This window comes from Patiria miniata, unplaced genomic scaffold (genome assembly GCF_015706575.1).
Source record: "Patiria miniata isolate m_02_andy unplaced genomic scaffold, ASM1570657v1 HiC_scaffold_20, whole genome shotgun sequence".
NCBI classification, from domain to species: Eukaryota; Metazoa; Echinodermata; class Asteroidea; order Valvatida; family Asterinidae; genus Patiria; species Patiria miniata.
Window position 1 is genome coordinate 21,120,687 of NW_024037059.1, and position 72,089 is coordinate 21,192,775.

Below are 72,089 nucleotides of genomic sequence, written 5' to 3' on the forward strand. Positions count from 1 at the left end.
TCATGGTGGGCATAATGAAAAAAACCGCCCCCTTTTTTATTAGTATGGTTGCCACGCCCCTAAAAGGGTGTGTTTGAGATGGCTCCACATCCGGACATTTTTTTTCATATGAACATAAACGACTGTGGGACGTTTTATTCGGGGCACAATTTTTCGGGGCACAATTTTTCCCAAGGTGCTGGGCATACGCCCCCCAAAAGGTACTTTTGTGGTGGCTCCGAATCTGGAAAACACTTATAATCTATATAATTATGTCTTTGTGAAGTTTCCAGCTTTTGTGACAAGTGGGAACAACCATTTTCACTGTGGGCACGACAAGTCCCGCCCCCCTTTTTTTTAATGCCACGCCCCTAAAAAGGTAAATTTGCGATGGCTCCACATCTAAAACATTTTCCGGAATGAAAATGAACATCTGTGCAAAGTTTCACGCTTTTATGCAAACGTGCACAATTCATCGATATTTTGTCACATATCCGCTGGACTATAAAGCCCGGTTCATACTTCACGCGAAAGCGAAAGCGAAGCGAAATTCGTGACGTCAACAATACATTCGAAGCACGTCCACCATTGTTGACGACATGAATTTCGCTTCGCACAGGATTTCGCGTCAAGTATGAACCGGGCTTAATGCCCTGTTTATACGCACATTTTGTCAAAATATCATCTGAAACTTACACACAAACCATACATATGTATTGTATATGTGAAGTGCAGACTTGCAGCAATTGCAGTTTGGGATCGGGCAGAATAAAGTGAAAGTGTACGAGTAGAGAACAGAGAGGGCAATGAATGCTAGGACAAATGGAAAGGAGAAAGCATAAAAAACAACGGGGGGAGGAAGTACAAAGGCAGAGGTGGCCGACGTTTAGGGACGAAGAGAGAAGATTACAACAGCCTTTGGAAGGTAAGTAGAAAGGGGTATGTCAGAAAAATGACAGGGAAAACATTTCAAAGAGTACAGCAAAATTGTTTTTTTTTTACTCTTCAGTTTTGCCCCTTATGATTAAATACCTATATATGCACTGTCCCTGCTCTACATTGATTTAAACTGAATTGTTGTAGGTGTGCAAATTTGTAAAATAAGGCCTATTCCAAACATTGGCAAATTTTTCGCTTGATGTCTGATTCAGAAGTGAACTAGTTGAGCATTGCTAGATAAACAGTAATTTAAAAACAAAGATGTGTTTTTTTTTTTTTTTTTTTTTTGGGGGGGGGACTCAAACAATTATGGACAATAGGCCTACATCTTTAACTTGAAGCATTTATAGAGTTTTCCTCACTCCTTATTCCAAATGCAGTAATAGTTACAAATGGGCAAAACGAGGACGGAGAGGAAATTGATGGCGAGACTGCAATCGATGGCAGTGTCTTTGATGACCTCACATGGGAGGTTGAGTGTACCAAGCAGGTGTGTGAGTCGTTACCCTCATTCTCTGGCCTCCTGAAATTGCATGCCTTTTTTCTTTAGTTTAGTCGCATTTCTTCAAATTGCACTGGCATATAGACTTCAAAAGGTGTTCTAACGTGGTCTAATCTGCAAATACTTGCTCTGCTATTTTAAACATTTTTTAAATTCTCTTTTTACTCTCCACTATGCAAACTAATCATGTTTTGTTATAGAATAAATAAATGTTGTGCTTTCTGTAACTGCTTTCTGTAAGGTCAGTACATGTAGGTTGGGATTTTTTAATTTGTTGTACCTTTCTTTTTCCAAAACCATAGTGCAGAATGGAGTAAGTACTTTTGTTTGAAATATTTTTGTATTGATTTCTTTACTAGACAAAATTAATTTTATTGATTTCTTTCCAAGAGACCATGGATAATGCTTCTAACAAATCATTTAGCTGGAATGTATGGGAAATTGAACGGCTGTTGCTTAACACCTTTCACAACTCGGTGCTGAACATATCAAGCATATGGTATACATGTACATGTAAACTGCCTTCAAAAGTGTGAACATGTTGCGCATCCTCTTTTAACAATTCAAGCTAAAATATTGATTGGTTTTTCCAGCACAGCTGTATGAGCCTCATACATGTACATGTACCTCCCCTCAGAATTTTTGGCGAGCTGCGAAGCAGATGCGAGCCTATATAATACCAATTTCCGTCCGTCTGTCCGTCTGTCCGTCCGGACGTTCTGTCCGTCCGTCCGGCGTACGTCCGTCCGTCCGTCCGGCCGTCCGCATTCAGATAAAAATTTTGAAGTTTTTGGTTCTAGCTAATTGGGGGAAAAAATTAAATGCAGTTTACATGTATCATCTTATATAAACATATATAAAAAATATAACTTCAGTTAGGTTCATATCATTGCAGTAAATTTTATTATTTTATTGAGAATTTTTAATTCAGGGAAATGTAAAAGTTTTTAATTGTTACATGTACACGTATACCGGTATAACATGTACATGTGTACCGGTATAACATGTACATGTACATGCACATGTACATGTATGTATACCGGTAAAACATTTACACTATGCATTTTGGGGATGTGCATGTACTTCTGGTTTGATTTGAGAAGGGGTTGGGGTGGGGATGTGTAGGGGTGGTTGGGGATGGGTAGATGGGTGTAGGGGTCGGGTAAGGGGAGGGGGCAGTATATAGGGATCGGAGTAGGGGTTGGGATCGGGTGAGGATGTATGTGTCGGTATGGGTAGGGGGAATGTTGTGGGCGGGATATAAGGATTTGAGTAGGGGTTAGGATGGGGATGTGTAGGGGTGGGTAATGAGGGATAAGGGGAGGATAGGGTAAGTGGGTGTAGGGGGTTGGGGTATGGGGTAGGGGGAAGGTGATAGGGATTGGAGTATGCGTGGGGTTGGGATGTGTAGGTGATTGGGTGGGGATGGGTAGGGGGAGGATGGGATGGGTTTGGGTAGGGGGTTGGGTGGGGGAGGGGGTGCGGGTCGTGAATGGGGTAAAGTTTGGGGCATGTGGTAACGGGAATCCTGACATGATCCCCATCATGGCCCATCCCCAACCCTCCCTTCCCGCCTTCGACAGCGAGCCATGGCGGCTTTGCCGTTCTAGTTTTTTATTGAATTGGCTTTTCCACAGACCTAGCGGGAAAGCTTTAATTTTGGGGGTTCATATTTTCCTTCTTTTTTCCAGCTTGCTTTCGTTTCTATTTTGTTCTGTCCCCTATGCCTTATACTATTTACATGATTTATCTTTATGTTGGTCACTTTGAAAGCGCAGATCAGAATTGTACACAATGTTTTGTGTCATCGTGACGCCATCAGAAGTGCCTTTAAACAAAAAATAAGACAAGGTCTGACATTAAAACGTTGTGGGTACACAGAATACTTTATTTATTTATTTATTTTACATCTTTAGACATAAATATAAAATTGAATTGAAAGGAAATGTAAAACCACATGAACAGGGGCTGTCAAGGACAAACAAAAGCATAAAACACTGTCATCAAACGATGTGTTTGACCAGACCCCTGTTCAAATTAAAACAATGAATTTTAAATGAAGAAATAAAAATAAAATAAGAACCATATTATACTAATTTAAACAACTGTAAATGCGAACATGTAATAATAAAGACAGGCCGACTGTACTATCTCAAGATGCTTCTTGTCTCAGATGAAAAACCCCAATGAGACCAAATGACCATGATGAGATAAAAAAATTGATAAAAATGGATTTATATTAAAACACCATCAAACCAAAAAAAAGGGTCAAAAACAGTAAAAAAGGAACGCCCCAAAGACCAGTATTAAAAACAACCAGTAAAGAGACGAATTCCCCCCAAAATAAAAAAATATAAACATATCTGATGTCTGCTAGTTTATACACACTCCCAATTACATGTCGGATAAATCCCTCCTCAAATTTGAACGAAAAGCCCCCACACCCTCTAAAATCAAAATGTTCCTGGTTTCAGCATCAAGCTCAGAGATTACTTTAGGAAAGCGAATAGCAGCACTGTATTTGTAGGCTTCAGTCCTTGGATTTAAATGATGGAATGTGAGCATGTCTGGGTGCCTAACATTAACGTGGAACAAATTAAGAAAATCCGACATAAAACCCAATCTCTTAGACATTAAAAGTTTCGTGGTAAAACTGGCGTTTAAAAACGTTCTCCTATTAGAAAGAGACATTAGACCCAAGCTCTGCAGTCTGTCTTGGTAGCTTTGCTCCATAAAGTTCTGTCGCAGTATCATACGACTTGCCCTGCGCTGGATCGATTCGATGGCGTCGATGTGATTTTTGCGGTGGATCCACCAAACGGGCGAGCAATAGTCAACAATGGGCAAGATGAGGGTCTTGTACAGGTTGAGAGAAACACTGGAGTGGCAATTGCCAGATACTAAACGTATCAGGCCGATGAGTCTGTTGCACTTAGAGATAACATATTGAACGTGCGAATCCCAAGACAGGTTGCTTTGGAACAGGCAACCAAGAAGCTTGAGGGAACTCACACACTCCAAAGCAGAACCTCCGAGGGTGTAAGTAGGACTGGGTAGTTGACGCCATGACAAACGCATAACTTTGCATTTTCCAGCATTCAGATGTAGGCAATTTGAGTCAGCCCACGTTGAAATACTGTTCAAGTCATTTTGAAGTAGAGGATCAAGAAGATCGGTGAAAACTTTTCTAAAAAGAAATGTGTCATCGGCATACTGTACGACGTTGGATGAAATGTGAAGATGCAAATCGTTAGCATACAGCACATACAACAAAGGCCCAAGAACCGAGCCTTGTGGCACTCCAGAAGAAACTGGCAACCATCTGGATGTGCTACCTTTGTATACAACTCGCTGCATACGGTTTGTCAAAAATGATCCGATCCATTCAAGGGCAGCTCCACTGATGTTATAGCACTGATGAAGTTTCTTAGCGAGGATCTTGTGCGATATGGTGTCAAAAGCACGGCTGAAATCCAACGATATCAAGTAAACTGCAGGCACTCTTGCATCCAGAGATCTCAACCAGGCCGTTGTGGCCGATAATAATGCAGTGTTGCAAGATCTCCCTGGAATAAAGCCATGCTGCTGAGAGGATACAAGACCGTTCTCCAGACAGTGGTCGAGTATCTGGGGAACAACGATCTTCTCCAAGATTTTGCAGACGATCGGAGTTAACGAGACAGGCCTGTAATTACACAAGTTAGTTTTGTCACCACGTTTGTATACCGGCACAACATTAGCACGCTTCCAAGACTTTGGAAGACATCCTGTAGCAAGCGTGCTATTATAGAATTTAGTCAGCACAGGTATGTTGGTAGGGCAAGCTAATTTTAGCATCTGTGCACTGATGCCATCTAGACCGTGAGCTTTTCGAGCAAACAGTTTCTTGATTTCAGAGGCAACCTGCGCTGTGGTTATCCTGAAATTGTTCAGAGGTGGGATGTCCAGCGCAGGGGCAGTGACATCGTTAGTATCCGCAGATCCGGAAAAGAAACTGGCAAACAGATCATTAAACTCAGCTGCAATCCGTTTTGGGTCACAGATTTTGCTAACGTCCGACAGAAGGAAGCAATCGACAGAGTTTGAAGTATTTCGTTTGGATTTAACAAACGACCAGAAGGACTTACGATTATCCTTTTTCTTAAACAGATCAGTCACAAAGTCACTGTAAGCCTTTTTGGAGGATTTGCGAACCTTATTTTTAGCTCGTTTGTACTTGTTCCAGGCGGACGCAGTCCCTGTAGATCGAGCTCTCTTGAAAAGTCTGCGTTTTTCAAGTATCAGCTTGTGCAGATCCGCAGAAATCCAGGGTTTAACTCGTTTTCTACCTCGACGGACAGGAATACATTCCCGCACACAAGCAAGGAAGTAATCGCTAAAGTTCTCCCAAGCATCGTCTAAGTCGCTGTAATCAATCAGGTTCCAGGGCACCGCAGACAGCAAGTTATGAAAGTGGTTCAGATCGGCTTTGTGATATTGGAACGTTTCACGAACCTGATCTGGCAGCTTACCAGGAGATCCTCGAATTCTGAAGGAAACCATGTGATGATAAGAACTGCTCAGTCCAGGCTCGATGCTGACATTACAAACGCGGTCTGGTCGAGATGTGAATATCAGATCAATTATGGTATTCGTCAAAAAGTCAGCTGAAGACCTTGTAGGTTTAGAAACGACTTGATCCACACAAAAGCTGTCGGCTAAATCTTGAAGTGTAGATTTCAGTGGGCACGGATTGACAGGCGACCAGTTGATATTAAAATCGCCCATCAAAATAAAGCCGGCGTACAGGTTCAATTCAAGGTTATTCAATACTTCTTCGAGAAGTCCCAAACTAGCAGCATCCGTGGGAGGCCTGCAGTATGCTCCGCAGAGCCAACGCTCAGAATGAATGGTAAAATCAGCGCATATAAACTCAATGGATGATGGAAAGCCACTGGAATCAACTGGTGTTGGATTCAGAGAATTCGAAATCGCAAGTAACACACCTCCACCTCGACGATTGCGATCCTTACGAAACACACTGTGAGTCTCGAATAGAGCAGAGTCTGGAATTGTGGAGTCCAACCATGTTTCAGTGACAGCGACGACAGACAAGTTCATTGAGTGAACAACTGCCTGGAGTTCCGATACTTTGTTTTTAATGCTCCGAGCATTGATGTTCGCACCAAAAATTGCCCTCGAACTAGTAGCATTAACCTCAGAAGCTAGTGTTTGGTCAGGTTGATGCAAAAATGACAGCGAGTTGTCGAAGCTGTTGGAAATCTCGTCACTGCTAATTGAAACAGTAGAGTCGAAGTAGGAGTCCGACAACGGAGGCAAAGCACAGTGTAGGCAGGACCAAGGTTCATCAGGTATTAAAATCATACAAGCGGCTGTTTTCCAATGAAGACACAGACTGACATCTTATGTGGAACCAGGTATAGCAGCTGTTACAGAGTAGGCCCATTTGATTTGACTTGACAGGTTTAAGGCAAGTTCCACATGGATACTTGTACGTTGGTCCAGGGTTCATTTCTACATCACCGCACACCAACAAAACAAAAAGCAGAGTAGATCGTGTACCTGTTTTGTTATGCAAAGTCCTGTGCAGATTTATAGCACAACGGCCATGGCGACTCAGTAAATTCTCATGCTGACCACTCAAAACCACACCATTGCATAAAAAAAATCTAGTCCATTAAGGCAAAAACTTTGATGCATATTCACTATAAAATGTCCTGCTTGATCTACAGCGGCCAGCTCCCAAATTTTGCAACAATTAGCCCTGCAGCAAAGAATATGTGGGCTAAAACAGTGATGAAAAGTGCGAGTGGCAGAGCTCTAAGACGCACACCCGCCATGGTGTAAGCAGTCATTCATCCAATTGCTAGTGTGCAAACTTCAAAGAGACAGAACAATGATATCATAAAAATCAGTGATTATGAAATTGAGAAATTTTGTGTGAAGTTTATTCTACTTGCAAATTCTACATAACCTTAACTAGTTCACGCCGGGATTATTTTGACAAGAACGGAACGAGGCGCGAGATTACTTTTCACTCGACCTCAAGCCAGGTGGGTTGAAGCCATCACCCTCGGGCAGCACACTCCTATTTCTGGCCTCGCTTGCTGCGAGCAGGCTGCTGACAGATATTTCCGGCCTCGCTCCCTATCTGTCATGTGTCATCCGTTCCGAAAACTGCAAAACTGTTGTGTGTATACACGGCCTCCGGCGCGAAATGGTTAAATCAGATCGACTTGAAATTTTGCTTCTTAAAAAAACATTGTGACGAGTGTCACCTAAAATGGCATCATGGTGAGAACTTCATGCAGGTTTCTAGGTAAATTTTTAATATTTTACCCAAATTCCAGACATTCTACCCGTGTGTGTTTATGTCTGTAGATTGCAAGTTGGTCAGTTTGTGTTAAACTATTGTGGTGGTCGTGCCGAGGGTGACTTGGAGTCGTTCCTCGGCGGATGCCGACGAGCGGTAAAACTGACAACGCGAAGGAAGCAGGCTAGTTTGGGGAAAGTCTACTGCAGCAGAAGAAGCAATGCAGTAACGGGTGGGTAAAACGTCCACATTATTAAACAAAATGTATCAGGTAGACTGGGAAAAGTGCAAGTAGTATAAGTTGCTGTACAACAACCCCCACATACCTGATGCATCGGCAAAGAAAACAAAAACCATAAAGAGACAACTATAAAGATAAAGAACGAAAAAACAAGAACACGTGTGATCGACTAAAACTGGACAATAACGAGCAACACTAGATATAATTAAATGGACCTTAGATTCTTTTTGGCCATTGACTTCAAAGTATGAACACTGCCTTCTGCACATGTATCACCATCTAAGGAATTCCATAGCTGTACGGTATTGCATGGCAAGAAACAACGCTGGAACTGGCTGGTGCGACATCTCATCAGCTGCAGAGTAAGCGGATGCAGAGACAATGCAAGCCGAGTATATCTTGCCGGCACACACAGCTCAGGGACATAATCGTACAGCATACATACTGACATTGCGTCAAAGACCCAGATCACAAAGAGCATTGCCGTCACAAAGACATCGGGCAGTATGGAGTACCCTGTCCACGAGACGGATTTGAGATGCAGCAGCAGATGACCAAACTGGAGCACAATACTCAGGAAGTGGAAGGACGAAGCAGCGGAAACAGCTAGCAGAAATGGACACATCGTTGAATATCGTATAGACCTTCCTCATTAGGAACAGGGAACAGGATTGGGAACAGGTGGGCACCTTAAATCACAGATTGACACGGCTTTCTAGGTTGACACTCTTTTATTCACACTTCAGCTTAACAGGCGCTACTCTCAACAATGACCTCTACAGGCTCTGAATTTGCACATACACCGGTTGGGGTCCTACACGTGTTTATAATAGAATTTCCCTTTTCTAGCTAGTTTTACATCCACTAAACACTTGGCAATACTTCAAAGCAGAATGATTGCCCAGTGAGTCGCTTTGGGACGGCTGCTTACTGAAACTCACTGTGAACTTCACGGGCAAGGGACATGTACTGCGAGGAATTGCGGAGCGTTTGCATGGGTTAAACTGGAACCGTACCTTCTGTTAAGCTAGCTGTTCAGTGAGAGTAGGCTCCGTAGATGTGAATGCAGCTTTCAACTCTGCCTCCCCTGCTTAAAAGTTGGTGCCACAGTTTAAAAAAAATTGTAGGGCTTTCCTTGTCAACAGATGAAGCTCCTGAAGGCCACGAGGAATGCATCGGCTTCCATGCTATCCAACAGGTCCAAGTGCACCGCTCGTGTTGTCATACACTTGAATATGATTCCCCATCGCTTCTCAGTTCGGCGGCCTATCTTCACGGTCATGGGGTCAAAACAGTCAACTCCAGTTAAGTATAACAGGCTGGCTTGAAGATTTGGAGTTGGGCTAGACGCTGGTCGGCACGTCAGGTTTGGAACGCCATTTGCGGCATGTGCCGCACTGACGCTGATGACGTTGGATTGTTTACGACCACGTAAGATCCAGAACACCCGTCGAACTTCAGCATGGACTTCCCTTCCTGACTTCAAAGCCTGGACCTCATGTGCGAAGCAATCTTGCTTGACTCGGTTTTTGAAGGCCTCTCTTTCCTCAACTGTCATTGTTGGTGAGTCATCAGTCGGGGCCGCCCCATCAAGGAACTGTTTGGTTACTTTAACTATGCTGTCCAAGCCATAGTAGTGCTCAATGTCTTGCAACTGTGGTACGTACTGGAACAATCACAGTTCTGCAGAACGTCAACCTCTTCATGTCTGTAGATTCATCAAGGTATATTCATTCAACAGTCTCACTGGCCATTGATGGGGTGGCTGGGAGAGGAATGGAGGGCCCTTTCGCCATCGTATTTCATCACAGAGTTCTGCCACCGATTTTCCTTGAGTGATGTCACCTGCAGGGCTGTCAGCAGTATAAACAGAGTGCCAGTCATCAACACTGGTGAGAGTCTGGATTTCACTGACCCGGGTACGGACAAATACCTTATGTCTCCAACCAGACTGCAACCAGCGCAGAATGGGGTGGAATCACTCCACAGAATGACCTTCTGGATCGGTAGGGTCAACTCCTTTCTGTGTAGGTCTGCCAACTGTGCACATGTGAGCGCTGCTGACAGTTCAAGGTGTAAGACTAACATGGATATTTCCCTCTGCATACCCTGTGCGCAGGTAACCCACTGAGCCGTAGACTCTTTCAGACGCATCGCAAAAGATGTGCATCCGTCAGCTTGCAGTGCTAGTGTCCACGTCAGTTGTATAACATTTGGGTAGGTAAAGAAGTGGTAATTCGCAGAGTTCACCATTTACGCCACTTTGTGAGGATCTCCCCTTGTTTGATAGGTTGATCGCATTCTCTCTTGGTTTTCCACAAGTCCTGCACCAGGATCTGTGCATGTGCGGTGAAGGGTGCGAGATAACCAATTGGGTCGTATTGACTGATAAGGATCCTGATAGTTCTTATGTCGAGTACCTTGTACTTGATGTGTCAATGCTTGTAGCTCAGCTCATCTGAGATACACTGCCAGCATAGTCCAAGTCTGGCTTCGAGAGAGTCGATCGCTCGGATTGAAGATTATAATCCATAACTCGTTTCCATCTTTAACAACTGACGGACAGCGTTACTGGCCCACCGACGAATATTGAAGCCACGAGAGGCAAGCAGTTTATGCATCGTTGCTACTAGTTCTTTGGCTTCTGAATCACTTGGGATGTTGTTGAGGCAGTTTCCACGTAGGACTGGTCATTGGCGCAACAAACATCGTCATTTCCCTACTGGTTGTAAGTACGTTCTTCTGCAGCGCAAAAGGGACTGCAAATGTGTGTGTTAAGGAGAACTTGCCATTCGTTCACATCGGGTGTCACCTCTCTCTGGACATTACGCCAAATAAACCTCAGTAAAGGATTGTCCTGTGGGAGAAGTTTCACCTAGTGACACATTGCCTGGATGTCTCCAGAGATTGCCACTAAGTGCTGGCGGAATCTGAGGAAGACTGCTAGCAGGGAGGCATCAAGTTTGGGCCCTGGCAGGAGGTGCTGGTTGAGGATCATGTTCATTTATTTATTTATCTATTACATTTCTTTACTCAGGGTGTGCCCAAACAGTTTAAAACTGGTTTCCATTATACACACATGTACAAATACAATACATTACAAATACAATACACCACAATGAAATAAAATAAAAACATACGAGATTACTGCATGATCGTGAAGCATTGAAACATTACAAAGAAACATATACAGTTTGAAACGACATTGCTAAGGCGATAAGTTAACACGAGGAATTTGAACATTTCTTGTGACATCAGTAAGATATACATGTGTATTTCTTTACATTCGCTGATTACGGGAGGGGCGAAAAACCCGTGGAAAAAAACACCTTTTGGGAGAAAACACAGGAAAATTCCCATCCGGCTCATTATTATGGCAACGAAATTTATTAACTCCATAAGTCAGCGCATATTTATATTTGTATTATCAGTAAAGGCAGCGACAACAAGAAATACTCACATAAATGCAGAAATATTTACTTGCCGAATGTTTTACGTAGTTCAGGTTTGAATGAGGTTAGAGAAGTCATGTTCCTCAACTGTACATGCAAGTTATTTCATATGATTGTACCAGTTACAGCAAAGTCACGAGTCTGAATAAGTGGTAAAAACAGATTTGTCATATACAAAGGAATAATTTTGTTTACACATTTGTAAACAAGGATAGCCTTTTTATACTTAATTCTTTCAGAGAATGACATCCAAGTTAGTCTAGCAAACATATCGACTGATGGAGTTAAGAATGCACATTTCAGGATTATCCACGCTGCTTTTTTCAGACATTTGTGAAGAATATTGTCATGAGATATGTACCGTCCTTCCCAAACAGTACTGCAGTAATCTAAAGATGGCATATAACTAAGCTAACAAAGAGAGTGCAGGCTGCTTTGGGGAACAAAGTCGTGGATTCTTTTCAGCATACCTAGTTTAGATGAAACTGTTTTCTTCACGTATTCAACGTATGGGCCCCAAATTAAAGTTTCATCAATAATAACCCCCAAACATTTACAAGAGTTTACCTGAACAAGTGGACTACCAGCGATAACTGACATCAAGGTTAATACTGCAGACCTTTCGTTAAGTTCCAATGATCATTGATTTGGTTTTGCTGGCATTAATTGTAAGTTTGTTCTTGCTACACCCATCGTATATTCTAGTTAGGGCTGTATTCAGGTTGTTTTCTATCTCATCAACACTGGTAGAACTACACGTTAATGAGGAGTCGTCAGCATACATAAACAAATCACACTCTTTAGGGATACAAAGCGTATCCCTAAGTCACTGGTATAAATAATACAAAAACAGTTGACCTAGAATGGATCTCTGTGGCATGCCAGTGGGAAGCGGCAAGGCCTTGAATATGTTGCCCTCAATATTCACAGACTGACTGCGTTCCCTAAGATGTAACTTACACCAGTTGATTACAGCTAGAGGTTGACATATGCATCCTCTCAAGTTTATCTAGGAGAGTTGCATGACAGAGTCGAATGCTTTACTTAAATCTATAAACACAGTGCCTGTCATTTTCCCATGCTCCATGAGCCTGAAAACATTTGTTCGTTAGATCATGTAAGGTGGTTTCAATGGAGTGTGAGGGCCTAAACCCTTACTAACAACATGAAATCAGACCACTTTCATCAAGGTAAGAGTACACTGCTGAATGCATCCATCTTTCTAGAATCTTAGAGATAATCGGCAGTATAGAAATAGGCCGTTAGTTAGTTGTACTGCACTTGTCTCCAATAGGTGTAACTAAGGCATGTTTCCACCTTCTAGGGTATTGTTCGCATCTTAAATTGACAGGTTAAAACTGTGTGCTAAGCTTTTAGTTATGTACGGAGACGCTATTTTAACCATTTTCACACTTATTCCATCCGGAACTGTTGCTTTTCCGACCGTCATTGATGATATTTGCTTTTGAACATAGTCTTCTGTAATCTCGGGCAGTAAGTATTTTTTCATAGAGTGAGTCTATAACAAATGAAAGGATATCATGGTGAGCTTCAAGTTCACACTGAGGGGCATTAATGGCCATACGTGTTCCGATTGTTGCAAAAATGTTCGTTAAATGTATCATCAATGTCGGTGAGATTATCTACGGATTCCCCATCCCGGGAAAGAATAGTCTTTGGAATAATTTTCTGTTTGATGGGGAGAACCTCTTTCAGTTTTTTTCACAGAATCGATGAGTTGCCTTTATTTTCCTCAATGGTGGATCTAAACTATTCACTTTTCACAGCTTTTTGTATGTATCCCACAATCATTTTGTGAGCCAGAACGCTTTATAGCGATTTTATTTGCACGATCTCGCTGTCGCATAAGTTTTAGTATTTCTCCATCGAGCCAATGCAACGATGCACCACGAATACATTTTGATTTCATTAGTGCATGGTGGTTAATAAAACTCATAAACAAGAGTGCCACACGGACCATACTTCTTTAAACAACTTGACAATTAAGCACATGTTCCCATGGGGCATTAAGAAGGTTATCTTGAAAAAGCGTCTCTATCTATATTTTTAAAATGGCTACAGTTTATTAAATGGCCTTTTATTTTTTTTTATTTTTTTATTTTTTTTGGGGGGGGCTTTCCAAATATTGGGACCGTATAAGATAGTGGTCACTAATCAGGACAGGTAGGACAAGTTCGGGATGAGAGCTAAAAATTAGATCAATAGTGGTTTCAGTAAATTCAGTAACACGGGTTAGTAGATACAGTCGAACACAAGCCGTGTTTACCATTATTCTCAACAAAGCGGTGTGGACAGTACCATGACTCATCTGTCCGGTTAGCTTCTTCCTCATTGAGTATCTGCACATGGCCCGCATCGACCAACTTCTGGATCTTCTCATTATGGATTTTGGCAAGGTCTGGCTGCTTCTGGGGTTTTCTCTCAGTGTGCTTTAGTCTGCATGGACATGACTTCTTTCCTGTCAGCATAGCGCAGTGTTAATTGCTCGTCGACTCGGATTGTTTGGACTCCAAGTAGATGGTGCCAGCGTTTCTGTAAAGCTCTCACTGGATAAGTGTATTCTGAAGGCGAAGGTTGTCAGCGATGAATGCTCCCTTAATGAGGTACTTGGTATCGGGGTTTTCGCTGGTTGAGAAATAAAGATCAATGGTTTGGCCTTCACATCGGAACGGTTCTTGCCGAACTGTTTACAGGATAATACAATCCTTCTCCCAAGAAAGGTTTAGCTGCTAGACTGCCAATATGAGCACCATTGTTCACATTGAGCCGTCATCAAGCACAGCGTATATTTTGAAACTCCTAGCTGGACCATATGAAGGAGAATTTGGACAACCTTCAACACAATGTTGAATGGCCTTTGGGGCTTACACCCTCTGTGTGGTCATCCCCAGTGTGTGGATTTTTGTTGCAGTTGTTGTATGGGTTCTTTAGCATTCAGTCTTCAGGTTTGTGAGTACAACCACACTTCCATCATCAGGTTTTCTCCTTAAGCCATTCAATGATATGGTGAGTGGTGAGTTTCCTGAAGTCTGCGCAACCATTCAGTTACTGTTCATGGCTGTCACAGAGTGGACAGTAGGCAGTACGCTTGTTCTGCTTCGAAGGCGCTGACTGTTGGTAAGGTTTCGAATTCACTTGCCTTCCATCGTCAGTCTGAAAGACTGCTTTACGGGGAACGTAAACCCTCTTCTTTCTCTCTTGCCTGATCTAGAGCTGTCATAACTTTGGGCAGCGACTGCTTGTCATATATGCCCTTGGCTTGAGACGGGACCCGGGAAAGGTGTATATTTGGTCGGAATCGGCTTTTAAGATTCCTCAGTTAATGCAATGTTCGACAGACCTGTCCCGGTAACTGGCTGGCAGTTGCCAAGCAGTCTACTGATGTGTGAACCACACTTCAATTCGTAACCATGCTCTGCTGCGAGTGAGCAAAGCATGGCCACCAGTGAATGGATGGAGAGGGTATAGTTGTCAAAGGCATGTTGGTCACTTGTCTTGATGTGAGGCATGTTTATGATAAAACCTAACTTACTCTAGACAAACTGCCTTGGCTGGCTGTATTTGTTCTTTAACGCTCGGAGTGCCTCGGAGTAGGGCTTGGAGTGGTGCATATAGGCCTTCGCCAGTTGCAGGATGTTGCCCCTAAGTCTACCCAGCAAAACGTGGTACTTGTACTGTTCTGGGATGAACATTGACGAGATTGTCTCATGGCATCTTCAGGAGGGCAAAGTCACTTTCTTTGCCGGTGAAGAAGCAAGGTAGGTCGCGGTACACCATAAGATGAAGCAGTGAGTAGCTCAGTCATTTGGCATAGCTGGTGGCATTGGGTGCAGTACATTGTATACATATGAACATCTTATCCCTTAAATTATCATTAAAAGTCCATTTCTCAGTTAAGAGAATCTTTAAGAGATGTTTCACGGACATTTACTGGGGGCTTATAAAGGACTAATCCTGTAAGGGTATTTTCACGTTTTATTTAATGGCCCTGGCCACTAGGGATTATCAATGGTTATGCATAACGGTCCACTGGGTCTATCTCCATGGGTAAACAAAGGACTTTCTTAAGGGTGTTGACAAATCCGTGAAAATTTGGTTAACTGTAATTTCAAGGGAAAATGGTTCTTTAATGAATTTTTAAGGGATGAAGATATCAGATGCTTCTGCAAATGTTGGCATAATACTGGATAGCAGGGCTGAAGGATATGGAACTGCTCCGGGTAGTGAAGTGAGAGACTGGATGATGCTGTCGTTGACATGTTCCTCTAAGGAGAGGTCCAGGTCATGGATTTGGCCCTTTTGGGTTGTTGGCTGTGTCCACTTTCTGTGGCTAGTGACATCGCCGGTGCCCCATTGAAAGTAAAGTGTGGCATTTTGTGGTAGAAACAGCAATAGTGCCCTCTGTATGAGTGGGGTAAGGTTGGGGCAAGGCATCCTAGGCACTTGACAGTTGCTGTGTTGCTATTCAGTGAGGGGATCTGCATGCTGGCAGCACCATGGTCCACATAAACAGCAAGAGTTGCCTTTGCTGAGGTGCAGTGTATCTCTAAGTGTCCAATTCGGATCCGCCATTGGCCATTGAGAAAATCTGCCTCTCGCAACAATTCTCTGTCATGACAACCGGGCTTTGATAATCTTTCTACGTTAACCCTAAAGGGGCCGGGGGCGGAATCCGCCCCCCCTCAACATTTTCCGCGATAGCTTCTAAAAAAATTTTTTTCGCGACCCGAGCTGTTATGACTTTTTAGCCTCGAGCTTTGCGCATCTTTTGATACCAAAAACATAAAAATCGGACCACGGGTTGGCCCGTAGCGAAAAATTTTCCGGCGCTACGCGCCGTGAAAACTGAATTCTCGCATATGCGACGTGTACACCGAGCAGAATTGCCATTCATACATATGAATAATTAATTAGCCATAATTCCAAAACCCTTTGACCTATAGTCATGACATTTCTTGGGCATGTTTAGGAAGAGTTGTTCTATGCATGTGCTGAGTTTCAAATTTTTTCGTCACTTGATGGCCGAGATCTTAGGGGGGGCGGAATCCGCCCCCCCCCCCGGCTGAGAGATGGTCAAAATAACCCGGCCCCTTTAGGGTTAAAGGGCTACACATGCGATGGCATCAGCACCTTTTTGGCTGCATGGGCTTCCTCTTCTGCTGCAATGCATGATGCGTAAGCTGCGTAGTCCAGTTATGGTAGCTCTTCATCTGCTTCTTTCTCCTCTTCAAGCTGACGTTTCAATTCTTTTTATTGTGTTTTCTTCCTTTGTTGTTGCAAACGTGCTTCTTGTGCACCGCTAAGGGTTATGTACGCTTTGCCTTGAAGAGTTGTGGAGCCTCTGTCCAAACAGGAGTCTATTTTCCCGGTGTTCTTCTGTTGGTACACCTTGCAACAACAGCAAAGCAAAAATGGGTCTGAAAAACTCTGTCAATTGAGAGCGCTATAACATTTTCTTGGCACATCGAGTGCTGAGCTAAGACCTTCTGACAGTAGTCAGTGCCTCGTTATCACAACTATGGATCTCTGTATTTCCTATGGACTCCTTCACAAATGTTACCGGCACGTTTACCTCAGTTGACACAGTCGAGCCATCTTTATCTCATTTATCAACCTCCGTTCGAGCTGCAAATAGCTGTGGTCCATCTGGTAAAAAATCTTCCACTTGCCTTTTCTGTGTTGGACTATGTGTCACAGGTGTTCCCATTTCAGTGGCGTCCATCCTCTGGCTGCCCCTGATTCGTAGGCCCTTTTTCCGCCCCATGCCATCTGTTCCATCTGCTCTTTCATCTACTTCTGACGTTCACGAATGGCCTCTCTCATTTCGTTCTGCTTGATACTTCTGCTACATAGGCCCACACTCATCATTAAGCACTCTCACAAACTTTGTTTTTCAGTTCTCTGCTTTTTAAGTTTGAGGAATCCTTCGGTTGCAATTGCTGCTTGTATTACTTTGCGTGGAAGATTTCCTCACGGAGCAGATCGCCTGATCCTCTTCGGAGAAATGTACCCTTAATATATTCGGCCACTTTGTCCTAACCTACACGGCAGGTGCAGCCTTGCTTTTTTCAAACTCTTCTCGACCATCCTCAGCTGGATGCCCTGCACTCACAGATGACTGTTTGCATGTCTGCTCCTCTTCAAGCATAGCTGGTGATGTTCGCTGGTACAACAATTGTTCTGTAGATTTTGGTTTGAAGCTTGGGTGTAGGTTTTGGAGTGAATGGCCCCTCCTTTCCAAGGAAGTGTGTTACCATGGATGTATTCAGTGTATCTGGTACTACCAAGTCCTGACGCATAAGTCCCCCAGCTCCCGTTAGTCTCAGTTTACGTACTTCTGCATGTAGTTGCAACTCGTCCACCTGCCGCGTCTCTAATCTGTCGCATCTCTCATCTGTAAGTCTGTAGACCTGTGGACTCCTCTACAGCACATTTCATGTGTTCCATCTCCGGGATTTTATGGGCACTCCAAGTGCTGATTCATCTATGGTTGCTCGTTGGTCTTTTCACGGCACCTAACCCACTTTTGACACAAATTTGTGGTGGTCGCGCCGACAGTAATTCGAAGTTTTTCTTTGGCGTATGCCAGTCAAGGGAGCAGATTCATTTGCAACAGGCGCAGCAGAAAAAGCAGTGCGGTAGCAGGTTGGTAAAGCTTCCAAAGCAACTGAACAGCTTTGCGCTTGGAGCAGGGTTGGGAACATCGTAAAAGGTAAAGGTAAAGATCCCATAACCATTACTGGCCGTAGGGGCAGTGGGATGTTAGAGGTCCACTGTGTCTTGGGCGCGGCATATGAGTGGCAGGGCCCAGTCCTCTCCTCTTGCCGTCTTACCTTCCCTGAACGAATCAGGTACCCATTTTACTGCTGGGTCGTCAGAGAGAGTTTTCCAGTTTTTGGTCCGAATGGGATTCGAACCGCTAACCTTCCACTCCGTAGCTCCACGCTCTAACCGCTCGGCTACGAGGGAACATCGGGGCACCTTAAATTACACACACTCACACGCCTTCCTAGGTTGGCACTCTTTTATTTATTCTACACTTCAACAGGCGTTACTCTTAACAATGACCTCTACAGGCTAAAGGTTTGGCACCTTTGTTGTGTACACTGGAATTCCCCTATTCTACAATCCCGGCCAAAATGGTTGGGACACTTCCTGAGCCTAACAACAGCCACCCACTCCCCCGCTCCCCCGGTCAATGTTGTTCTCTCCAGCTAATGGAGCACACACCGCGCAATGAGAGACAACATTGAACGGGGGCCGGGGGAGGGTGGGGGCCCAGCGAGATTCGGCCTGGATTGTAGCTAGTTTTACATCCACAAAAAACACTCAGCAACACTTTCAACGTCCCCAGTATGGACTTCCTCTTCATAAATTTATCCCAAGTTATAACTAATCCCCTTTAACTTCAAAGCAGAATAATCGCCTGGTAAGTTGCTTTACTTGCGGGTATGTACAGTTGCTTACTGAAAGTCAATGTAATTTGCATGGGCAAGGGACTGTGAGCTGCACAGAAACAGGAACTGCAAGGAACTGACCCGCATGGCGCAAGCTTCCACTTTTATACAACGTGTGCCAATAGTCTGGGGCTACATGTGATGATGTTGGTAAATCAAATAATTAAAAAGTTAAACAAAATACTGCCAAGGGAATCCAAAAATAAATAAAAGTATGAAAGACTTTGCTATGTGCCTTTCTGGGTACTTTTGGGGGCGTTGCTGTAATCTCACAATTTGTGTTTGGCCTCAAGTTTTGAAAAAATTAAAATGATACTTCTATCATACATTCTTTTAATCAATGTTAGCCAGAAAACACTCCTTTACCTTATGTCTTGTGATGGACTTTTTGAGGACTTGCGATTGCTTTGACTACAATGTTTGGTTAAATTTGAATAAATTCAAATGCTACCTCTATCCTGCATGTACAATTCTTTTAGTCAATCATAGAAAAATCCTTTTGTTCAGGGTTATATATGGTGTGCATAGAATGATGATCTATTCTTTTAACCTTAACCTCACCCAAAGCTACAAAATACTACTACAAATGGGCACAGCACTCACACTTCTTTGTAGTATGTGGTACATAACTCCAAATGAACTCTTTGGGGGTGAGGGTTAAATGAGCTCTGTGGATGATGATCTATATGTTTTTTAAACTGCTGTTTGTTTGTTTGTTTGTTTGTTTTTTGTTTGCTGTTCAAGGTTTGGAAGACATTGCTGGATAAGAAAGTTCCCCGTGATATCAAAGACACTGCAATCAGAAGGATCCAGACTTTAGCCAATGGGGACTGGCGCGGTGGACTGTCCAAGCCATTGGCTGGCCTCCCTAAGGAGTGCAACATTAAACTGTATGAGGCAAAGCTCGATAAAGCTAGACGAATTCTGTGGGAGCTGACGATCGTGTTCTCACCTCGGCTCACAGGTAGAGAGAGTGAGAAGATGCTTGAGTCAGGTATGTGGACATAAAGACTTCTTGCCCAAGTACATGTACCCCCTAAAAGGTTTCAAAGTGAAAGTTGGGACCACTGGGAGGGGCTCTTGAATGTACCAAGTACATAATTATATTTAATACTGACAAGATATTATTTTTGGGGGAAGGGCATCAATTTGAAACACAATGTACAGCATATATTTTGAAGAACATCTGGGACAACATTCTGTGTCAGCCCTCTCATCTTTTGTCCTTTTACTGATAATTTGAAATTCTGTTTCAACTACTAAGACAACATTACATGTATTTTTATATGCTTATCATTCAATTTCGTTTCAGTTTTCATTAATGTTAATTATAGCTCAAGAAAATTATAATCGTTGTAATTGTTCCCAAAATTGTTAATTGTAAATGTGTTAATGTTTTTACTGTATGCAGCGAGCTTTTTAAATTACCCCTGTGGGATACAATAAAGATTACTTGACTTGACAGTGGCACAATGCTTGTACATGTATTTATAGGTTCTCTTTCACTTTGACAACTTGCCACAATTTGTAGTTGATGCCAACTTAACAAACCTTGCTGTCCAACAGTCTCAACACAGAAATTGCATAGACAACATCTACCATCAGGTTTATTTTTGTTTGCAGTTGTCGAAAAAGATTTGATATTGTTTCTAATGATTTGTATCATTATCTACATTGCACACACTCTAGTGTGTTTTTGTCCAAGACTGAACTGAAGTCCATTTTTCAAGGGCAGTTGCATTTAATCTGTTAACTTGTCCATTTTCAAATGAAATTCAATTCCCCTATGCCCCTAACTCAGGTATAGACGATTCAACACAAACTGCACGCTACTCTGAGGCTATCCGTGTATGGGACATAGTACTAGACCACTCCAAGGTGGCACATGCAATGGATGTTATTATGCAGAAGGTGAAGCAAGGCAAGAGGTTTAAGAAGCGCAAAAGTCTGATGGGAATCAGCGAAGGAAAGACCTCAAGTAAGAAAACCTGAACATATCCTAGTGACAGGGCATGTTTATGGTAGGATATCCTTGCCATCACTTTTTGTTGGGGGAAGGGGCAGTGGGATCATCTCCCAAGATTTGTTACTGAGCACCAAAGTAAAAATTGTATGTCAACATGACATCAACAGAAAAAAATAGTTATGCGGATAAACAAAGGGATCATAGCCAAGCTGCTCCTAATATAAATTTGAGTCAAGGGTATCGGTGTATTTTGGAATTAATGCCAAGTCCGTTTCTGTCATGAACAATCCCACCTTGTGCCAGAAAGAGAAAATACAAAGATTAGCAATCACAGAAAATAAATAGCATGAAGGTATGTACATCACAGTGGAAAATGACATAATACTCATTTATCTTATATAGATTTGAAACATCTTGAAAATTTAGAATTTTCACATATTATCGTCCCCAGACCTTTTAGTTTAAATTACATTTGAGTGTGAAATGAATGCTGAATTTGTGATCAAGGCAGCATTTTTCTAGAGCATTTGGGGTGGGTGGAGGGGGAAAGTTAGTTTAAAAAGTGAAAAGCTAGGCAGCTTTAAGTGTTTCCCGATGAATATTTCTTGTCTCATGAATTCCAGAGGGGACCAAATTCCGCTCTCCCACTGTCTTTCGGGTGGTTAAGTCCGAACAGTTTGCAAATAATGACAAGATGCTACATGAGCTGTGTCCTCCAGGCGAAGATGAGTACCGTGTAATGAAGCTGTATTCCTTCACTTCCATGCTGGTTAATGCCGTGCTAAACAACAGCCAGGTAGAAGTAGAGTTTCCCTTCCGAGTGACAGAGTTGGAGCATGCTATCATCAACCTCCAGCCTGAGCCGCCGTCCTCGATCTTGCTGCTTGGCCGAAGCGGAACAGGTAATCAGAAACCAAAATTCTTTCTTAGAAAATGCAGATATTTCAACACCATTCCTCCACACTTAAAAAATTGCCTGGGTTAACTTTACCAAAGAAAGGGTGAAAACTGGAACTACCCAAACTTGGGTTGTTCTTTAACCAATTGTTTGGGTTAGAATTTATGTTAAATTCAACCAAAAGTTGTAGTCATACAAGCCCAAATTAAATTTGGTCTTGAATGACCACTAGTTTTGGTTGAATTAAGCAGAAATTCTAACTCAAACAATTGCTTATAGAACAACCAAGGTTTGGGTAGTTCCAGTTTTCACCCTTTCTTTGGTAAAACTAACCCAGGCAATTTTTCCGTGCAGGCCTTCAGCTCCAAGACCCCATCTGCAACATCAAGTCTAAAGACATTCCAATCGGTCATTTACACCCTAGTACCCATCCAACTCAGATCTCTCACCTTAGTCAGCCCATGGGTCTCCCATACAGAAAATAACCAGAAAACGCTGATTGGATGTCAATGAATATGTATGCATGTGGCTCAAAACATTCTGCATGTGTATTGCGCTGTGATTGGCTGCTACCCAAATCGGTAGAATAGCTCATAGTCAGTAATAAAACCCGTGGCAGAGTGATAATGTCTTGGTTTCACATGAAAATAACATGTACATGTGCATGTTTAATATGTTGGTTTGGAACTGAAACGCTAGGGTGTGTTTTATAAACAGCTCGTATCTTGATTATGCAGTGCATCATGTGTACGCACGAAATATATTACCACAAAGACCAAGTAAAGCCCAGACTCGGTCTACGTTCTTCTCTGCTCCTCTCCACTGCACTGAAAACATCCGTCACTATGACCTAGCATCCCCCGCCCCAATCTTGGTCTCCAGTTTGCCATTTTACACCTTTGCGCTTCCTGGCTCCAATTCTTATATATATATATACAACCAATACCTGAAAACAGGAATAGGATGATCCAAACCATGAATTTCTCCTAGTTCTTTTCAGAACCACATAAACGCACAACACACGTTTCTGGGATTCCATGGGTATGCTGAAAGTTCATGAGAGAATGTTTTACATGTATTTGTTTAACTGCACCCAGCTTTGGTGGAAGTTGCTCTCAACAAACCATCACAAAATGAAATAGGTCTTGTTAAATGGCCAGATGATATTTCCCTTTTAAACTTTTCAAAAAAGCAAAAAAGGCAAGGTTTAAGCACAAAAGCGGAACTGCGTAGCACTGAAGAAAGGTAAAAGTGATGAAAACAAAAGTTAAAGCAGAACTCACCGGGAATTATTCTGGCAGAATTAATTTTCGGCCCCGCTGGGCCTTCATCGGAGCTATGACTGTTTGAATGCAGAAAACTCAACATGCAAACCGCCTGGCTTGGAGATGGAACAACGCATCATCTACAAGCTTGGAAAGCTCACGCCAGGCGTTTTGAATGTGGAGTTTTCTGCATTCAAAATTCTAAATTCTAAATCTGGCAGCCACGGTTGTGGACCTTCTAGACCATTTTTTCCCTTTGTCCTTCGATCGTCTGTTGCCTGATCAGGCCCTGTTTGACGGCCCCCTCCCTGTAATCCTGGATACCAGCGATGTCAAGGACCTTCCATCATTGCTGGGCAATTGGATGACCCCAGAAGAGACATCTGAAATTGAGTTTGGTGCTCATCAGGTGGGTAGAACGAAGCCAATATAAAAAGGCTGATTAATAAGATATACATGTAATTGTACTTTCTTTAATCATCCCTATCCTCTTAGATCCTTTCAAATCATCTATATTATTAGTTCAATCACAAATAATGTTTTATAGGTTTCCTACAAAGTGGTTGATTTTGTAAGAACATGAAGAAAATACCGAAGGAGTTGATGGGGAGCAATTACAAATTTGGGAGTAGCAGCTATACTGATTCATGTCGGCAAGCTGACCTGGACAAATGATCAAGTCATTTTTGTCAGAAAAAGCTTTGGGATCGAATCACAAGCCTAAAATAATGACTTTTTGCATTGTCAATCCTAATTGTAAATTCTGATTGCATTTTGAGAATCATTTTTGATGAATATAAGCAGCAGGAAAGGAGTGTTTTTTTTATCAGAACATTCATATTCTGAGTAGTTCTTTAGGATTGATGCTTAATAAATATGACAAAATTGAAAGAGCGTGTTTAAGAGCTTGTGGAAAAATAATCACTTTCTGCTTAATTTGACAAATTGCTTGTTAAATGTACACCATATCACAGAGGAAAATTCCACGAAATATTCAGTTATGAAACTATATCTTTTCATATTACCTAAGAGTAATATTCGTATTTTACTAGCGAACAAGTTGTGCATTTTCAACCATTAGTTCTCTTCATAAAATGGTTACATGGGTTGTTTTGCAGTCTTACACATGCATAATTCTGTATATTCAACAGGTAATCTTGGTTGCCAGCTCTTCAGTGAAACAAGTGGTCATGTCCAACACTGCTTCAGGGAAACCACTAGCGATGTTTGACAAGGGCATAGTCATGACCATAGAAGAAGCCAAGGGACTGGAGTTTGATGACGTCCTGCTGTACAATTTCTTCAAGGACTCAGAGGTAAGACTTTTTTGTGTCTAAACTTTTTCTGAACTTCAAGTGTCCATCAAGTGTGATCAAAATCAGATGCAGTTCAGGGGAAAATGTGAATGTTATACAGGCGGTAACTTTAGGTTCACTTTAAGGTTCTGCAAGGTTTTTTTTCAGGATTTTATGGGGTGATCCCCAGTGTTCAACCTCAAGTTTATTACCGATTTTTTTTAAATGGGACATTGTTCTGAAAGCACTGCCATACTCTAACGTAAACAAGAGATGCAATTTGTGTATAGCAGAGAAGTACATTATCATATGTAGGCCAGATCTAGGTACACTGAATAAGAGAAGCGAAATCGTCTCCAAGTGCAGGCATCGAGACAGATGTGTTCTTACTTCAGTGACGTAAACGCGTACTAACTTCAATGACGTAACGCGCGTAACGCGTGCGCGCGCTTGATTCGAAATAAGGTAAGATGCTACTTGTATTCTGTTTTTCGTCATTCTGCTGATGAGTGCCTCAGACCACTGCACCCTCCTGCTAAATGGGGTCACTGCACTTTCAGAAATGGGTCTAATAACTGGCTGTATAAACAATAGTCTTCAAGGCATGGGACTGACCTAAGGTAACAGTAACAACAACAAAAACTGACGGGGTGTTTCAGCCTAGAAGAGGGGTAAAGAACATACTTAAGTCTAAGAAAAATAAGGAAAATTCAAAAGGGGCACCCTTTTACATCCTCCTATGCTACTCTACTGGTGTTCCTGCCAATATGCAGGATAACTAAATCTAAATGCAAGCCTACATTGTTCTCAGTATGCCTAATGTTTTGGAGCTTTCCCAGTGGGTAGATCTGGTGGACCTACGTATGGATCAGAGGCTTAACCATCGGGGTATCCGGTCGCACTGGTGTGACTCATTCTGGAATCGCGGCTGGGTTGGCAGCAGGTTCTACTGGGGGTTGTCTGGCCATCTCAGGGGATGCTGTTCTGGCAGGCGGGGTTGGAAGACGTCTGTGGTGAACTCGAGGTTGCTCTGCTTGCTCTTCAGCTGATGGTGCATGTGGAAGGGGAACAGTGTGTGTCAATGGCGGGCTGTCCCGCATCTGCAGACGCTGGTCAGATTGATGGGGATGGAGGCTGTCGGGTTTGATTTGCACTTCAGGTTTCCCTACGGGCACTCTCACTGGTGCAAAAGGCAACAATAGGCACTGAGGTGTCAGTAGATTTACAAGCCATTCACTGGCACGGAAAACTGGAGCGTCTGGATCGAGACTGGAACTTGTGGTTGGGACTAAATTGGGTGTATCTGGGTCTGCATCAGCTGGTTCTGGGGCTGACTTTAATTAAGCGGCAAACAGAAAGTGCATTTAGATGGAGACGAACCTTCCACTTCTTGTCTGCTCCTGCCTTGCAGCCATGTGTTGCCAGGCAGGAAAGCACCATGTTGAGCCTTTCAGTGTGTGATGGAAAATCAACTAAGCAGCTAGACACTAAATGTCATTTAGGTAAACATTAGCGTCTCACACAACTGATCCTCAAAACACGGCTCCCTGAATCTTTGCAAGGTTACTAGTGCATTGCTCAAGCCAAATGTCATCCTATTGAATTTGTACAATCCCATCAGTGTTGTAAAAGCCATCTTTGCTCTGTCAGCAGGGTCCATCACAATTTGTCAAAGTTTTACGTAAAGGGATTATGGGTACAAGGGTTTATGAGACGATTTTCCTTCACATGTTTTTAGGTCAGATTCTGAACTGTCTCTTATTTTACAGTAAAGTTTGTCAAATTTCTGTTTAAACTTGTCAAGAACTGTCAAAGTGAGATGACTTTTAAATTAAAAATGACTTAGTTGTCTGAACAAAATAACTGAAATTCTGGTTGAACTGGGAGTTTATGTGATCAAAGGAGGTTCATCTCAGTAGAGTGAATGAATTATTATAATTTGCAAAAAAAAAGAGATACACCTTTTGTTTCAGTAAAGACTGTTAGAGGGCTAATATTCACGAACACCTACTGATTTACCCATTTTAGGGATTAAACCACAACATATTGTTCACTTGTTTGATAATGTCCTGTATCAGGCTGACAAGGAGTGGCGAGTGATCACTGGTTTCAAGCCCCGTAACCTTGGCGATCACCAAGGAGAATGTTTGAAGACAATTGACGTAAATTGGCTTTACTCAACCAATCGACCGCCTCATTTGAACTTCAATCCAGATGAACACAAGGTTTGGCATTTTTATGTTCTTGCTTTATTAGAATGATATCATCGATTAATTCAGCATATTCAGAACGTAATGTTTGTGTGTCTGTCTATTGTCATGCACTGCTTCAATATGAATGTTGATGAGTTGTTGTAAAATGATTAAGACATTGCTGTTTGCTTTACATTTTACAGATACTTAATTCAGAGCTGAAGCGTTTGTACACTGCCGTCACAAGGGCACGGAACAGTGTCTGGATCTTTGATGAAGATGAAGGGAAGCAAGTGCCGATGTTTGATCTTCTTCGTTCCAACAGATTGGTGCAAGTGACCAAAAAAGAGGACATAGAATTCGGTATGATTTTCACAAAATTTTGCCATATGTGATATGGACTCCAGTCATGAACAACAGATGGAGCCTTTTTGAAATGGTTAAACGTTTAAACGCTTGAACGGTTCTTGAAATGTTTGCTAAACGTTTACAAAATTAAACGCACAGTCGCATCCTTTATTAGCGGGTAGTGATCAATATGGCTCGTCATTGGTGATTTCTGACAAAAATACATGCCTAAAACTTGCAAAAATCTCTCATTGAAATTTGTCACCAAAAGCTGTTTTTTTAGAAAAATCACTCACTAGCTTTGGTAATAAGAATGGGAAAAAAATTGTAAACCAAATGTACCAATTGGAGTTTGGTTGATAGTTTGACTAAATGAGCTTTTATTTTCAAGGATCCTTATCTCCATACGCGTGCTTCAAGTTCAACTTGCCAAAACTTATTTAGGACTTTGAGATGATGTTAAGGACAACATTCTCAAAGCTCAACATACGTGTACTGTTTTAATGCTCATTTCTCTCAGACCCTGTTTATGAGGGATTTGTAAAACCTTCCTCCCCATCTGACTGGAAGGAAAGGGCGAAGTACTTTACTGACAAAGATCGTGTGGAGACAGCAAGAAAGTGTGAGGAGCTTGCTGCCTATCATGGTAACTAATATTGCCCCTAATAAAACTTGTGTGTGCTTTGCTTTTTGCCTTGTTAAAAGGTTGTTTATTCTTAAAAGGATGTTAATTCTTAAGCATCGGTACTAGATATGATTATAACGATGACGATATTAAAGATGGATTGATAAACCTCTCATCTCAAGTAAATTGGTGCTCATTGGCACTACATCAGTATTCTTGCCCTGCTTATTGGACCATGAAAATGTGTATCAAGCATCCGTACCAAAAGCTGTGTTTGGAGGGAACAGTAGATCGTTTTTTGCAGAAATTCTCACGATCATACCAGTTTTAAAACCAGTCTTTGAGCATGATTTTCTAGATATTCTTTGTTCAGAAAAGATACAACAGTTTAAGTTTAAGTTTGACATGTTCTTGAATTCTTATCTGTTTAGAAGTCAGTTTGGGGGCTTGATCTTGTTAATGCTTCTTTTTTTTATTGAGCAGCTAATGAAAAGAGGCGCAAGGAAAGAATGAGAGCAGAAGCTGGTGAGTCCATTTTAATCATAAAATGACTATATAGAATTGTAGCAATACTCCTTTTTTTCACGATACTTTAATACATATCAAGATTTTGGGCCAAAATGTGATTTGTATCATGATACATGAAAATAGGTTATGTATGAAGCCGCAAGTGTTATTTAATAAATTTTCCACATTCACAACGCCGCGAAGGTTGGATTTGAGTTTTTTTTATGCTTGCAACTTCGATACTGCCTCTGCTGTGTATTTTGTTTTTACAACGGGTATCAAGTTCGAAGCAAAGGGTAAGAAATTTAAATTGTAAAATGCCAGATATTTATAACTTTTATATTAATCTCATAAGCCATTAATAAGATTTTGGGATCCTTTTTAGATATGAAGCAAGCGTCCCATTTGATTGACTACAATACTACATATACCATGCGCTAAGATAAAATTTCTCACAGAACCTTGCGGCCCACTCGTCATTACACTTTATCTTTTCTCTTTAGCGCATGCTACGTGAAAGATGACTGTTTATCCTGAACTCTCGAATTCGCTCACATTTTCTGACCAGTTTGACATCTTTCTCCAACCATTCCTTTGTCGAGTTCGTGGTTTAATTTCTACTTCTAACTCCTTGTGTGTGTTTTGTACAGTTTGATAAGCTGAGTACTTAATAGTGGGGCCGTTGAGTGATACGATTGTGCACTTTTTGACTTAAGCATGAAACTTCGCATGTTGGTTCTTCATGCCGTGAAGAAAATTTGCAGGTGTGGAGACGTTTCATATTCAACCTCTGGTGACCTTTGAGAGGTCAATGACATTTACATACACTATTTATAACAATTGTTCTTGCAAACACCATTTTCCTATGACCCAAGTCTATGTCATAGGTCTTCAGGGCATGAAAATAAAGATCAGATGTGAAAGCAATTTTTTTGTGACCTTTAGTGACCTTCCAGAGGTCAATGACCTTTGCATACATATTTTGTATTTCATGATTAACTCTTTAAACCTCAACTTGTTTAAAGATCAAGTCAAAATGTTAGGTGTTCATGCTATGATTTCCTGTTTCATATGTGGGGCAATTCATATCTGACCTCTGGTGACCTTCAAAAGGTCAATAAACTTTGTGTGCCCTATTTATAGATATTTATAACATTTATTATTCAAAACCCAACTATTTCAGGACCGAAGTTTAAAAGTTGTCTTTTTGTGGCATGAAAAGAATTTTCAGATATGGGGACATCGTAATCCCACCTTTGGTACCCTTTAATAGGTCGATGAACTTTATACCTTATTTTTTGCTGTTTGTTTTCGTGACCCAAGCCTCAATATTGCAAAAAGAAAGGTATTGCACCTATTATTAAACAGTCATGTAATGAATTCAAAGCCATTCTGACCTCCATTTCCCTTTTTCAATTGGCAGACGCAACATGTTGCGACTGGGTCAGAAGACTGTTGGACTTTCTTTACAATGTAATATGTACAAATGTCTAACAATAATCACTCTTGTGTACTTATTACACTCTGTGTTATCTAGATGGACTTGGGTCACCACATTTTAAACCTTTTTACCAAGCCCACTGGTCACTGTTAGAGTGTGATTATTGCCCAATGTACCTCTTGTATTCTGTTGCGCCCCTGTCTACCCTTCAAAAGGGAAATTAAGGTCACCAGGGGTCAAATATGAATGTTCACACATCTGAAAATAATGTTCATATCACGAAGAGCCAACTTTTAGACTTGAGTTATAAAAAATGTGGGGTTTTGAATAGTAAATCTTATTTTTTTTTAATAGGGCATACATAGTTCATTGACCTCTTGAAGGTCACCAGAGGTCAGATATGAAATGCCCTTCTTATGAAAATACTATTCATAGTATGAACAACTTACTTTTAGAGTTGGGTCTTGAAAAAGTTGGGGTTTAAAATGTTAATCTTATAAATAACTATAAATACTGTACATATAGGTCATTGACCTCTGGAAGGTCGCTGGAGGTCAAGTATGATGTTTTTTCGCATCTGATCATTTTTTCCATTGCCTGAAAACCTATGACATAGACTGGGGTCATAGGAAAGTGGTGTTTTCAAGAACAATTAATATAAATAGTGTATGTAAAGTTCATTGACCTCTCAAAGGTCATCAGAGGTCCAATATGAAATGTCTCCACATCTGAAAAAAGATTTCGTGCCATGAAGAACCAACATGCGAAGTTTCATGCTTTAGTCACAAAGTGCACAATTGTATCATATATTTGACCTTAACAGCCCCACTATAAGGCCCTAGCTGAGTGAGGTTTTGCGCAAGGTGCAAGTCACTCACTCCCTACGCTACTATTTACCTGGTCATTTGCGTGAGGCTTTGCATGGGCTGCAAGTCGCTCACTCCCAATGCTACTATTTATCCGGCCAACAGTGTGTGCCTTTGCTGGAGTAGCAAGTAACCCACGCTGTACCCAACAGCGCACTGAATGCAAGTTGTTCAGCCCCATGCTACAACAAACCAACGCTGACCAAATCCCTCATGCCGCACTGAGTAATGGGCAAGTTTGCTATAGAAACAAACTCTGCTATTTTACCTGCAGACTATATATTTTTACTGTCAGATGACGCTTCAGGCGAGTTTCTCCAATTTGCCAATTATCAGAGCATAAGAGCGATACCCCCTCCTAATAGAAAGACCTATCACTCTCCCCCTCTTCTTCTACTGGCCGTTCCACTATTGTACCGGCCACCCCACTGTCGTGCCGGCCGTCTCACTGTTGTACCAGCGGTCTCACTATTGTACCGGCTGCCCCTCTATTTTTCTTATTTTTATCTTATGGGGATTATCCATGTAGAACATAATCAGTTCTCGCCCATTCTTCAGTCATGTCATCCAGTGGCCCCCACCGTCCACTGGACAACCAAAGAAAAATCCTTGTTGACACCTAAGCCTAGGAGCACCTCGAAGGTTTACCCAGGGAACACCTCACCATGCCTACCACCACAGACGACGTGTGTGACAAACTTGCTGCTGACTCCAGTCATCGGTTCTCGACAGCATCCTTCTATCCGGGAGCTCCTCGCAACAGCAAGGAACAGGTGCTCGATCACATCAGCAGTGGCACTCGTTTGGGCATTACCCACAATGCGTTTTCCTTACTGCTGTCCGAATACTTGCTACAGGGGTATCAGACCGATTCCAACTTTCCAGCCTACATGCTAGGCTCTGCTTTTCGCTGTCTAGACAACTCACTTAGGGCAGTTTTCAGCGAACTTCCTCGAGTTTGCCACCACAGCATACAGCCACGATGGGCAGCAATTCTTGATGCCATTTTTGTGCACTCTAGCTGATGCAGCTCGCAAACACCTCAAGACCTTTCCTTTCCAAGGGCAGACAGAAGTGATTATGCTGGCAGGCACCGGGCCCCCACCAAAGGGCCCATTTTGCCGGACCCTGGGACCAAATTACATTTGACATATGGGCATTCACGGCATCTCACTCAGTTCTTCCATGTGTTCAGAAGTGCCTCCGCCCCTCCTCCCGATTCTCCTATGAAGGCACCACATACAAATTCCCGTCTATTTGGCTTGTGTACGGCCCCTCAGGTCTTGACCAGAATCGTAAAGACGGCAGGCAGTGCTCTCCATTGCAAAGGTCTGCAGGTGTTCATGTACCTTGACGACTGGCTCATTGTCGACAAATTGCGGGCATCAGCTGCTCACGCAGTCTATCAGACCATCTCTCTCGCAGAGGGCCTGGGTTTCCTCATTCCTTGCAGCCCGCCTTCCACTTCTCACGCTTTCATGTCGTACGCTCATCAAACCCACCTGTGACCTATAATGGTGATGATCTGTATGTAGTATCCGTACGGATGAGACAAGTGCAGTATAATCTCAACCCCTCACACACACAAACACCCACAGACGCATTCTCAAATTTGTATCCTTGTGGAGACATTTCTTTGTTCTCGTGTAGTAAAGTGTTCACACTCACCCACCCACACTGCGATGTGCACTGATTTTACTAGTGACTTACCCGAAGAGCGGCCACCCTCCTCCCCACTCTCGCGTGCACTTTCGCGCGTTTAAACTCAAGAAAAGAGGAAGTGTAATTGCAGGCAGGCTGCAAGGTACTGTTGGAAATAACTCATAGCAAATGACTAGCTCCCTCAGTGCATATGTAGTAATATGGGTAAGTACTCGCTACTTGAATCAGCCCACACTTCAGTGTTGGGGGATTTTTCAATATCCTGGTAGAATTTTTAAAGGAACTCCATGATTGGGATTAAAAATTGTATTGATTAATTTTCCAAGTGAATTTTTCCACAGCAAAAAAACGAGAGCAGGAAGTGTGGAATATAGTCGGGGACTATTGTTGTGGCAAGAGGCAGTGGGAAGAGGCTGCAAAGTGTTACAAACTAGCTGGGAATAGTAAGTGTTCAGTGACCCAAGCACATGGTAGTATTTTGTAAAAAAATAAACACTTGACAATATATTTTGTGCTTGTATCTGTGCTTTGTTTTGTCTAATTCCCTGTTATTGTCTGCAGGCGAGTGGGGGTGCAGTATGAGGGAAAGCATACTTTTAGTGGCATACTGAGATATAGCATTTTTTGCGAACGCATCCGTTGTAACCCTTGCATTCTTTTAACCCTTTTTATTTTTCAGCATCGGTATTAGGTATTATAATGATGATGATGATAAGATGGATTTAAAAACTGCTCATTTCAAGCAAATAGGTGCCCACAGCACTACATCAGTAATTCTTACCCCTGCTTATAAATTATTGGGCCATGAAAATGTGCATCAAGATCCTTTTTTCAGTGGCAAACGTGTGTGTGTTCTTTTTTTTTGCAGAAATTTGATTTACTTACACAATGGTCACACCAGTTTTAAGACCAGTTTTCGAGTATGATGATCTTGTATATGTTTTTTGCTCAGAAAAGAAGCATCAGGAAATGGAAAGTATCATGGCTGAGGGTAAGTTTAAATTTGACATGCCTTCTGTAGTTGGAGTATTAGTTGAACACAGACAGTTTTATCAATTTGTTTATTTTCATAGAGTTATTACCTGTTTTAACAAGTCTTTGGGGTTCATCATGTTTAGAAATGTTTTTTTGTGTGTTTGTCTTGAGCAGCTGAAAAGAAGCACAAGGAAAGAATGAGGGTAGCAGCTGGTGAGTCCCATTTTAATTTTAAAACAACTTTAATATAGAAGTGCAATGATACTCCTTTTTTTACAATACTATTTGTATCCAGAATACTGGGTTAGAATATGATATGAATCATGATGTGTGAACACAGGTTATAACTATTAATAAGCAGCGAATATTCATTTCATAAATTGTCCACATTTGCAACATCGTTAAGGTTTTGATTTTATTTTTATTTTGCTTGCAGCTTTGATACTGCCACAGCTATGTATTTGTTCTCTTCTCTTTTTTCTTTTAATTTTCTTTTCATACAGAGTTCAAGCTGGAGGCAAAGGGGTAGAAATTTAAATTGTAAAATGGCACACACACCATTTTTATATTCTCGTGATCCATCCACAAGATTTTGAGCTCCCTCTCAGATGAAAGGAGCATCCATTGTGATTGACTAGTGTAATAAATTGTCCAATATCCTGTTGGAAATGTTAAGTAACTTCATAAGTGAGATTAAAGATTGTATTCATTAATTTCCAAGTGAACTTTTCCCACAGCAAAACAAAAGCGGTTACAGCAGGTGTGGATTATAGTCGGGGACTATTGTCGGGAGAAGAGGCTGTGGGAGGAGGCTGTCACGTGTTACGAACTTGGTCAGGATGGTAGGTATTCAGAAAAAAAACTGGAAACATGTTTTGTGCTTCCTTTGTTTTGTCTCGTTGCATTAAATGGTGTATGTTAATACGGGAGGGGGATGTGTAAAGGTGCTCACATATCTTAATGGCATGACAGCTAAATGTTGCATTCGGTTGCTCGCATCTGTTATTGGCATAACAGATTAATGTTGCATTCGGTTTATCAAAAGCATATGTGTTATTTGGTTTATTTTATATTGGGAATACCCGAGTATTTTCATTTTTGTGTTGTTTTTTCTTGCAAGCCCTCGGACAAAACTGAGTAAACAGTGCTTATAGAAAACTATGTTGGCAAAGGGCAAAACCCAATATGGAAAAGTACATCTGTGTTAACCCTTGCGAATTTTAAATATTTTCCCTTGAGTAGGAGCTAAGAAGAGGTTGGCCAAGGACATGGACAAAATGAAAATAAAGATTCTTCGACAGCTTGAGGCAGTGAGGAAGAAGGTCCTGCAAGCAGCAAAACAGTTAGAACGACCCTGGTGCTGGATTACATGCTGCTGGTCAGTTCATCAGACAGTCCGGTGGCAGTATACTTGGGGAGGGTCGTAAATTATGGAGGGGGAGCATTACATGGGTTTGATCATGGTTTCAAATAAAATACAAAGGTGTTTTTCTTTTCCCAACTCTGAGCAGGGTCCTACATTTATGCATTTGGACTGGATTGTCCCTGCAAAGTCAATTTCGTGGTTTTCTATTCATTTGGTGATATAAAATGTAAAAAGCTCTATTTCAAACTGCGGTCATGATTCAAATGATATAAATACTTTCTGTAATAGATGTTTATTCTTAAACCCTGCCTAGTTGCAAAATAATGCCACCATTTCCACCATTAGCAAAAAAGAAACTAGAGCAGGATTTGAATCTTCGAACTAAAACTGAGCTACCCAGCCCTATAGTTGAACTTCCCCATATTGTCGATGACGTTTTTTAAGGGGCGCTAGTCATAAGCCACAAACTGGTATATACTACATAGCCAGCGATCAATCCAAGAGTCATGATGCTGACAAATTAAGCAGTGCAAGAGATGATGTAGCTTTGTGTTATTGATTTATTTTCCCCTTGCAGCTAACAAAAAGTTTGTTTTTTGACTATTCTTAGCAATTATTACCAGTCAGAAATTGAGGCCGAACTCAATCATCTAAAAAAATCGACATTAAGCGAAACCTCGGTGGAAACACTCAAATCTGGAGAGGCAAAAAGGATACTTGCAGATAAAGAGAAAGAACTACTGAGGAAAATTCAAGAAGATAGAGTTAAGGTAAGAAGTAAGGAGCAAGACCAGTGTTGAAAGATTTGATTGGAATAAAAATTTGGAAACAGTTATTCGATAATTTGAAGTTTGAATTCATTGTTCCTTTTGTTTTGTGACAGGGTTGGACATGGCACGTCATTCATCTTCTTGTCTACCTTGGAAGTACGCCAATCATTGCATTTTTTATTTCATAATCAAATTCCTAAAGAAACGCTTTTGGTTAAGTCCTACATGGAGATGGGATGCACGTCAGAAGCATGCATTTTTCTTGAGCTTTCTATTGGAATCTGCTTTCTAATCTTTTAATGTGCTTCATCATAATTCAGGGAACAGATTCATTTATTTTTTATAAATAAAATTGATGCACGACTGTCTATTTTAAATAATTTCTGTCCACAGTTTTGCATAAAGACTGGTTGAAGGGCGACAACAAAGATAGCCAGCAAGGGAATCAGCATACCAATGATGGTAATGACCGAATTCCATGAAAGCAGGGCTAAGTTTTTGGTTTTAATGTTGAGTGACCTGAAGTAAAATTTGGGAAAGGAGTTGATCACCGGCAATGAGAAAAGTCGAGTGACGACTACATGTATATGGTTCAATACAGTTAACTAACTTCACTTGAATGCAGGGTGGTCTGACTCCTTTAGTTGACTATTATATTTAGGACTGACTGGTGTATATGGTCTCCGTTATCCGGTCTCCGTTATCTGGTATCCTGATTTTTTTGAACAAATACAGTGCATAATCCAGCCTTATAATTATCACAGGCTCAATGAATTATCTGCCGGGTTTGATTTTTCAGTGAAGAGCCCCAATATGCATGGTCAGGCACGTTTCATAGCTGATGTGAAAGGGGGGGGTAAGAAATGCTGAGAGAAACCTCATTACAGAGTACAAAGAGTTTTTGAAAAGGGAGAAGGGTAAAACCCAAGGGGCCATGGATGCACTAGCATATGCAAATTCGGTACAGACAAAGCTGCGTACATGTACAATGGGTACAACCGTAGCATTCTTATGTACACAAAGCAGGATATGGTCACCAATGTTTACACAAGCCACAGCAGGTCCCACAGACTTTCTACTGGGCCAGGGAGCGCTATAATCATTGTTTTAGATCAGATTAAATTAGATTTCTTTTTTGTCATGCTCAAAACTACATGAAAATATGTTGACATACACTAATTTAAGATATACCAAAAATATGACAAAGCCAAAAATATAATAATACATCACACACAAAACACAGTTACTAAACAATCATAAAAGCTCTAGGAGCAGTAAAGTAGGATTTCGGGCTGTGGGTGATTAGGGAAGGAAATGAGGAAATAGGACGGGACAGGATGGAAAAAGCTGGGTCGGGCAATGTACAGGGTAGGGTAGGGTATAGGATTGAGGGTAGGGGGTTGGTGAGAAGGGAAAGAGGGGGGATAGCATGGAAAGAGAGGTTAGGATAAAGGGAAACATTGGAACAGGGTAGGGTAGTGTAAGGAGGGCCAGGGCTGAGTAGAGTTGGGTATGACTGAGTTATTAAAACAATTAGCTAAAAGCAACTTATCAAGGGCATTTGAATGAAATAAAAACAAGCGTAGGGATCAAACTATCTGGTGAATGTTGAGTTAAAATCTGAATGGCCCATGGTAAAAATGAAGATTTGAACCTGTTTGTTTTGAGACTAATTTGCTAGATCGATTACAAATAACAAGAGGGTTGAGGGGGTGACTTGTTTGCGAGAGAATGCTGTTAAATTTGGTGATAAGATAATTATTTGCTACATGTTGTATATCTTATACGTTAGCCCCAATTACCTTCATAGCTTGCTTGTCAATCGGTTCATTTTTTTTCCTGATTGCACAAAGTAAGTGAGTTGAACCAAGATATGCAACAAAAGAAAACAGTCGACTGAATGGTGCTCTGATAAAACAATTTTAAAATCCGACAGTTTACATTAAAAGATTTCAGTTTGCTTAAAAAAATACAGCCTTTCATTGGCTTTTTTTAAATCCCAGTTGTGTTTGCATTCCAATTTAACTGATCATCAAAAACAGTTCCCAAGTGTTTTAAACTCATGAACAATTTCAACATCTGTGTAGTCAATTCCAATCGATTCCTTCATATTTTTCGTTTTCCAGAAATCAAACATCATCTCTTTGGTTTTCTGTACATTTAAAATTAGATGATTTCTGTCGCACCACTCCACAAATGTATTATTTTATTTAATGGATTGTTGAAGAGGATTATATGGCAATGTAATAAATTTTCCAATATCCTGTTGGAAATGTAAGTAACTTCATTGGTGAGATTAAAAATTGTATTCATTAATTTCCAAGCCAACTTTTCCCACAGCAAAACAAAAGCGGTTACAGCAGGTGTGGATTATAGTCGGGGACTATTGTCGGGAGAAGAGGCTGTGGGAGGAGGCTGTCAAGTGTTACGAACTTGGTCAGGATGGTGGGTATTCAGAAAAAAATGGACACATATTTTGTGCTTCCTTTATTTTGTCTCGTTGCCTTAAATGGTGTATGTTAATCCGGGAGGGGGATGTGTAAAGATGCTCACATATCTTAATGGCATTACAGCTAACTGTTGCATTCGGTTGCTCGCATCTCTTATTGGCATAACAGCTAAATGTTGCATTCGGTTTATCAAAAGCATCTGTGTTATTTTTTTTTTATAAGATGGAATTAGCATCTGTGTGATGTAATTTTATTGTATATTGGGAATACCCGAGTATTTTTATTTTTATAATGTTTTTTCTTGCAAGCCCTTGGACAATACTGAGTATACAGTGCTTATAAAAAAACTATGTTTGCAAAGGGCAAAACCTAATATGGAAAAGTACATCTGTGTTAACCCTTGCAAATTTTAATTATTTTCCCCTTGAGTAGGAGCTAAGAAAAGGTTGGCCAAGAAAATGGACAAAACGAAAACAAAGATTCTTCGACAGCTTGAGGCAGTGAGGAAGGAGGTCCTGCAAGCAGCAAAACAGTTAAAACGACCCTGGTGCTGGATATCATACTGCTGGTCAGTTCATCAGACAGTCCGGTGGCAGTATTCTTGGGGAGGGTCGTAAATTATGGAGGGGGAACATTACATGGGTTTGATCATGGTTTCAATACAAAGGTGTTTTTCTTTTCCCAATTCTGAGCAGGGTCCTACATTTATACATTTGGACTGGATTGTCCCTGCAAAGTCAATTTTGTGGTTTTCTATTCATTTGGTGATATAAAATGTAAAAAGCTCTATTTCAAACTGCGGTCATGATTCAATTGATACAAGTACTTTCTTCCAAATTGATGTTTATTCTTAAACCCTGCCTTGTTGCAAAGTAATGCCACCACTTGCACCTTTAGCAAAGAAAGAAACTAGAGCAGGATTCGAATCTTCGAATTACAACTGAGCTATCCAGCACTGTATTGGAACTTCCCCATATTGTCGATGAGGTTTGTTAAAGGGAAAATACAACATTTGCAAACATCAAAAAATAAAACTACCAAATCATTTTGAAATACCTTGCTGGACTGTTAGTGAATGACAGTTTACTGTAAAGCATCCTGTAAAATCATGGCACCTGGTATACTGTCATTTTCAAGAAAAGTGGTATTTTTGTATCAAAAAAAACCTGGCTTTTTTCCAAATACTGGCCCCAATTGACCATCGCACTTGTTTGCAATCGATTACACACCTATGAACGGGTACAAGCCAGCTAGACTGGTTCCCTGACTTTACAATTCCGCAATGTATGTAAACTGCTCTGTTTCTTCTTAAATGGAGTCAGGGAACCAGACTACAGGAAAATGATTGTTTTTCTTGGTTTTTATAGCATTTTTTAACCCAAAACCTCAAAAAAGTCAGTGTAACTATATTTGCTATATATTTCCAACCCCCCAATTCCATCCATTTCTGAAAATTACAGCAAAAGCAAATGATGTATATTCCCTTTAAGGGGCGCTAGTCATAAGCCACAAACTGGTATATGCCACATGGCCAGGGATCAATCCAAGAGTCGTGATGCTGACAAATTAAGCAGTGCAAGAGATGATGTAGCTTTGTGTCATTGATATATTTTCCCCTTGCAACTAACAAAAGTTCGTATTTTCACTATTCTTAGCAAATATTACCAGTCAGAATTTGAGGCCGAACTCAATGATCTAAAAAAGGTGATCGACACCTCGGTGGAAACACTCAAATTTAGAGAGGCAAAATGGATACTTGCAGATAAAGAGAAAGAACTACTGAGGAAAATTCAAGAAGATAGAGTTAAGGTAAGAAGTAAGGAGCAAGACCAGTGTTGAAAGATTTGATTTGAATATAAATTTGAATACAATTATGACTTATTCGATATTTGTAGTTTTAATTTATATTTCCTTTTGTTTTTGTGACAAGGTTGGAAATGGCACGTCTTTCATCTTCTTGTCTACCTTGGAAGTATGCCAATCATTGCATTTTTATTTCATAATCAAATTCCATAAGAAACGCTTTTGGTTAAGTCCTACATGGGATGCACGTCAGTAGAATGCATTTTTCTTGAGCTTTTTTTTTATTGCTATCTGCTTTTTAATCTTTTAATGTGCCTCATCATAATTCAGGGAACAGATTCATTTATTTTTTATAAATAACATTGATGCACTAGTGTCTATTTTAAATAATTTCTTTCCACAGTTTTACATAAAGACTGGTTGAAGAGTGACAACAAAAATAGCCAGCAGGGGAATCAGCTCAACAAGTATGGTAATGACAGACTTCCAGTGACAGGGCTGAGTTTTTGGTTTTAATGTCGAATGACCTGAAATACAATTTGGGAAAGGAGTTGATCAGCGGCAATGAGAAAAGTCGAGTGACGACTATGGTTCAATACAGTTAACAAACTTAACTTGAATACAGGGTGGTCTGACTATAGTTCCTATACTTCCTATAGTTAACTATTTACAAAATGTAGGACCGTGAGGGCCTAACTGGTGTAATGGTCTCTGTTATCCGGTATGCTGATCATTCTGAACAAATTCAATGCCAAATCAAGCATGTTGCCGTCACAAGCTCAGTTATCTTCCGGGCTTCCGGTGAATGGCACCAAACTGCATGGTCAGGCGCGTTTCATAGCCGGTGTGAAGGGGGGTTTGGTAGGGGTCTGGGTCAGAAATGCCTAAACAACTTGCATTACAGACAGGGCAGAGACTTTTTGAAAAGAGAACAGGACCTGAAAACTTAAGGGGCCATGGATGCACAGCATGTACATTTGATACAGGGGAAGATATATGGACACGTACATTGGCAACACACCCTCTTACGCAAATCATCACATTGTACACAGCATTTACCAAACTTTACACAAGCCACAGAAGTCCCACAGACTTTCTACTGGGCCACAGATCAGAGGGCGATAATTTATTATGGATTGCTTACGGGATTATTGTAACTCCTGTTTCCTTGCTACAGGCTACCCTGCAGGAAATCAACACACATCACTGCGCAGTTTCGCACATGCTTACATTTATAGTAACTACATGTTTACCGAAGGTCAGCATACCATGAACTGAGACTGTTGTACTTGGAACCCAAGGGCACAGTTGCATCGCTTATAATATACCAATAGCCGTGTGCATCATAATGAAGCCAATATCAATTAGTTTTATGATGATGTTTTGACCAGCGTTTGATGATGACATGAGTAATTTGCAGGTTGACACCAGTGCGCAGGCATAGATTACTTGATTTACGTCATCAATCAACCACTAGTCAACTAATGGTCCTTGCCCAAAGTAGCTTAACAATGCTCCCACGGTTGGGCAGACAAGGCATTGTATAATCCTCAGATCACAAAATTTCAAATGAAATAGCTCAAGTTCAAGATTCAGTGTTGGCAAACCCCAGGCGAGGTATGAGTTTTCTATCAGGGTAAAAACAAGATAATAATATTGATAGCAATTATAATGCTTATATAGCACTAGCCATCGTATCAACAAACTAAAAGTGATTACGAGATCAGAACACTGTAACATTTTTGGGTTTGTTACATGCAAATTAGTATCATCCAGATCCAGTAGACCGTACTATATTTTATTTGTTTGATTTTCTAGCTCCTAAAGAACGCAGTGTTCGTAGCAAGCAGAGAGCAGTGATAGAGAAAGTCAAGGAAGAAGCCGAATGGCTCCTAGAACCGAAGTGTGATTGCAAGATGAAACTGCCCTGGTGCTGGATCCCATTCTACTGGTCAGTTCATAAAATGGCAGCCATGCGTGGAACTCTTAGACAGAGTTGTAATGACTGGAGTCAATGACTCCACTCGAGTCCGACTCGAGTCACAGTTTCTGGCGACTCGACTCGACTTGAGTCCCGACAGGTAAATGACTCGACTCGACTCGAGTCACCGCGAGAAAATGAGAGGTACTCATCAGAATGACTCGACTCGACTCGAGGAAGGCTAATGAAAATAAAATAAAACTTTGCAATGACTTATGCCGGTGCCAGTTTTTGTTCACGTCACGTTAGTATGTTCGCGAATAATGTATACAAATAGATACGTTGTTTGATCAGTGCCCCCATTCTTTGGATGGCGATCAGCTGGCACCCGCTTCTTATTTTCATTAAAATTGTGGTGTCACCACATGAAGTATCCCGAATGTAAAATTTAAAAAGCCAACAAAATAACTGCCTCTCTTGTGTATATTTATTGTATAGTGTTCAAATATTTGTGACTCGAATCGACTCAATCACAAGCTAATTACCTGACTCGACTCGACTACACACTCACTCCACTCGACTCGACTGGACTCGACCTTCTTGGCCTAATGACTGGACTCGTTTTGAGTCACTTCTTTAAAATGTCTCGACTCGACTCGAGTCACAAAAATCAGTGATCGTTACAACTCTATCTGCTTTTAGAAGAACATTTTCAAAACTAGCATAACTTTCATAAACAAGAGGCAACCTCTGTTGACTCTGACTTCATGCACACTCCAAACAGTTACAAAAGAGGAGGTGGGGGGGGGGGGATTGCAGGGGACCAGTATAATACTGGGAGTGATATTCACACACTGCAGACTGCCTAACAATACGACTCCATGTGCACAGTATAGTACGTAGCCAGGCTAGACACATGCCTAAGTGTGCAATATGTATATGTGACCCTCTGTGTGAGCCACGTTTAGCCGTAATTGGGACATTTTATAACATTTGCATGCGAGTATACATGTAAGTGTTTATAATGTATTTCGTGTAGTTCTGGATAATTTAGCGGATTTTTGTTAAGTCTAGCAGATGAGATTTGAAGGTTTGCATGTAGGAAAGATACTTAGACAAGATAAGTTTGCGGTAGCACCATGTGAATAAATCTCTTTTGTGAGTATGTGTGGTTCTGAAAAGAACCGGAGGGACTCAACGTTTCGAACAGTATGCTCTGCCCGTCGTCAGGAGAAACTGACGACGGGCAGAGCATACTGTTCGAAACTGACGACGGGCAGAGCATACTGTTCGAAACGTTGTGTCCTTCCGGTTCTTTTCAGAACCACACATACTCACAAAAGAGATTTATTCACATGGTTCTACCGCAAACTTATCTTATCTTAAATCTAGCAGAATTTTGAAATGCGTCTAGCAGAATTTTGCGATTTTCATCTGTTCACCGTTACTTCGGGTTTTGCATGCACTGTACATGTAAAATGAGTTGTTGACTTACTGACTTGGGTGTGTGTGTGTGGGTCTGACCTCTTGTGCTGGAATTTACTACCTTACGGAGACATGAACACAATAGGGAACAAAAGATTGTATACGTCTCCAGAAGAACATTTCTATAGATGAATACGTCTCCACAAGAATTTCACGAAATAGATATATGGATTTTACTCAAAAACTAGGAATTTCCAAGGTAGGTTGATCTGTCGCAAATGGAAAAGTTTTAGAAAAAGGATATTTAGTCCAAATTTCAGCCCAGGAAATTAATTCTGGTTAAAATAAGAGCATTTTGAAACTTCAATTTCAAACTCGAAAACTTTACTACACGAAAACAAAGAAATGTCTCCACAGGAATACAAATTCCAGAATGGGTGTGCGTCTGGGTGAGTTTGTCTTACATTCCCTATGTGGACTTGTGAACAAAAGATGTCCACATAATGCAGGTTGTGTTAACGTTATGTGGACTAAGCCGTGTCCACATAACGTTTTGCCCTTTCTGGAAAACAGGTTTAGAGGCATTTTTGGGTTAGGTTTATCCGTAGCAGAATGAAGAGAAACTCTATAGGGAATCATAGAAAAAAAATTGGGTTAAAAGAGTTTTCACAGTTTAAGTAAAGTTATTTTTTGTACCGAGTTTTCTTAACTACACGAAAACAAAGGAATGTCCACACAAAGTATGTAACGTAAACCGGGTGACTACAAATTCGTATCCTTGTGGAGACACACACACAATAGGGAACAAAACATTGTAAAGGTCTCCACAGGTCAATTTCTATAGATGAATAGGTTTCCAGAAGGTTTTTCACGAAATAGATATATGGGTTTTACTCAAAAACTAGGAATTTCCAAGGTGGGTTGATGTGTCGCAAATGGAAGAGTTTTAGAAAAGGGATATTAAGTCCAAATTTCAGCCAAGGAAACTAATTCTGGTTAAAATAAGAGCATTTTGAAACTTCACTTTCAAAATTGAACACTTTACTACACGAGAACAAAGGAATGTCTCCACCAGGATACAAATTTGAGAGTGTGTGTGTGTACAGGCATTACATTCACTGTGTGGACTTCCGAACAAAAGATGTCCACATAAACCAGGTAGAGGAGACACTCTGCGGACTTGGGCAAGTCCACACAGTGTTTCCCAATTTCTGGAAAACAGGTTTAGAGGCATTTTTGGGTTAGGTTTATCTGTAACAGAATGAAGAGAAACACTAAAGGGAATCATAGAAAAAAAATTGGGTTGAAAGAGTTTTCACAGTTTGAGAAAAATGAGTTTTTTCACTGGTTTTTCTTAACTACTCGATAGCAATGGAAAGTCCACACTTGGTATGTAACGTAAACTTGTCTGGGTGTGTGTGGGTGTGTGTGTGTGTGTGTGAGTTTGTCTTACATACGCAGTGTGGACTTCCGAACAAAAGACGTCCACATAATGTAGGTAGCACCGACGTTGTGTGGACTTACCCCACGTCCACACAGTGTTTCCCCATTTCTGGAAAACAGGTTTAGAGGCATTTTTGGGTTAGGTTTATCTGTAGCAGAATGAAGAGAAACACTAAAGGGAATCATAGAAAAAAAATTGGGTTGAAAGAGTTTTCACAGTTTGAGAAAAATGAGTTTTTTCACTGGTTTTTCTTAACTACACGAAAGCAATGGAAAGTCCACACTAGTCATGTGAAACAAGTATGGGTGTGTGTGTGGATGCGCACGTGCATGGGATGTGCATTCAAAAATAGTCGCAAAGCGGCATCTGTTGTTCGTGCATACATAACCTTCTACCAGGTGACAGATGTTAAACAAATTGAGTCACTTGAGCTTCAAAAGATTTTTTCTTTCATAAGTATGCCTGCAAGCAAAAAAAAACAATTTAAAGGCCAATACTTTAAAATCAAACGCAGTTTCTTTGTCCTGCACATGTTTCTCACAATAATAATAGAGATCAAATTAATAAACCGGTTAATTACCTGACACAAAGAATAAAAATGTGATTTTCTACTCTCCTCACAGCCAAAACCATAATTGGAACAATAAAGCTTACCAGGTAATTGTAGACCAGCTGAATGAGCTCCGAAATGAAGTGGACATACTCGTAGATATGGAAAAGTATGGACCTGCAAAAAGTTTGCTCAAAGAAAAGCAGACAGAAATAATGACGGAGACCAAACAAGGACATTTGGAATGGATCGAACGAGAGGAGAAGAAACAGGAGAAGGTGAGAGGTCAAGAAAATACCACTGTATCAAGATTACAGCCACTAATACTAAATGGATATTCTTTATCTTTAAGCAACTTTGAATCATCCATCCTGATTGGCCGGTCCACGGTTACAAATACCACATTCAATATACCACCGAGAAGATTGTAGGCTATTCTAGAATGTGATAGGATTCTCGCTGAAATGTTTGTGTATAGCATGCATGTTCATTCTTAACTACGTCAAATCTGATAGAAGTTAAATGTATTGTGTGTGCATATGCCAATGACCTTCGACCTCGAAGCATATGGGACTTAATTATTTCCTTTGGATAACTAATACATGTATGAGAGATTTTAAACAGTTTGCTTTTCGCTTTGTTTTGATTACAGATTGAGGATGATCGCATCAAGAAACAGCAACAGAAACTGTATGTATACATGTATATGTTTTCATTTAACTGAAATGCAGCCACTGGTACAAGGGTGAAGTCCATTGCCAAAGTATATACTCGGTACACTTTAAAAAGGAATGATTCGCTGAATGACTCACATATATATTATTAGTTTGTAAAGGTCAAAACAAAACAAACAAAAAACGTTAATTTTATTCGTTGACAGGTCGTGGCTTCTGTACATCAAATGTATAACAGTGGTACTTGCTTTCTTGGGTAAATATGCTAAATGCATTTTAGTTTATGCCTAAAGTGTTAATTAAAAAAACTTAGTCAGGAAGTGAAAACAAGTACTTGATATCTTAATACATCAAATATTAATCTTTTTTTTTTACAAGAGTAGATTCCAATACATTACGTTTAGACAGGAAAGAACTAGACGCAAAAAAGGACAGTTCTATTTTGGGTTTAATTTGAAGTTTTGATTGGCACTTTTTGCTGAGCCTAACGAGCCTTGTATCTTCAGTTGCCGAGACATAATACTCAAGTCTGCATGTACAAAAAAAAAACTGCTTAAATTTCAATTTCATCATGTTTTATTTAAATCACCTATTTTGTTTTGTGTTTAGTTTGCTTAACTCCAGTGCTGGTAACATCGGTAGAAAGTGAGTTCAGTTTAAACAGGCAACACCAAGAACTTCCGAAACTGTACACAGTACACTTACGGGTACATAAAATTTAGTTTATTTTTATTTTATTTTTTTTTCTTGTTTTTTTTTATATTATCCTTATACATTAAATACAAAATTGTTAGAGTGAATTTGAGCCTATCACCCCTGGAATGCTGTATCAATGCTCTACCAATTTAATGAAGCTTTCTATGTAATCCTGTGTTGGTAGTCTCTGTATGGCATTTCAGTAATTACGCTTATATGCGCTATTTGCACACTAAGCGTGCAAGAACTGAATGTGTGACAGTGCTCTTTGGCTGGGGTCTGGAATGACAAATCAAAAGACCAATTCAAAGGATGGAATATAGAGATGATACTTTGGTCATTAATCCCTCAATATCATCATCTTGGGTTGTCATTAGTTCAGGTCTTCAAGAATAAGAAAGATAGGGAGTACATGTAGCACAGCTTCTGCAAGTGAGGCAATTTATATTCCACAAGATCCATGAAGGCCCTTTCCAAAGTTCATGGGACATTACTTAACGTGTGTATAGGGCAATAAATACAGCATATTATTAGAGGCATTTTGAAAGAATACGTGATAATTATTTTCCTTCACGTAAGTGTATGTGCCCGCAATTTTGGTATTTTTGGTTATGGTAAGTGATGTACCAAAGGCTAGTGTGTTTCATTTGTGTGCTTGTGAGTAATTTTTGCAACCTGATTTGTTGCAGGCAGCAAGGGTAATGCCAAAAAATGCTGTGTTCTTCAAAATTCAAATCCTTACTTTTAAATCGAAGGTTGAAAAACTGTATTAATATTTGATGGAATTTTCAAACTTTGTTGTTGGAATACCAAAGGACATTTTTTTTTTAACTCGCACAATTTGTGAGCCCTTATGTAAAAAGAGTGTTTAGCAAGCAGTCTTTAGAAATACAGGTTCTAAGTTTTTGGAAGAAAAGTTACTTTGTTTTTGGTAAATTGAAATGAATCATTTATTGAATTTCACTTCTAAATCCAGTCAGTTTGAACTGTTTTAACCAAAAAAGTACATCGTTACCTTTGGATTTTATAAAGTTGATGCTAGAAGGCAGACCTCATAAGGTTTTTTTCTCCTTCCTCTTTCTGTCTTTCAAAGGTGATGTTCATCTACATTCTGTCACTGCTTATCTAACTGAACGAGAACAGATCTGATTTGTCGAGAATGCTCTTGCCAAATTACTACTCAAGGAGGATTTTCGGAACAAAATAAAAAAAAAAAATCTGATCATTTTGAACGGGATTTATTTGTGCAAATGTATTTAACAGGTTCGCCTGAGGCAGATGAGTCATGTAAGTTTCAGTATGTATCTGTATAGGTTAAATATTGAAGACAGATAATTATTTGGATTGTTGATATTTTTGTTGTGACTTCAGTACATTCCATTGTTTTACAATTTTAGAGAGAAGGTGACATTGGATATCGAAATTAAGAAGACTGTTGTTAGGTTTTTGGTGGCTTTAATACACGTTTTCCGTGGCAGATCAAATATTTTTGGGTATGGGGGTGGGGGCCTGTGGTATACAGGCCCTAAGCAATGAACAAAATGGTTTACCGATCACCTCTGCGTTTTTCAAATTCTTTTTTATTGATCAAACGAAATGGTTTCGCGCGAAACCTCTAGGTTGACATTGTAGCAGGAAAAGGAGTTAGGAGTGTGGATAATATTTTTGTTGTTTAAGTGGTTTCTGTTGTTCTTATATTGATTTTAATAGTATTATTATTAGTATTTTGGGGGGTTATTCTTTGATTAACATATGATTTAAAACATACGTAAAGGGACAATTTTTAAATTTGTTATGTCTTGATCCTTACCTGACTGAGTTTTATCCAGCATATTGTTGTCAAGAGCCTTCCAACGTCTTAATTTATTACATGTCAGTTCTAATCTGGACCTAAAGGGAAACAGAAAGCGCTTTTCTGAATATCAAAAATCATTTTTAAAACAATTGCTGCAATAAGAACTTTTTGCACCAGAAAAAAAAATATCTTTTGAACCAAGTAGAACATATTATAAGCCTGTGCTACGCACGGGAAATGAATTATAAGCATTCTAAAAAGACACTAGAATAATACAACTGTAAGGTTTTGAATTGTCAGCTGCCGCAAAGATCTTCTGAACAGGTTGTTTTACAGCTGCTAAATTACTCACTGGTAGTTTTCTGTTTGCTGAAAAGAAAAACGCTTGATCAGCAGTAGACAATTTCAAGCGCATGGCTCGTCTAATGGGAGCTATTTTAGGATGCTTAAATGCAAATTTAATATGGGCCTACCGTACCAGAGGCACTCGCTAGCTGCTGCACCATGTTGCATACACAGCCTCAGCAGGTCTGAACTGCCGTGCTTATCTCTGCAGCAGCTCTACAGCCTGTCTCAAAAAAATGGTACAATCGAAAACGATTTTTTTTTTCAATATTAAATCTCAACATAAGTAAGTCGTTTTGAGCATCACATTAAAGAAAAAAGACCAGGCTTTCCAATACTTTTTGTTTCATCTCATTTGCTTTTGTCAATCCAGAGATAACTCCAGTTTACTGCGAAACACAAAAATCGAGTTTGTTTCTTTTGCCAAGTTGCAATCTTTTGTGAGCTTTAAGACAGCATGGCACAGTACTCGAAACAACTCTGCCCATGCATAAAAGTGGCACAAAATAGATTTTGGTGTATCGCACTAAATTGATTATATCTCTGAATTGACAAAAGCAAATAAGATCAAACAAACACTATTGGAAAGCCCAGTCTTTGTTCTTTAAATTATGCCAAGTAAGAATGACTTATTTTGAAATTTCGTATTTAACCATTTTTTTTCTGATTGTACCATTTTTTTGAGACAGGCTGTACAGTGTAGGATGTAAAGTGAAACTATCCAAAACATAAACAGTGGACGGTTCAGGACACAATTGCTACCTGTCCCCCTCCTGTACATAAACTATCAGTGTGATGAGTTTCAACTCTTTAGGTGATCACACAGCGAAAAGTATAGCCGGACAGAGAGACGGACCCTCATCTTATTGAGAAATGATCCTTGCTCATTGTCCAAATGTGAATAAATGGTAAAAGTTTCAATAGTTTAAAATGTCTGGGAAATAGCCACATGTCTGCTCACACATTATGGACATCATCTGCAAACATTCAAAAATAAAACTCAAAGTATTATGAAATATCCTACTTGAATAATTAAATTACATAGTAGGATCATGCGTTCTGTGAAAGTGTTGCGGCTAGTGCTGTCATTTTCGAGGAAAGAAGAATTACCATCATTTCCTTCCAATGCATGGTTGGTCCCTGGCTAGGACCATGTTATCCTACGAATAAATGCTTTGCATCGAAGAAACTGAGAACTAAAATCCTGAAGGGGTTTTGGATAAATGAAAAAGTTATGAGGAATTGTAAGAATTACCTTACATTTGAGTCGAACTGCCTGAAATAAAAACCAATTGTTCCAGACGGATTCTTTTAAGTAAAAATTTGTTTATATTTTTCAACTCGAGAGCTATATTTTGTTAACACATTCTTTATAACTTTTTATTTGTGAATTGCTCATTTTTCATAAACAGTTCTGTAGTATAATGGAAACAAAATACATTTATACCAATTAATTAAGATATGTGAATGCAGGAAAGTTAACATTGCTATTGTTAGTTGAGAATCTCTGAAATATGACATGTTAAATGTATATTAGGAATGCTATTGGATTCAAATGAGATAGCAATTTCCTAATTATATTAAAATACTTTAGTCAATTCTTCGTATGTTATAAAGACTATGTATTTATCACAGGCGGGTATTTTAATTTTTCTTACTTATTTCCAACACTTAGTTTTTAGAATGTAATGCCATTGACATTTTGCAAGTCACATTAAAATGATCCCCAACCAGCCAAACTCCAACACCAGGGTTTGTTGGAATCTGTTAGGATGAGTACTGCACTATAGTAAACTGATTGTGCTGTACGTGGGATTAGGCATACCTCAAATAAACAGAGTCTTACTGTTTTGTGCACAATTTACCATATGGTGTTGGGATTTGCAAGGATGAGGAAGGTTCCTAGTAAATCACCCTTGGGAGTTAGGGTAAAAGGTATATGTATATATATGACTGTTTTTATTTGTTTTTATTTTGAAACAGTGAGACATTGAAACTGAGAATCTTGAAGTGTAATTCGTTAGTAAAGGTTTTAACAAGACTGCTGCGGCTGAATTCCATCATACATGTACCTGCAAAGAAATTTTCAAAACAAATGTCATGGTAATGTGCAGACTGGGACCTCGAGTGCTGCGAAACGAAATCATACCAACTTTACTCACTCTTTGGCTGACAAAATTCTCTAAACATGTACATGAGGCAAAGAAGGTCCTCAGTATATCACCGATCAAGTTTGAAGTCTCATTTCAATTTTTAAAGGAGACTTTTCTTCAATATTTTGCACATGAGAGGGAAGTCAAGTGATTTCCATGTTCCAATTGTTTGAAAGACTGATGACCTCATCATTCATTGTCATTAGTCTGGTGGCTGACTATGGAGAAATATGTAAAAAATAGATGCTAGTACCAGACATGCCAGATGTTTCTTTTGCACAGTACAGTTGATTGATGCAGCACTGAAGGGTCGTGTTGGACTGATTGTTTCATGTCCCGGACCGAGCCCAGTCTAATGTGGCTTTCGTGAGTTCGCTTCTCAATCAGTAAACGACCATAAATATGTTCGCACATACGGCAGGAGTGCATGGTTTGCCCTTGATCATACCATAGTGCAAGGACACTATGATCATACCATGGAGCCTTTTTTTATAGCTCCATGATCATACAGTCAGGCTATCCCCAATGGATGTGCGTCGTTGTATAGAGCCACTTGCCTCCCATCAGAAATTGAGTGGCGAGTGACGACCCAGTTAAGTGCTGGAATGCTACCCACATCTAAGGAAGCAGCATTAAACTGGGCTCGGTCCAGTAATAACAGTAATTTTCTTGTATTGCATGTTTTCAATACCTTAAGTTTGGGACTCGTACACAGTATAGAGATCCAAAATGTTCGGACTAGGTTATGTGCAAAAGGTGATGTGACCCACCAAGTGTGTTGGACTGGTGTGTCCGCCTAATTATTATATTAACCCTTTAAACACCAATTATAGGCTCCATTTGAAGTTGCAGAATCTTAGGCTATATAAGGTCAGTTTCCTGAAGGAAAGTCTGTGATTTGCATGTTTTTCTGTTCAGAAATAGAATATTAAATTTGTATGCGGAGGACGAATTGGCTGTTCGCTTAATGGACTTATGAGTGGAGAGGACTTGGACTGATGGTGTTCAATTATGCAATTATTAATTGCTCATTTATGATTATTTGTAAACAAGGCAAATAAGAAATATTAAGGTACAAAAATGTCCCATGGCGATTTCCCATGGGATCGCCATGGCAATTTCCCATGGGATCGCTATGGCGATTTCCCATGGGATCACCATGGTGATTTTCCATGGTGGTACATGGGGTTTGGACCCCATGTTCCCGTGTGACTTTTCCCATATGTATCACACAGGATTTTTCCCATGGAATGAACCCCATGACCACATGGGACTGTTTCCATGGAATGTTCACTTGGGGGTTTTCCCCATGGCTTGTTTCAGACTATATACCTTATTATATTTCCCAAGTACCTTTCCATAGCGGCCATCATGGGACTCCAAAGGTGATTGTCCCACTTACGGCAAACAGGGGAGTGTCAAAGCACTCCATGACAAAAGATTACATCCGGCTTCAATACCAATTTAAAAGTTGTACCATAAAATTACAGTACCCTAATTATTTTTGATAATAAATTGTTTTTAATAATAATAAATGAATTAAAATTATCCACCGTATTTTTATATGCCAAATCTCCACATAAAAATAGACTGCATTCTTCATTTGACTTAAATTATCAATAGCAAAATTAAAAAACAAAATTAGAACACTCATAATTGACACATTTCTTCAAAAAAGGTCTCATGGTGTTTCCATGGTGTTCACCCCCTCCCCCATGGTGTTAATCCCCATGGTGTTCCCATGGTGTTCATCCCCATGGTGTTTCCATGGTGTTCATCTCCATGGTGTTCATTGATCCCATGGTGTTTATCCCCATGGCATTTCCACATGCGCGCATATCCGTTGAGTAGAAAAGCATTTCCGTGGCGATGCCATTGGTCACCAATAATGTCCCATGGTGTCATGGTGATCACCCCGACATTTCATGGTCGTGCTTTCATGGTGGTTTGGAAACCTCATGGTGGTGCCATGGCGTTACAACAGCTGTCCATGGTGTTCCCATGGGACATCATGGCGTTACTTTGACTAGACATGGTGTTCAGATAGTGTTCAGCCACCATGGTGTTTTAAAAGACCACCATGGTATTTAAAGACCACATGGTGGTGCCATGGGTTTACAGTAGCTGCTCATGGTGTTCCCATGGGGCACCATTGCGTTTCTGTAGCTGTCCATGGTGTTTCCATGCTACAACATGGTGTTTTAAGAGATTGCCATGGTGTTTTAAGAGACCACCATGGTATTCGAAGAGACCACCATGAGACCACATAGTGGTACCATGGCGTTACAGTAGCTGCTCATGGTGTTCCCATGGGACAGCATGGCGTTTCTTTAGCTGTCCATAGTGTTCCCATGGGACACCATGGTGTTTTAAGAGATCTCCATGGTGTTTTAAGAGACCACCATGTGTATCCCTTTGATTCCCATGGGGTCCATGGTGATCCCATGTCTTCGCCATGGGGCATTTTTGTAAGGAAAGATATATACTATGAAACAAGCCATGGGAAAAACCCCATGGTGAAAATTCCATGGAAAAAGTCCTTTGTGGTACGTGGGGTTAATTCCATGGAAAAATCCCATGTGATACATGGGGTGTATTCCATGGGAAAAGTTTCATGGGAACTAGTCGTTTACATGACGTGTGATGTGGCAGGCTCAGGATGCCCAGCTGGTTGCTAATTCGATATGTATATCTGCATTCTTTTCAACCGATTATGCTAGTGTGCACGAACGCCCAGAGGTTTTGTGTTTTTTTCCCCTAACGTGTTCATGTCAGCAAGTCAAATTTATTCGAGTCAAGTCAAGTCACAAGTCATGATTTTTCTAGTCAAGTCAAGTCTCAAGTCATTTTTCCCTAAGTCAATTAAGTCAAGCCTCAAGTCAAAAAAATTGCGACTCGAGTCCGAGTCAGCGACTCGAGTCAAAAACACTGTGGAATGGAGGCAGGCGGGATGAATTTAGAGGGAAAGTATTGGAGCAATGATGATATAAATAGGGGGGAACTAGCAACGGCAATGGAAACCATAATATTTCGAACATATTATGCCAAATTGTGACGTCGAAAAATGCATATAATATATCAAAAAATCTTTCGCCGTCTGTTGGACGGGCTGTCTAGCTGTCTGATGTCTGTGTGTCACTTTTTTTGGAAAAGACCTACGAAGTTTGCTGAAACACAAAATGCAGGGTTAATGGAGAGTCTTCGTTATATCTTAGGCTATAGCTCAGTGGTTGAGTTGAGGTTTTTCTGTGCTTTGTTCCATTTTATTTTCTTTCAAACTTTGAATAGTTTAATATCACAACATTAATATTTACTTTCCAAAACGTATCGCCTTTACGCAAACTGTAACATTCATTGATGATGAAAAATGTGGCAAATTGCTTCACAACGCTTACCAGGCCCATTTGGGTCGACTTGCAAAATGAGGTCAAATTAAGCATTCAAGCAGCTCGGATGAAGTATAAAGATTTGCCAGTTATATGATTTACACCAAATCACTCCAATTAACAATAGAGGAATTCTTCACGGGTCATCAAACAAATCATGATGAGATTTACCCCCTCAGAGTCAGACCATTTCCTCAACGCCATCTTTGTGCACTGCATTGTGAGATTACAATGTCATGCAAGCACTTTTGAAAAAAATCTTGGTTTTATCACCAGAAACAACAATGGGGAAATGAGCACAATATCGGTTTCATACCGCAAACCTCGTCAATGCTGGTAGTAAAGGAAATGGTATTCCACAGTACGGGGATATCAGGCTATATACATGTATTTCATTTCCAGACACAATAATCGCTTTGAAAAGGTCTTTGAAAAAGACCAGCCAAGCACAATTCACTCACGCGATTGCAGGTTCAAATGATCCTCGCCAAAACGTAATGCATTGTACAAAGTGCAGCTATAGCCCTGGGTGTTTAAGCCGTTACAGCAGATCAGATATATTGGATATTTTTATGTTATTTCCGCATGCAGTAATCATGGCGGCCTGTACATGTTCGCTACAACGGTGTCGTTTTTGTGCGTTGGTGCTTCTGATTGTTGCGAACACTGGTAATTATAGTGTATTATTGATTTTGCCGTTCCTGTTAATTCCAACACAATTTAGCATAGGAGTTATTTTTACTCGGTAAAACAAAATATGGAAAGAAATATCAGGACGTGGATGTTCTGTTTGAATTATTGATTTCCAAACCACTTCATATAGGCCAATATTATATGCAGATGTTTGGCATGTTGATGCGAATCTACCTCATTCTCAATTATAGTATAATTATATTTCCAGACGGTTACCAGGTTGTATTCTAGACTGATAATAGGGACAATGATATTCTTCTGTTTTAAGACATGATCATAAAGTTAACAATAATTTATCCTTGCCAAGCACATTCATCCCCCGAAAACAGAAACTCAAGAAGATTAAATTTTACAATGATAACCAAGAAAGTACCAAAATTTGGATGGATTTGATTTGGCTTGCTCTACACTTTTTTCAGAGACTTGTTGATTTCAGCAACGGCAATGGAAACCATAATAGTGCGAAAATAGTATGCCGAATTGTGACGTCGAAAAATTATTCCTTTCGTGTGTGAAACTAAAGCACTGTCCCTGGATGTGCGAGGGAAACCTGCCGAACAGAGCTCAACTGCTCCGGAGGAAAACGACCTTAGTTTTGAGGCAGGGAAGGCTGTGGATGGAAACATTGCTATATTTTCAAAAACAGGTGAGTTCACATTGTAATAAAGCAATGTTTTGGTCGGGTCCATGACAAGTCTGTTCAAAAGTAAATCGCAAGTACAGTAAGAAGTTTCAGAGACAAAAACGATAGGAAGGGGTACTCAGGTTGCGGTTCGATTATAAAGCTTGTGACTTGACTTTAGACTGGGAAAAGTGTGATTGACTTCTAAAAACCAAATTGTGATGGTCTTGACGATACGACAGCACTCCACCCACCATGTCATTTCTATGTTCATTCTTTCATTTATATGTTTCTGCGTAGTTTCTCAAGTCGTGGCGCAGGCCAGAGGGCCGCATTTCAAGAGACAATCCATTTAACAACAATTAATTTAAAAAAACCCTCTAAATTCTATATAATACAAAAGATTAATTGAGTTTTTTCCCTGGTGGTAGCCCCGCAGGCTGCCCACCCCCGTTGCCCGGAACTGGCACAATGTATAACCTCTCTTTCATATCTGTATAGGCCAAGAGCACAATCCGTGGTGGAGATTGGACCTGGAGGCAGCCTACTGCTTGAGGAAAATTACGATCATGCACAGAATTGCCTCATCGGGTAAGATTCCGCTTCACCACCAATAAGATCTTTCTCGTGTCCAGTATTTTGAGATGATTTTGTTCTTGTTGAAATATTACTGTCATGCTGATCAGATGCTCTGATAGAACGTCAAACGTATGGATCTGATCAGAAGACAACCCTGACGAATCAACGGGTGTCTTTTATGATTAGGCTGATCACGTGTCGTGGTGTTCTTTTCCACCTGGTCGTCCTATAATCATGTATCACACAATTGCATATCAATTTTTACATTTGTGTACCGCATTTCATTCGGGGGGAATATATACAGAGCAAATACATTATTTGTGACACTCGGGATACCAGCCCTCTATACACATATATAAATAACTATTTAAATATATATTTAATTGTATATTTTGCGGTGATTCTGTGCACAGTTTGAAGCCCCGATCAGGCAAAATTCGACTTTTGAAATTATGTACAGTCTAAGTGCAAAAATGTGCGTGTTGTTACAATGCAGATGACCATTTGGACGGCGCCGAAGTACGTGCTGGTTTGAGTCCAGATCGTTTACCGACAGGACTAATAGGAATAGTTGGTAACAGTCCATCCACCCGCAGTAGGCTAGTTACTACATTGATAGCTGACCCTGTGGTCACTGCTCGGTATGTGAGGTTGGACCTTCGCGGTAACAATAAAATCCTTCAAATTGTTGAAGTTATGGTTGAAGAATTCGTGGATGAACAAACTCTCACCTCAACTGGTGAGTAATATTTTGTAAGTGTCATACAATTATGATTAGTAATAGAATAATTAATCAAAATACTAAATTTAATTGTAAAGATCAAACTTGGGTATCACTTCGTTGAACACGTCTTTGTAATGTAAGGGGGAAGAATGGGTGGTAAAATTTTGATGATTCTTTGAAGTCAATAAGTTATGCCTTTTTTGGTAGCAATTTCTGTGGATGGAAGCTGGACTTCTCAAAGCAGCACATTCCAAGACAGGGTTTCTGCTCGAGCAGTTGACAGAGCTTTCATGTACGATATATTGTCTCATTGCAGCACCACAGGTAAGGCCTCATTCACTTCGTAATGATTAAATACCAAAAAAGTCATAGATACTACGAAATAACCTTTGACCTGTGTGTTCAAACATTGCATCCGAGGTGGGTTTTTTTCCTGAAAAGGCTTACGTAGGCCTACTTTATGTACACCGTGAATACATTAAGTTACCCTTATTATAGGCTAAGTAATACAACAAGTTTCATCCGGACTTTCAAAACGAAAAGGAAGGAGGTGGTCCATTTTGTTCCTAAGATGGCGGATTGTCCAATATGGCGGATGGATTCTGCTGCAAAAAACGAGAGACTAAAATTACGAAAAAAGAGGCGTGGGGGGAAAATAGGAAGCGTTTATTGTATAACTGTCGTCTATTTTGAATGAAATTAATTATCAAGTACACTATATTGACTTAAAAACATAAGTCTACTTTGTTAACAGATGGCGTGCCATCATGGTGGAAACTGGACCTGATGTCTGCTCAATGTGTCGGAAAGGTGTCAGTCAAGAGCATCGATAATCATCAGCGTGAGTTGATTTTCCAACTACATTAACGGGAGATGACACAATACAAATTGGAAAAAAACCCAAGGAGGCCTGGGTGAAGCACTCTTTGTAAATGGTTTCATTACATTCTGTTAATAGATTTCGGAATGTATTTTAGCGATCGAAACACTTCCGAGAGTGCAATTTATTTACACACCTTTATAAAGTCTTGCTGACAGTGTTACTCAATTTTTTTTATTTGTTTTGTTATATAAGTACATATAAGACAATTGTTTGAGGACGCTGTTGTTCGAGCTGGTATGAGCAGTGTGCCTACTGGGAACGCAATGTGTGGAAGTCCAGTCTCCACATACCAAGCCGTAGCCAATAACTGGATGGAGTTTGACTGCAATCCACCTGATGGACTGACTGCTCGATACATCAGCGTCGATAATCCAGGACAACGGTTCATTATCCTGTGTGAAGTCTTAGTGTTTCCATGCAGGCCTAACCTTCCAGCAGGTAATTATGTTCTAACGAGCCTGGGGAAAAGTTTGATTTCAAACAAAGAAAATGTCATTAGTTCGCAAGAATGGCATTTCGTGAAAGCAAATCAGCTATCAAGATAATGGCAGTGAAACTATATTCTTTCACAACAGTACAGATAGCTCTTATATTAAACATTTAACCAGCCGTCGCTAATCTATTAAATGGTATGGTGCAATTACTGGAGCCGAGGTAATGATGTCTTTTGATCGCAATGCATGTTTCTGTCAATGCTATTGCTCATCTGTCCAGATGCGACAACTTGTATGGCAACTGATTATACATTTATTTTTTGTTCAAACAATCCGTTTGTTATTTGGTTCCAAATAAGCTTCTAATATGGCATATTGCAAACAAAATATTCAATTCTCAGTGGACTTTGCTTTCGTTGCTAATCCTGCGCTCATAAACTTGACTGGTGGCGACGATGTCGTCCTGACAGCATACAAAGGTCCCGATGACATACCTGCTGGTGTCACATTTGGCCGTCAGTTGGCAACAGGTGGAACGGATGGACTTCCGCCTGGATCAACCGAAGAAGACGAGCCGTCTTTGGGGTGTCAAGGGAGATCTCTACGGTTACCTGCGGCGGATGGGATTAACAGAGTTGGTGTCTTCTATTTTGAAGGAAGTAGAGGAAGCATCCACACCAGGATTCAGATCGTTATGCTGCCGAAAGGTGGTAAGATAACATTCCTGTTCGATTGAGATCACAGTCCAATTTAGTCTTGAAATAGACAGCAAGAGTAAACCAAGTTGAAGAACACCACATTTTTTTCTCAAGACATTCACCACTTTTAAATAATTAATCGGTTTGAATTCCGCCGTCTACTATGCAGAGGTTGTAAATTGACAAAAAAAAAAAAAAACACGCTCCTGAATACTATAGTTTCAAATTCTAGCGGCATCCTACTAGACCGACAATGGAGTGTTGGAAATATGAACACAAATTAAATACCTGTCCAACACCCAGTTGAAGGAGAGGTATAACCAAGTAACTTTAAAATATGTTACAGGTTGTCTCTATTTGTTTTAAACTCAGAAAATTATGTACAAATACGTCCAGTTCTGCGAACGCAGATAGCAAATGTCGGAGACGCAGTTCGACTGGAGATGCAAAATGTGAATGCCCCAAACACCAACTACAGATGGCGGTATAATGGTGGTGACATTATCACATCTTGGAATGACCAGCTCAGTGTGTCTATTGGCGATGTTGCTGTGAGTGATGGAGGAGTCTACAGCTGCTTCGTATCTGACCAGGAGATTCGACAACTGCATGGCATCATGAGACTCATTGTGCGAGGTATATATTTGTAAAACGAGTGTATCACGAAGTATTCGTTTTGGAAACCTTGTTTAAATCTTTATATTTTCTCATTTTGAATGGATTATAATGTTTTTACTAGGTTTGCTTCAAACACATGATGTAAAGTTCTTGTTTACAATATCCATTTTATTATATGTCAATGAACATGCAAAAAGCACGCAAGAAAATAATAGCAGCAAATGCATTTAACTGCCTTGAGAAATGGGGATTACAAAAGATGACTTAGGATTATGCTCCATTTTGAAATGAGATCACAAGCAAATGTCCTTGTCGACACTTAGGTTGTTCTGATGGAAGGTGGGGGCCACCATCCTGCCTGAACCTTTGTCGTCGGTGCTACAATGGAGGCATATGTGATGACAACACAGGAATCTGTGTCTGTGCTCCGGGTTTCAGTGGAGAAAACTGCGAACAAGGTGCTGCTTTACAATACATTCAATGTTTTGTTTTGTTTAATTAACAGCATAAACTATAGCTTCAGAGATAGCGCCCTACAACATCGAGGTAGCGATTATGTGACTTCGTGGAATGTCTTTATTGGCTGAGCTAGGTAGCGAAACTCTGTTAATCTGGGGCATACAGAAGGAATAAGCTATATGACATACCATTTCAAGCGTGGCGCATCAGTAAATTTCCGAAGCAACAACCAGGAAAAGAAACTCAATTAATCATTAATTATATCGACTGAGCTAATTTGGGTATCGTCAGGTTCACATTTCGTTACTTCGAACAAGTGGCCTCGTTCACGCTGTATACAGATATAATTATCACAGTGACGTTTTTTTATTTCACGTTATGCATACAGTTCATGGCCGTAATGTTTTTGGCCAAACAGCCCGTCATCGTTGCTCCAATGGGCCTACCACCGATCCACACGATGATGCTTGCCGGGGTCGTTTGTTTTGTCTTCCTGATCCTTACGGATGCTCGTGTGCTACAGGATTTGAAGGACTAGATTGCATGCAAGGTGAACAAGAATTTCTCTTTCGTGATGGTGGCCAGGGTGCGGTATTTGCAGCACACATCGTCCATGTATCATGATTATTCAGCTAGTTCGATGTTTATTCATAAGAAAATAACAATGACGTCACGACTAGCTGTCAGTGATGCATGTACATTTAAGCATTTCAAAGAACGGTATTTGTCGAGCTGCCTAGTAGTTAGTGGAATGAACTATATGGCAAGATATGTGGTTCGAACCCGTGTCTATTTTCATCAAATATATTTTTGTAGGTTGGGATAAGTTTAATTGAAGGGGAAACACTACGAAAGCTCTTCCCATAAAATGTGGCCAATTTAATGGAATGCCTCCGTAAATAAAGGCCGCACTTGGGACATGTACCTACAAATGTAGAACTTTGTCAAGTTTTGATTGTCATATTTAGACTGTCTTTGTAGTTTATTTGTGCTTAAGAAGCTCACTCGCCCTCTTATAGCGATATAAAAGCAGTTCGGCATATTTCAGACGCCTATGTGTGTGTCATTACCAGGTTCGCCTGCACACGTTTGCGTATCTTAATTCGAACACGAAATTTATTCCATCCACACAGCGTGATAAATAGTCATGTTAGGGTGCGTGTTGTGATTTTGTTGAAATACGATGTATGCTGCAGAAAAAACACGCGGACAGGGTGGATTTAGAATCATTTGTGGATTGGGTCTGTATTATGTGTACCAGTGAAAAAGCATTACATTCACTGTGTGGACTTCCGAACAAATGATGTCCACATATTAAACCAGTTTTCAGATACGTAAGTTGTGTGGACTTGCCAACGTCAACACAAGGTTCCCCCTCTCTCTGGAAAAAAAGTTTAGAGGCATTTTGGAGTTAGGTTTATCCGTCGCAAAACCACAGGTTTTTCTTAACTACACGAAAACAAAGGAATGTCCACACTAGGTATGTAACGTAAACATGTGTGTGATGATCTTAAATAGTGCAAATATTCATATGAAAATCCACAGAAGTTGGATGTTTCAGTGTGGTTTTTTGGGGTTTTTTCAGTGCTTCATTTAAGAAATGTCCTTGAATTTTTTTAAATTATCAGACTGCTCAGAGGGGACGTATGGAGCTGACTGTAGGCAGACGTGTCACTGTGCACATGGAGACACATGCAGTAAGGATACAGGGGAATGTAGCAGTGACGTTTGTGACTCTTCATACTTCGGAATCAACTGTCAGTGCACACGTAAGATATAACAAACACATCAATGCTCTTCCATGGGGACCAGCTAAGAGAAGACAATGTAAAGAAATTACAGTTTTAGCAGAGGGAGGAAAACCCAAGAAGAACATTCTGAGGGAAACCCACGGAATCAGGTAGGGACTGAAAACCATGCAATACACTTATTGGCCCAGGCAGGTATTAAACCAATGCACACCTATGTTCTGACACAACTATGTTCCGACACACGTTTAACTATGTTAGGATACACCTATGTGCCGACAGCCCTATGTTCTGACTGCACATATTCAAATTCCTATCCCTAACCCTAACCCTACCCTAACCTTAACCGGGAGTAACACAATCTTATGTGCGGGGTGTCGGAACATATGGGTTTCGGAACATAGGGGTGTAGGCAAGGGCGGATCCAGAACACAATTTCGGGGGGGGGGCCAAAAAAAAATTTGGTCCCCCCCAAAAAGTGGGTCAAAAAATACGGCGTGGGGTTCGGGGGGCCCGCTTAAGGGCCCCGAAAAAAAAATGGATTCTAGATGCTCTGTGGTGCGATCTGAGGCAATTGCTGACCACTTTAACCAATGTTTTTTTTGGAGGAAAAGATGGTGGTGTACTCATTGCCTGCCTTTATTGCGAGGTCACATAAAAAAATTAAAAAAATTGGTTTCGTTTGGGGGGGGGGGCATGGCCCCCTTTGGCCCCCCCCCCCTGGATCCGCCCTTGGGTGTAGGAACATACAGCAGTCACCATCGAACCCAGGGTGAGGTCACAGCGTTGGAAGGCGAGGAAGTACCGCTACGCCTACCTGACTCCCCTGACAGGTACTTAAGACACAGACCTCGTGGCAGAACAATTATGGATTTCCCCCGTTCGTGTTTGTTTCAGGTCGTCCAGTGGATGTGACACCGACCTCCATCTCACAGCGCAGCCTCAAATTTTCTTGGCGGAGTCCACTTTGTCCAAACTTTGGCACGATCACCGGGTTCGTCTATACACTGACCGACGTTAAATCTGGACCTTTGCCGCCAGTTTTCAATACAACAGAGAAATCTGTTACCATCGATGGTTTGATGCCTCACACGGTGTATAGCTTTCAAGTTGCAGCCATCACCGCAGAAGTAGGAAGTGGAACGTACAGTGAACCTTTAATTGTAACCACAATGGAGGCAGGTAGGCCTACGACTTACTAAAAAGAAATGTACTAAGTTAAGTTCTTATTTTAAGAATTCCAACATGGTACAAATTCCTTTTTTTTCTTCACAGAGCCATCAGCGCCCTCACATGTCAACATTCAGAACAGTGATGACGTTTCAATCACCATCACGTGGTCACCACCCAACTCACCGAATGGTATCATCACCAACTATGACATTGCTTACTGGAAGTCGGTTGACGCCGGGATACAAACTCTGAGAAATAACGTTGGTGTGTCGCCGCTCGTGTATCTCGTCGATGGTCTGGAAATGTCCACTATGTACCAATTACAAGTATGTGACATTTTAACCCACGATTGTGAGGACTGAGACAAATAAATGACACACTTAATTTTTAAAACACAAAGCCGCAGCAATACTTTAAGTAACTTTGAAATCACTATAGACATACATCGCCGAAAAAAGCTGCTATAACAATGACAAATGTCGTGGTTCTAATCATTTCAGGTTCGGGCCAAGACTTCTGCAGGTGCAGGTCCATGGAGCGACACAGTCACTGCATCCACGCAAAATGGTATTTCTCCTATTGTTATTGATGATAAAGGTCTGTACATACATTTTTCAAAGATCACAAAGTCAAAGAATCACAAAAAAAAATACATTTCGAATAACACAAACCAGCAGCAGAGGAAGGGTCGCGGGAGAAATAACTGTTAAACGAAAGACATGGAATGTCATGTACAGGGCGTCCTGAAAAAAAAGATTGCTTTTGTAAATCCAAAGATGCCAAGAAACCCATTTTGTGCCACTTTTTGTGAAGCAGTAAAAATCAGTATAGTCCTAGTCTAAAACCAAATCGCTTTACTGTTAGTGATTTTAACATTTTTAAGCAGAGTGTGCAATATTTATTTATATTTAATTGCACTCTTTCATTGAAGTTTTAAAAGAAGTGAACCTGTCTGTACTATTAAATTGTTCCAACATAAGAACAAAACCCTATATTGTCGTGTGAATGAAATGTTTGTCTTACACACATAGGGATAATCTTATCAAAAGAGCCTTACTGGCATTGTCTGATCTTTGAAGCACTCGCTTCCTAAAAGTGGCACTGAATGGTTTTTTTTTTTTTTTTGGCTTTGCGGTTATTCAAACATATCTCTAGATCTACAAAACCACTCTTAATTAAACGAACGGTTTTCTCAAGCGAAATCTGTAACCTTGAAGATCGTTTAAACATTTGCAGTAAATTCCGGTTATAAATTGGCGAATTTTAGGACACCCTGTATGCCTACAGTCTCTGTCAGATACATGACAGTGTTCTAATTTTCTATACGTGGCTACTTTTTTATGTGTAGTTACTGAACACTCCATGAAAGTTTTGAAAATTAGAATTTTGTATTGTGACAAAAGAGTCATTAAAAAATTAACCATTGTACTTCCATTGTACCTGTAACAATTAGCAGGTACAACCTATGTACAGAACAATGTACCGAAAGTAGCAGCTATCGTTCTCGGGGTCCTGTTAGCTATTGCTATTGCTGTCATCTTCATCGGCTGTGTGGTATGGAGGAAACGAGACCGAGGCCGCAACAGTGCTCCGACTACACCGAGGCTGAACGTCACTGAAAAACTCGTAAGTCTTTGTTTTAGTCCAAAAAAAAAGTTGTTAGTGTGTTTGGAAGTCATTTTGGTACGAGGAAAATATACCGAAAGCTCTTCAGAATTCATGAATAACAATATGAAAACTAAGTTTCGAAAGGTAAACAATCGCAACTCATATTCCTGGTGTGGAATGTTAACCCGAATGTCTTCTCTTCACTACTATTTAGTCGTTAAATTTTTTTGTCCTGGTCAAATTAGGAGCTTCCTGTTGTGATAAATCCTAGCATGCATGGCATTGAGTCTCCGATCTCAGACGATATTGAAAGGGACATCTACGAAGACGTTGGTTTACCAGCCTGGGCTAAGGGACTGGAAATCCAATGGCAGAATCTCACGATTGAGGATAAGGTTCTTGGCAAGGGAAACTTTGGGGAAGTGAGAGCAGGCCGTATAGAAATCAAAGGAGAAGTGTACAAAGTAGCCATCAAAACTCTCAAAGGTAAAACAATTGATTTCAGGCCGATAACACCGTCAAATTACTTGGTTGTATTCGTTGATTATTGGGATCCTGTCGTATTTGATTTGATTGAAGAACATTGTTTGTTGGAATTAAACAGACAGTGGGAATCAACATTTTCTTTTCTTTTTCTCCTTATAGGTGCGACAACGACTGCTTCCGAGGACTTCCTGGTCGAGTTCAAGACAATGGTTGGAATCAAGCCACACCCGAACGTAGTTGGTCTAATGGGCGCGTGTATGTACGAAGGTATACCTATCTAATCAATCACTCTCTGGATACAAAAACTGTGAATATTATTCAGCAATAAAGAAATATTTTTGAATGGACTCTAATCGGTAGGAAGGATTGGAGCCTATTGGCTAACCACACATTAAGAAGAAGATTTACTTACATGCTAACATTTTAAGCTTTTCATGCAACCGTGGTTTCAGACGCCATAAACCCTATAGTTCTTGCACGCGGAGTATGTTATGCACCTTGCAATTTTTTGAGGTCTGGCAAGTGATTTCTTGTTTTTTATTCCAGCCATTTTGTACGTTGCTCTTGAATATCTCCCCAACGGCAACCTGCGTGACTACCTGAGGAGTACTCGCCCCCAGCAGCAGGTGGCAATGAAGTTGGATGATGGTGTATCACCGTTGACTTCCTTCAACTTACTGACATTTGCAGTAGATGTAGCCAGAGGAATGGATCACCTCTCTGACACTGGTGTACGGACTCGTTATTGAATTGAAATAGGTCCCTATTTAAATTTGTTTGGTTTTGGTGTTGCAAGTTATTTTGTAAAGCGTCCAGCTATTCGTACAGGTTGAAAAAAAAAATATTTATATATATCATGGGCTCCGTCGCCCAGTGGCTATACGTAACATAATTATGTGTGGTGTTATTGGATTTAAAATCCCGACGCTGTGTTCTTGAGCAAGATACTTTACTTTTTCTGCCTTTCTCCACCAAGTAGTATAAATGGCTACCACTAAGGGTGCAAAGCAGATTGCGGTGATCTCTTACTGCTGCGTACAACTGATCTAATGGTATAATCCATATAATTAGAGCTTTAATGCTTTAATTTGTTTTAGGCGCTGTAAAGTCACAGCATTCCTAATGTAAATGGCGAATGACTGATTATTATCGTCAACAATAAATATATATTATAACATAGATAATTCACCGTGACTTGGCTGCAAGGAACATACTTCTCGGAGAAGACTTGACTGCCAAGATTTCTGATTTTGGCCTATCACGGGGAGAGGACATCTACGTTCAGAAATCGCAGGTAAAGCTGTCACTTGCTCAAACGTAATACTGTCAATAGAATAGTTAATGAAGTGCACAGGTGCAGAAATAAAACAGGTGAAATGTTAACACTGATCTTCTTGTGAAGTTCACTCTTTAAACACAGTTTACAATAGCAGTCGAGAAGCACCAAAACCCACACAATAAATACTGCACATGTGGAGTAAGATTTTGTGCAGTTTGTGAAGATTTATGAATCTCAATGTTTGTTTATTTTTTGAATTGCAAATTTTATTTAAGTTTCTTTGTTTTGTTATTGTTATTTTTTTGGCAACTGTACTTTCTTAGACACGTGTTCCTTCTCGCTGGTTGGCAATCGAGTCTTTGACCCGCCGGGTGTACAAGTCTAAGAGTGATGTGTAAGTATCATCAAAACATTAGGAGACTTTGTGATCATTAGACATTCCAGCAAATTCCAAGTAAATTTGTTTCCTTCCAAGTGAGAATTATGATTAAAATGTTCATGACTGAGTCTTTTTGGTGATCTTGTTCCAGATGGTCATTCGGGATTGTACTGTGGGAGATAGCTACATTTGGTGAGTAACCACATTTGTTACATTCTAGATCTTTATATTCCAGGAGGGAATGTGAAGATAATTTGAATCCTAAGATAACTTGGCTGTGTGTTAAATTCGTGATTGGTTATTAATTAGAGGTAGTTAATATTATCAGAAAAACTGTGATATAGTGTTGAAATCGCCATTTTTAATTTGACCTTCTCTTTTTAATTCACTCACTTTTTTAAGTTTCACAAAACCATTATATTCTCATCATAGCCTTGTTCCATAAGTAAAGACCAAGGCAACTTCAGAGTTCTGATACTGGTATTGTTGTATTGAAACTTGAAGATGTTATTGTTTGACGGATGATATATGGTATTAATTGGTTATTACAGGTGCGACGCCCTATCCAGGAATTCAGAGCTTGTCGTTGGCCAAACGATTGCAGGAAGGTTACCGAATGCCCAAGCCGGAAAACTGTGCCGATGAAATGTAATTAAGCAAGAATATAACCTTTTCTAGGGAAGGCGTCACATTTTATAAAAATCAAAAAATCTGATTTCGTTGTCTCTTTAGCCTAGTCAAACTTCGGTGAAACCAAAAACAAAGCAAATACAGTTTTGGCGTCGCACGAGGAATGTATTAGTTTTACTTGTAATGACATCAATGCAGTGCCAACCTGAATCGTCAGTTTTTGGAAAATTGTGCATGCCACAAACAGAGTCTATAAAATCGTTAAGGTTTCTATTGATTAAAACAAGTGTGCTTCAAAGTGACAAGGAATTTCACCTCTTACTACTGCACCTCCACAACACCCCCCAGTAAGTTAGCTTTGTTGCACTTTTACTTTCTCTAGCTACGATCTGATGATGAAATGTTGGCAGCTAGTACCAAGCCATCGCCCAAGCTTCAAAGAAATCACGATGACGCTCCAGAAAATGAATGAACCATCAGATGAGAACGTATGTGTACCGTGGTTTTCCCAAACGTTTTTCCCAAACGTTTTTTTTTCTTATTTGTTTTTCACAAACGTTTATTACATCATCTTAAAGAAGTGTATGATTTGTTTGCCTGTTGAGTTTTCGCTTACTTTACGAGGGTCTTTAAGCCATTTACAAAATCGTCTTTAATTGGCTCAAGAAATATATTATTCAAATATTAATTTTGAAATTCAGTACATTTTAAAAATATTTTTAATATAAAATCTGTAAGTTATACAAATCCACATTTGGTTAACTTTTCAGATCTACATGGCAACTCATTTCTACGTGAATCACGTGATCAAGCCCGAGTTTGACGATAACTAGGAAGACGGTACAAGACTGAAGGCGAAGCATCTTAAAGGAAAAAAATTCCTCACGAGATATCTTGGAGATGCGACTCAAATATCATTGACTGATTATTCTGATTTTTTTTTTCTTTTGTGGGAGGCGTTTTTTTGTGTTTTTTTTAATCATTTAAAATTAATTTACTATGGAACTCAGCCAGATGTTTCTCTATTCAACTCAATTCAATTCAATTCAACATGGTTTATCAACAAACCACGAATAGCAGACACAGCTGAATTGCACGTGATTTACATTAAAAAAGTACATTTTTAAAAGGTAAAAGGCCTACCGTGTTTGTATATAATAAAAATATGACAGACAATACTAATATTTTTTTTTTTTATTACTTTTTTTAAATTCTTTTTTATTCCGCTTTACATTACAACAAAATACACACCTGTATTATTCTATATTAAATATGATCTAATAGCTTTAAGAAAGGGGCACTTACATTCCATCAAAACACAATGATTTTTACAAAACAATGTATATCTATATATTTATAAATATAACTTTGAGCTCATTTGAAAACAGTTGACATTCTTTGCGATAATCAAACCTGTATTATTCTATAATAAATATGACATTTAACGAAACCTTCATATAACGACACGTACATTCCGTTCCAAAAGTGGCTTTAAAATGTATCCAACAGGAAAACGCAATTAACATAACTTTTAACAAAATAATACATGTGTAGTTTATAGATATGTTACGCTCTGGTTGCACTCCGCGGTCGATGTCCAGGTTGTGGGAGGCGCTTTGTAATTGACCCAATTGCTGTGCACTTGATACCTTTGATGTTTCATATAAAAGTGTGTTCTGAAATACCTGAAAGCAAGACTTAATTTTATTTCATTTGATCGTGTATATCTTTAATTTTTTTTTTGCTGTCATTGGATAAAAAAACAGAAACCCAGATGCCACACTATATGACATTAATTTTTATAGCACATGCCGTGGTGATTTGGTTGGCTATGTTAGCTGTATATTCATATTGATTATGGATGGTAAAGCAGTTGGATGCAGTGAACAAATGTTTGAAATGTAATCGGAATATTTTAAGTCACTATATTGCAGTTTTTATGAATTAATTTGGCTACACCTTTAATTAATAATACATTCATGTGTGTTTGAATTATATAATGTTATATTACTTGAAACTGCTGTGGTTTTCTTTTATTTAGATTACATGGTACTATCTAATAAAATTTGTTAGTCATTATCCATTTATTATTAAGTTTTGAATCTTTTTATAAATCGGACCACATCAAAGAAATGTTGTCTGCATAAACGTATACTCATATCAACATATCTCACGTATTATCCACGAAGTGTAATTACATTTATTAATCAGTATCATTAACTGTTGAGAATAATTGTAATATAACAATTTAGTGATGTGAAAGATTAGGTAAGTTGGACATTATATACACAGTAACTGAGCTTTCTAAATTCTGAGCTTTGTGACTATACATGTGTTTAAGATTTGTTAGCTTGTTCCAGCAAAGTCGCTACAAATAAATATAAATGATTTCATTAAATATCCTAAGTCCGGAGAAGATTTCTTTAGTCGGAGAAAACCAAAAAAACAGAAGCAGGAACTGTTTTTTTTTCTACATTCAGCGTCTGCATGTACAACTTGCGAAGTGCAACAAAAGGTTGAACTTGTGACCCAGAACCCTTCTGTGCATAGTAATATACACACTTCTAATGACACATGGGGTGCGTTCGAGCGTGCTACTCGTTATATCATGAGTATACTCTTGAGCGCACGAACGGCGGGAGTATGACCCGCGGGTTAGCAAGAGTAGCTCTCCGTCATACCGGAAGTATACTCTAGCACCGAGAGTAATGCGCACCCAACATTTTCCTGCACTCGGGAGCAGCCAGAGTAACACGCTCGAACGCACCCAAAAGCAGGTGAAAAGGGGCCAATGAACTGCGCGGAGCAGGCATTATTCATAGTCTATGTAAATAGACCCTGGCCCTGGCGAAGCCGGCAATTATGAATTATGATACGTCAACAGATTCGGCGATTAATCATGCAACTAGACTGCGTATATGACCACGAGAACTTGACAAATCAGCGGGCGCCAAGCTTCTGTACGCGCGTCACGTCACGCCCACGATGAGAAGCATTTGTGTACAATTTGTTGCATTACAAAAACGTGGCATTGAAATTGACCAATCGAAATCTTAGTCCTGATTTCGGAATGAATTGACGTCACGCATGCTTAGATATATCAGACGTTTTACCGGACATGGGCTGAGTGGAGAACGGGTATTACTCATACTACATTATTCACGCGTTGGTTCACCAACTCTAAGCAAAATTTTACTTGATATTCCTGTGCTTCCATGGAAATAGTCAACTTGGGTCAAATGTTTTCATTTACAAATTGTGAGAAATGTACACGTGAATAATTCAATATTTATACATTAAATGAAATGTTAGGAATTATTTCAAATATTTTGAGCTTGAGAATTTGAGAAAAATTGTAAAGTCATGGAGATATTACAGATTTAAATCGATCTCATTTTGAATTTTTAATGATTCTTTAGAAAAATAAAACCTGTGGATTTTACCTCATTTTGTCGAAGATATATTTTTCCCAATAACAAGGTATATGTTTATTCATAGTCGATGATGTAGTCTGGGTGTCAACTGGGCAATTTCAGCCGATTGTGTTAAATTCGAGTGTACATTGTGGGCTAGTTTTTTTTCACCCCCGTATTATGAGTGTACATTTTTTCAGTAGTATTGAGCACTCACATACAATTGTGTATCACTTTCAATCTTGGATCTCCTACTGTCCCTCTTTTCTTCGTACTTCCCTGAGCTCCTCTGCCATAAAATCCCGACACTGGTCTTTATTTGAATTTATCTCGTGGGCTCCAACTGATAACCCTCTGCAGTCTTCCCAGCTTAAAAAAATTCCGGCATTCAATCGGCGAGGTAGTGTTCACACTTGATACGACGAGACTGGCTTCGGCTTCTTTCTTTCTGGTTCCTCCAAAAGAGTCGGTGATTTCATTTGCGCTGGCCATTTCTCTCTTGGGAGTCAAAGAAAGGACGGCCCGTGACACACTACAAACTCATCTCTGCAGCTGTCAGACAATGGCTTAGATCATTAGCAGGGTCGGCTCCATTAAAGACATGATTCCACGGAAGTGGAAGCCAAGTAGATTGTAGCTCTGCAACATGCACCCTGGCCCTAAAGGCTTGAGCTGTATTGATTCAGACTGTATCCGGTGAAGAACAATGCGTGCATCCGTCCACGGATAAACATGAGGTTCTTCCTGAAGCTCAGTGTGAAGAATTTGGCTAAACATATGGCGATGAGTGCAGCAATTAATTCATGTCACGGGATCGTGGTCTGACAAAGAGGACCAACCATAGCCTTTGCCGCAACGAGACAAAAACATGGACCACGGAGAGTGTTCCAAAGCATGTAGGCGACAGTGCCATGGGCGAGGAGCTCGCATCTGCAAAACCAAACAATCAACTTGGGACTTCGGATGCAAAGCGAAATTGCTTAGTGACTGGCGGTGCTGCAAAACAATGAATTGCAGGGTGTTTCAACTGATAATGTAGTAACTAACGGATAATGTAGTAACCAACGGATAATGTATCACCAACCGAAAATGTCACACAAATTGACCGATACTGTATCACTAATCGATAATGCAACAGAAATTGACCGATAGTGTAGTAAAAATGTACTACATTATCAGTCGATTGTTGTTACATTATCGGTCTTAACCGATAATGTAACAAATATTGACCGATAGTGTAGTAACATTTACTACACTATCGGTCAATTTCTGTTACATTATCGGTTAGTGATACGCAGTATCGGTCAATTTGTGTGACATTTGTAGTAACCAACGGATAATGTATCACCAACCGATAATGTCACACAAATTGACCGATACTGTATCACTAATCGATAATGCAACAGAAATTGACCGATAGTGTAGTAAAAATGTACTACATTATCAGTCGATTGTTGTTACATTATCGGTCTTAACCGATAATGTAACAAATATTGACTGATAGTGTAGTAACATTTACTATACTATCGATCAATTTCTGTTACATTATCGGTTAGTGATACAGTATCGGTCAATTTGTGTGACATTATCGGTAGGTGATACATTATCCGTTGGTTACTACATTATCCGTTAGTTACTACATTATCAGTTGTAACACAGGGGATTTGTGTAGTGTTTGGATTGAGTGGATCTCGTGTACGTTGGGTAAGATAAGAGATCGGAAGGCAGATAGCTATAGGCAGATACTGTTACCGTTTCGGTAACGTTGTGTCGAGGTATAGTCTGTGTGATCTATTGTATTTGACCCTAGAGGTTTACCAAGAGCTCTCATACCTTACCAGTCCATGAGTTGGTTGAGATCAATGGAAATAAACCAACCTGGGTCCTACTGTAGCTGATTATTAAGGTTTACATTTAAGAGGTTTAGTAGGGAAAATAACC

The 72,089-nt window shown here is 40.1% G+C and overlaps 3 protein-coding genes across 3 annotated transcripts; all 3 read left to right on the plus strand.

The window, feature by feature from the left end:
• The first annotated feature begins 15,080 nt into the window (after window positions 1–15,080).
• LOC119727905 (TPR and ankyrin repeat-containing protein 1-like) lies at window positions 15,081–25,475 on the plus strand. The gene is made up of 8 exons (XM_038199984.1): window positions 15,081–15,205; window positions 17,795–17,843; window positions 19,649–19,898; window positions 20,706–20,882; window positions 21,494–21,772; window positions 23,243–23,442; window positions 24,185–24,349; window positions 25,302–25,475. Exons 1-8 carry the CDS (start codon window positions 15,081–15,083, stop codon window positions 25,473–25,475), a joined length of 1,419 nt encoding a protein of 472 aa, XP_038055912.1.
• A 5,497-nt stretch (window positions 25,476–30,972) lies between these two features.
• LOC119727906 lies at window positions 30,973–34,891 on the plus strand. The gene is made up of 7 exons (XM_038199985.1): window positions 30,973–31,108; window positions 32,311–32,412; window positions 32,922–32,960; window positions 33,119–33,157; window positions 33,682–33,786; window positions 34,187–34,322; window positions 34,888–34,891. The coding sequence occupies exons 1-7, from the start codon at window positions 30,973–30,975 to the stop codon at window positions 34,889–34,891; spliced, it is 561 nt and encodes a 186-aa protein (XP_038055913.1).
• Window positions 34,892–56,312: 21,421 nt separating this feature from the next.
• On the plus strand, window positions 56,313–67,673 carry LOC119727907 (tyrosine-protein kinase receptor Tie-1-like). The gene is made up of 21 exons (XM_038199986.1): window positions 56,313–56,355; window positions 57,095–57,181; window positions 57,416–57,661; window positions 58,059–58,364; window positions 58,728–58,991; window positions 59,297–59,431; window positions 59,821–59,982; window positions 61,061–61,201; window positions 62,078–62,362; window positions 62,456–62,679; window positions 62,854–62,950; window positions 63,810–63,979; window positions 64,207–64,447; window positions 64,607–64,714; window positions 64,994–65,178; window positions 65,628–65,741; window positions 66,050–66,120; window positions 66,257–66,297; window positions 66,657–66,753; window positions 67,118–67,223; window positions 67,506–67,673. The coding sequence occupies exons 1-21, from the start codon at window positions 56,313–56,315 to the stop codon at window positions 67,566–67,568; spliced, it is 3,186 nt and encodes a 1,061-aa protein (XP_038055914.1). The 3' UTR covers window positions 67,569–67,673.
• Window positions 67,674–72,089: the final 4,416 nt, after the last annotated feature.

Excerpts from the sequence above, each read along its gene's own strand:
- LOC119727907 (XM_038199986.1), top strand. The coding sequence starts at position 56,313 with ATGGTTGAAGAATTCGTGGATGAACAAACTCTCACCTCAACTG. Across the intron at positions 57,182-57,415 it reads GAGCATCGATAATCATCAGC|TACATATAAGACAATTGTTT; the intron begins GTGAGTTGATTT and ends TTGTTATATAAG. Across the intron at positions 59,432-59,820 it reads TGGAGAAAACTGCGAACAAG|TTCATGGCCGTAATGTTTTT; the intron begins GTGCTGCTTTAC and ends TTATGCATACAG.
- LOC119727906 (XM_038199985.1), top strand. The coding sequence starts at position 30,973 with ATGCCTACCACCACAGACGACGTGTGTGACAAACTTGCTGCTGACTCC. Across the intron at positions 32,413-32,921 it reads TTACAAACTAGCTGGGAATA|AAAAGAAGCATCAGGAAATG; the intron begins GTAAGTGTTCAG and ends TTTTTTGCTCAG. Across the intron at positions 33,787-34,186 it reads TTACGAACTTGGTCAGGATG|GAGCTAAGAAGAGGTTGGCC; the intron begins GTAGGTATTCAG and ends TCCCTTGAGTAG.
- LOC119727905 (XM_038199984.1), top strand. The coding sequence starts at position 15,081 with ATGTTGCCCCTAAGTCTACCCAGCAAAACGTGGTACTTGTACTGTTCT. Across the intron at positions 19,899-20,705 it reads TGAGAAGATGCTTGAGTCAG|GTATAGACGATTCAACACAA; the intron begins GTATGTGGACAT and ends CCCCTAACTCAG. Across the intron at positions 24,350-25,301 it reads ATTTCTTCAAGGACTCAGAG|GGGATGCTGTTCTGGCAGGC; the intron begins GTAAGACTTTTT and ends TGGCCATCTCAG.